Raw genomic sequence first — 72,089 nt, forward strand, 5'->3', positions numbered from 1 at the left:
CTCTCCTTTTGCATTTTTATACTAAAGTACAGAGTACAATTTCCATTGAAAATTCATGCAACTAACAATTTCTTTATTCTGTACTGTATATCATTTATTACTGAAAATAAAGCGAAGTTAAAAAAAAACATGAAGAAATGATAGTGCCCAAACATGCCAGACTTTCACTGTGCAGAGTACATAGGCCTCAGCACACACCCTCAGCAATCGTGGGCATAGAGCAGACTCCGATGCTAGTACAGCTGTGAAGGTCTCATCAATGCAGTAACGCTCCTCTTCTTTGGCCCAAACCATTGTCTAAGATAACTGTGGTAACACGGGAGAAATTACATGATGCCCAGTGCTGATCCCCTGACCCCAAGCAGGAGGAGGAGGAGGTGGCATTACAAGCCCAAGACACCATGACCAGGACCCACTATAGTCTGTGTGGGAAGCACATTAGCGGGCCCAGGGTCAGGCTCGGTTCAAAGCCTCCACCTTTGTGACTCAAGGTGCCCTGAGTTACATAGCAATGGGAAATCCATGTGTCGCAACACAGATAGCTCAACACTGAAAGGGGCAGTCTTTGAGTTCCTTGGCCTAGCCTATGCTCTAAGTGCATAAAGATGGTATTACACAGAAAGAAATCGGAGTGCCCAATCATGGGAGAGTTTCGGCCCGCCAAGCAACTTGGCCTCAGCCAGCAATTCTGGCCTAGTCAGTCACTGTATTATTTGTGCCACATAAGTAAAACACTGCGATGGGAAGACTTAGTGCATCCATAGTATAGACAGACTGCTGTAACATTCCTGTAGCAAAGGTATAAACAGACGCCAGGAACATTTCTGTAGCAGCAGTATAGGCAGACCCCTGTAACATTTTTGTAGCTGCAGTATAGGCAGACCCCAGTACCATTTCCGTAGTGGAAGTATAGGCAGACCCCAGGAACATTTCTCTAGCAGCAGTATACGCAGACCCCTGTAACATTTCTGTAGCAGCAGTATCAGCAGACCCCTGTAACATTTATGTAACAGAAGCATATGCAGACCCCAGTACCATTTTTGTAGCAGCAGTATAGGCCGTGAGGAAGGAGGAGCAACAGCCAGAGGATTCAGAGTTTCAGCAGTGGACTGCGTAGAAGACTGGGTGCCCGATACATTGCTGGATGCATTTTCTGCCATCCACGACAGGACCTGCTCACACTGCTCTGTTTGCAATAAAGGTCTACCATGTGGACCCATAAATTGTGATATGAAGCTGGGGACCCCAGAAACTTGCCTCTCTCCTAATCCCGCAGCAGCCGGCTGGGATACACCTGGACCAGGAACTCGGCCTGTGCCCACACCCTCACTTGGAACTCCGCATCCTCGCCCGCGTCCACATCCTCGACCCCTACCCCTCAGCATGGTGGATTAAGAATAGAGCAGACACAGACCGCTGTAAATAATTATGCAATTATATGCGTACACTTTCACGCAGAGAGCGGAATCGTAACTAACTCCAGGCAGAAAAAAATGGAAGGAAGGCCGCAAACAGGCCTAGCAATGCAATAGTGATGCACCAAAGCACCCACCAGGCACCCAGTAAAATGCAGACGGTCAAAGGTAGCCCAACGAAGGAGCTTTTTGGGTTTTTTTTTAAAAAGAAGACAGGCTATATACTGTGTATATCACTTTCCCTCTATAAGTACCAGTGTTGGCCGTACGCTGAGCGTCAATTTCAATGCAGACACAGGCCGGTGTAAATAATCTTGGAATTATGTGCGTAGACTTTGTCACTGAGAGCAGTATAGTAAGGCAAACTCCAGGCAGAAAAAAATAGTCAGGAAGGCCGCAAACAGGCCTAACTGTGCAATAGTGATGGACTACAACTCCCAACAGACACCCAGTGAAATTTAAACGGTCAGCGGTAGCCCTAAGATGGAGCTTTTTTTTTTTTTGATCAAAGAATACAGGCTATATACTGTGTATATCACTTTCCCTCTATCAGTCGCTGTGGCCGTATGCTGTGCGACTCTAATTCACTGCAGACACAGCCTGGTGTAAATAATCTTGGAATTATGTGCGTAGACTTTGTCGCTGAGAGCAGTATAGTAAAGCAAACTCCAGGCAGAAAAAAATAGTCAGGAAGGCCGCAAACAGGCCTAAGTGCAATAGTGATGGACTACAACTCCCATCAGACAACCTGTAAAATGCACACGGTCACAAGTAACCGTAAGAAGGAGCTTTCATTTAAAATTTTTTTTAAAAAGAATACCAGCTATATAGCATGTATATGACTTTCCCTCTATCAGGGGCTGTCGCCGTACGCTGTGCGTGAAGTTGACAGCAGACAGAGCGGTGTAAAAAATTTTGGAATTATTGGCGCACAGTTGGAGGCTGACAGCGGTTATGTTACGCTAACTGCAGCCAGAAAAACATTATACGGAAGGCTGCAAACAGGCCTAGCTGTGCAATAGTGATGGACTACAACTCCCATCAGACAACCTGTAAAATGCACACAGTCACAGGTAACCCTAAGGAGGACCGTTGGGGTTCTTGTACACAGGATCCTACACTACCACTGTCCCTATCTCAGCAACGCTGTCCCTATACTATGTAGTAAAGACTGCAGCCTGAGAACGCTATAGCTGTAATGGGGCTGCACGCCCAATATACCAAAAAAAAAAATTTGCAAAACTGCTACCAGCAGCCACAACAGTAATGCACACGGTCAGATGTGGCCCTAAGAAGGACCGTTGGGGTTCTTGTACACAGGATCCTACACTAACACTTTCCCTATAGCAGCACCAGCACTGTCCCTGATCTCTCCCAGTGTGCGACTGTGGCAAGCCGCGGGCGGTGCCACTTTGAATACTCGGGGGTCACTTAATCTCGCCAGCAACTCACTGCAGGGGGGTGGGATAGGGCTGGACTGTCACAGGAGGAAGTTGTAATGCCTTTCCTGCATTTCTATTGGCCAGAAAATGGCGCAAAACTTTCAGGGAAGGAAATGGAATTGACTTGAACATCGCATGGTGCTCGCCTCGAGTAACGAGCATCTCAAGTATCCTAATACTCGAACGAGCATCAAGTTCGCACGAGTATGCTCGCTCATCTCTAGTCATGAACCAAATGTCTAAACACCATTCTGTGATTATACTAATTTGGAACAAGGAGGGCTAACAAATTTGTTAGCTGCAGCAGCCCGGGGGTGTAATGAGAAATATCCCAGTGAAGCTGATTGGCCTTCTAGTGATAGACATTGGTTTAGGGTAAGAGCTTGTATTCAGCGTATTGAAGAAGAGATGATGAAAACAGCTATTTTTGTGAGACATGCAGATGAGATAATACAGTTGCCCTTTCCGGTGAGTGTGAGGAATAAAATTATTAAATGTGCCCCGCCAGCTTACAAGTTTATTATGGCTTCATTGGTGAATCATACTGCACAGGAAACAGGAGCCGTCCTGGAGGCTGTCAGACAATTGGGAGAATGGGGCCGCCAGCAATCATTTACCAGAGAAACAGGAGAATGGGGTCCCCAGCAGTTTTCTAACAAGGAAAGAGGAGACACAGAACAGAGTATTAATGTTAAGAATCGGGTATGCAAATAAGGAATGTTTGGTGCACTATTGAAAGATGGCGCCATGAGAGATAGAATAGATGGTATAAGCACAGGAGACATGTGGAGGATGTATCAGGAAAGGGGGCTTAATAAGAAACAGTGGGACCAAAATAAAAAGGTAATGATTAAAGATGCCGAAATTCCACAGCGGGGGTGTAATGAGTCATGTGGCAAAAGAGGCGGCCCCCCCTCCATGTCGCCGGAACAACCCACTGCACCGAGCTTAGAGGATTTTTATTGAGAGGTACGATCATTGGTGAAAGGGTTAAAACAAAAGGAGAAGGAGTCACAACAAGATCAAAATCCCAATCCTACTGGAACACAAATGAATCAAGATAGAGTAAGCAGGAAATATATGTTCTCAGTTTTATTGAAAGATGGGATCCCATGGGAGAAAGTAGATGAGATCTGTACAGATGACATGTGGAGAATGTATAAGAAAATGGGATTATATGACAGGGGGGGGGGGAAGAATCATGGAAAAAAGTACGTGATAGAACTCCTGATCCTTCAATGTAGTAAGATTATAATGATTGCTATAATCTTTTGTTTAATGTGATGTTTGTCTCATTATGTTTTTGTTTTTCCCTTTTGAGCTAACATGAGATATATTCCAGCAAGGAATACTAGGATGATGATGTGCCGGCTGAGATGTTTATATGTTTTTTCCTTTTCTAATGATATGTTTTATTTTACAGAGCAGACCTCCAGACTGTTTGTTTGAGGGATGGGATGCTAATAGTCTTTTTTGTTTGTTTGTAGGAATACAAGAGCAGACTCTTGGTCATTCATTGACATGTGATATCACCAAACAATAAACAGAAAAGATAGTGTTCGCTTTGCTTCACTCTCCATTGTAAAACCAATCACAAAACAACCTAAATTTAGACAATGTTTTTTGAATTTTCATTTTTTGGCGCTCCACTGCATATGAAGTTCAGAAGAACTCATATGTGTTAAAAAAAACAGGTCTTTATTATGAATATTAGCTGCAGGAAAACCCTTGTTCAATGTCTGTCTGTGTACATTTTCAATGTTTGTGGATCCTGGTAACAGGTTTGCACCTAAATCAAAGACAATGCAGAGTATATTACAAATGTGTGGCTTATGAAATGTATGGTTACTTGTGTGTAGATAAGAAACATATTGAATGAATGGATTGCAGATAGGGAAAGTGTGAGATGCAGAAGATCAATCAGATATTGATGTGCTGGAATATTGTTATGTACAAATTCAATTGCATGGGTTGGATTAACCCCTTAGTGACCAAGCCTGTTTGCGCCTTAATGACCAGGCCAAATTTTGCAAATCTGACATGTGTCACTTTAACATGGAAAAACACCAGAAAGGTTTTGCATATCCAAGCGATTCTGACATTGTTTTTTCTCCACATGTTGTACTTCATCTAGGCGGAAAAAAAAGACCGATAGAATTTGTGTTTATTTATTAAAAGCGCCAAAATTGGGAACATTTTGAAAAAATCGTCATTTTCTCACATTTCCAACTGCAATATCTCAAATATGTGCAAACATAATATAGACTTTTTTGCTAAGATATATATTTCCATCCGTTTATTTTTGGCGCACATTGGAAAAACTTTCGATTTTTTAACCATTTAGGAGATGTACAAATTTAACATTACTTTTCAGCATTTTGAGGAACACTTTGTTTTTCTACACCAAACCAAGATTGGAAAGGCTCATAGGAGTCAAAATGATAGATACCCCCACAAGTGACCCCATTTTAAAAACTACACCCTTTAATGTATTCACTGAGGGGTGTCATGAGTGTTTTAACCCCACAGTTTTTTTTTAGGAGTCAATGCAATTTAGAAGAGAAAAACTAAAATTTCATATTTTTGCAAATATGTCATTTTAAAGACAGGACTTTTTTCTATAGTACACATGAAAATTAGGATTTGCACCCCAGAATGGATACCCCTGTTTGTCCCGTGCTCAGAAACATAGCCATTGTGGCCCTAATCTTACGTCTGGATGCACAATGGGGCTCAAAATGAAAGGAGCAACCGGTGGCTTTCGGAACAGAAATTTTGCTTGAAGGAGATTTAGGCCCTATTGCACACTTGTAGAGCCATTGAGTGACCAAAACGATGGAAAACGCCCACAAGTGACCCCATTTTGAAAACTAAACCCCTTAACAAATTTATCTAGGGGTACGATGACTTTTTTGACTTCACCGTTTTTGAATGAATCTAAGCCAAGCCGAAGGAAAAAAATTACGATTTTCATTTTTTCGGTAATTCTGTCATTTCAAAAGCTGTTTTTTTTGTACCGCACATATATGAATGAAGACTTGCACCCCAAAATGGATACCCCTGTTTGTCCCGTGCTCAGAAACATACCCATTATGGCCCTAATCTTACGTCTGGATGCACAATGGGGCCCAAAATGAAAGGAGCAATTGGTGGCTTTCGGAACAGAAATGTTGCTTGAAGGAGATTTAGACCCTATTGCACACTTGTAGAACCATTGAGTGACCAAAACGATGGAGAACGCCCACAAGTGACACCATTTTGAAAACTAGACCCCTTAACAAATTTATCTAGGGGTACGATGACTTTGACTTCACAGTTTTTGAATGAATCTAAGCCAAGCAGAAGGAAAAAATTATGATTTTCATTTTTTTGGCAATTGTGTCAATTTAAAAACAGGGTTTTTTTGTACAGTGTACATAGGAATGAAGACGTTCACCCCAAAATGGATCCCCCCTTTTGTTCCGTGTTCAGAAACATACCCCTTGTGGCCCTAATCTACTTACAGGACACATGGCTAGGCCCATAATGGAGGGAATACCCGCTGGATTTCAGGGCAGAACTGAATAAATTCCAGGCCCCATTGCCCACTTATACGGAAAAAAATTTGACTTCCTAAAAATAATCCCCCCCACCCCCGCCATCCCCATTTTTTGGCATTCCCTAAATATTAGATAAAGGTAATAATATAAACTGCAATTTATGTCCGAAGACAGGGGTAATTACGGAGGCTGCTTGGGTTGGGCACATGGGGCAAGAAAACCGGGTATCCCCCCTCCTCTCATGCTTTTTGGGGGGTATTTTGGGGTGTAAAAAGTGGCGCTCTGTGAGTCTTCGTAATCTTGCTGCGGTCTCACAGAGAAGGCGCTCAACAAACTGCTCCTGGAACTGCATGAAGGCAAGCGTTCCTGGGGCTTCTAGTAAATTACGGATTACAGGTAGCGGTCTGAATAATGCCGGGCTCACACGGCCGTATGCAGAATCCGCTTGCGGAGGCCCGCAGCAGATCCCATCTGTGAGCCGGCCGTGACCCTGCGTACGGCCGCGTAATGTACTGCGCATAACTGTCTACTCACACAGGTGGTCATGCGCAGTACTTTTTTTTTGTTTGCATTTCCTGCGCCGTCGCTTAGAGATGACCCGGGTACCCGCAGCCCCTACACAATGTGTTTGCATATGGGCTGCGGGTATATCCGCGGTCATAGAGCACAATGGGCTCTAGGTCGCGGATATTCGCGGTAAAATATAGCATACCATGTTCTGTTTCTGCGAGTGGATTACGTAATTCCAACCCGCTAATTGGCGGGAATTGTGTAATCCAATGCATGTGATTGATCCGTGAATTACCGCTGATCAAGCGCATGCAGAACCTGTAATTCCTCTCCGGTCATGCGTGACCGGCCTAATGTTAGATCGCTACTTTATCACATGACCGGGGACCGCTCAACGAGGTCTCCGGTCACTGCTCCAAGCACTCAGCGACCGTTGGTCGCTGGGAGCAAGGAGATTTAAAATTTCCTGGGCTCCCCAGCTCCTGCGAATGTGTCCGGCATTTTGCCAGCGGGCGCATGCGCAGCAGCCGGAAGGGTCCATGGAGGATAATCGCATCTGGATTCAAATGCGGAAGCCTCCGAGAAGATGTTTCATCTCCCCCCACTGATCGCACCGGTGAGGGGAGATGAAACTTCCACTTTTTAAATAACTTTTACGTGATCGCCATTATGCATTGGATAACGGCGATCACGTGACCAGTAACCGCATACCGCGGCTCACCGTGACATCTCCAGGCTCTTGGCTACTTTTGGTAGCCAGCAGAAGGGAGATTTTACATTTTTTGGGCAATATTTCACTTTTGCGTATGCGTCCGCCATCATGCTGACGGACGCATGCGCCGAAACTGGGGTAAGGTCCGCGGATCAACATCCCATCAGGGAACAAATCCAGGACCTTGGGTACGTAATTTCATCCCCCCTTACGGATATGATCTGTAAGGGGAGATGAAACTAACTTTATAAACTTTTTTTTTACTTTTTTTTTTTTTACTTTTTAACTTTATATGATCACCGTTTTCCAATGGATAACGGTGATCATATGACTGGAAACTGCATACAGCGGTCCCCAGTCATATCTCCCTGCACTCGGCTATCTGTGACAGCCGGGTGCAGGGAGATTTTGAATTTGCCGGGCTCGCCGGCCTTCCGCGCATGCGCGCCACATCGGCGCATGCGCAGAAGGCAGCGGGGGTCCCTACACCGGCTGGAGGACATTGGCGGACCTGAGGTGAGTATTTTCACCTCCCCTCATGGATCCGATCCATGAAGGGAGGTGAAACTTTTCTTTTTTTACACTTTTTTTCACTTTTCCGCGATCATCATTATCCATTGGATAACGACGATCGCGGTACCGGGGACCACTCACCGCGGTCCCCGCTGACCTCTCCTTCCTCCCGGCCACCTACAGGAGCCGAGAGCCAGGAGATTTTAAGTCTCCCGCGCCGCCGGGCCTTCTGCGCATGCGGCTGACGTAGTGCCGCCTGGCGCGCATGCGCAGAAGGATGGCTACGGCTCCCGGAGCATCTGGACAGCGGGTAGTCATGCGGCGGACCTCGGTGAGTAATTTCAGCTGCCCCCATGGATCCGATCCATCAGAGCAGCTGAATATGTAACTTTTTTTGCAGTTTTGTTTACTTTTTTGCGGTCGGCGCTATTGGATAGCGCTGATCGCAATGCCGGTGGGGGTGGGGGGGCCTGCAGACACCGACAGCATGGAGCTGTCACGTCCAGAGCCTGAGAGGCTTTACTTTATTCTCTGCAGGACACGTTATTACGTCCTCAGAGAATAAAGCCCACTTCGGGAGGACGTAAAAACACTATGGGGAGGTGGAGCTTGCGAATGTCCGGATAGGAAGCACGCCGGCTGGGCTCCCGCTTCCCCTACCAGAAAACCCCGGCGGCAATAGGCATTAAAATCGGCCCCAAGAACTTACCAACACAGCAATGGTAAAGAGGAGAGGAACCAGCAGAGGTCCGGTGGCAGCAGAAGAGGAAGCTGTGAACATACAGCGATTCTTCGGCAGCCGAGGCCAGCAGACTCCTGCCCCCAAGATGGCATCGGACCATGTGCGCCGACCCCCCACTACAGCCAGCAGCAGCAGAGAAGAAAGGCAGACAGCCGGGGATCCTGGAGCTCCAGTCAATGAGGAGACAGATAAGTGCAGCAGCACAGGCATGCATAATGAGTAGAGATGAGCGAGCGTACTCGGAAAAGCACTACTCGCTCGAGTAATTTGCTTTATCCGAGTATCGCTGTGCTCGTCCCTGAAGATTCGGGTGCCGCCGCGGCTGACAGGTGAGTCGCAGCGGGGAGCAGGGGAGAGTGGGCGGGCGAGAGGGAGAGAAAGATCTTACCTCTGTTCCTCCCCGCTCTCCCCTGCAGCTCCCCGCTCCGTGCCGGCACCCGAATCGTCAGGGACGAGCACATTAGGATAAAAGCAAATTACTCGAGCGAGTAGTGCTTTTCCGAGTACGCTCGCTCATCTCTAATAATGAGCACACACGGCAGGGTGGTGGGGGTGATAGCTCCCCTGATAAGGCTGCCTCTGATAAGACTGTGGACACTCACATAGCCCATGCAGCACACCCAAGTGTATCAGCTAGATCCTCTGCCCTGCACAGTACAGCTCAATCACAAGTCACTAGAGGAGATTTGGCAAGCAGCCAGACCCTGCTATCTAGGAAACAAGTAAATGAATGGCCAAATGCACAGGAGGAGAGGAGTAGTAGTCCCCCACACAGCCACAAGAGGAGGGAAGAAGCAACAGCAGCAACAAATACACCAACTTGCTCCCCATCTTCATATGATTCTTCCTCAGATGAGGAATGGGACTGGAAGAAACATTTGAGGTCTCTCCCGACAAAAAAGGATTTTCAGCGACTGGAAGCCTCGCATAAAGATGCCTTATCCCTAATACAGCAAGAACTTAAAGGGGTTGTCCCGCGCCGAAACGGTTTTTTTTTTTTTTTTCAATAGCCCCCCGTTCGGCGCGAGACAAACCCGATGCAGGGGTAAAAAAAAAACAAAAAACGGATAGTACTTACCCGAATCCCCACGCTGTGGCGACTTCTTACTTACCTTGCTAAGATGGCCGCCGGGATCTTCACCCACGGTGGACCGCAGGTCTTCTCCCATGGTGCACCGTGGGCTCTGTGCGTTCCATTGCCGATTCCAGCCTCCTGATTGGCTGGAATCGGCACACGTGACGGGGCGGAACTATGAGGAGCAGCTCTCCGGCACGAGCGGCCCCATTCAGAAGGGAGAAGACCGGACTGCGCAAGCACGTCTAATCGGGAGATTGGACGCTGAAATTAGACGGCACCATGGAGATGAGGACCCTAGCAACGGAGCAGGTAAGTGAATAACTTCTGTTTGGCTCATATTTAATGCACGATGTATATTACAAAGTGCATTAATATGGCCATACAGAAGTGTATACCCCCACTTGCTTTCGCGGGACAACCCTTTTAAGCATGTAGGGAACCGCCTGAATACGGTAGAGGAGTCACAGGATAAGGTTCTAGCTACACTTGATGCCCATAGCCAAGTTATTAATGCACAAGCCTTACAACTGACGGACATTATGTCGCACCTCGATGACCTTGAAAATCGCCACAGGCGTAACAACCTGCGGCTGCGCGGGTTATCGGAGGAAGTGACACCGCCCCAATTGGAGGACTGGGCTCGCAATTTTTTCAGTTCATTGCTACAGCGAGGACCGGAGCAACCGATCGAAATAGATCGCATCCATAGAACCCTTGGGCCCAAACCAGATGACCCAGGCAGACCACGAGATGTACTATGCCGAATACATTTCTTCAAAGATAAAGAGGCAATACTAAAAACCGCAAGAGATAAGAGAGAAGCATTGACACACAATGGCACTCCAATCGCGGTCTTCCCAGATTTGGCTAGGCGTACCCTACAACTGCGAAAAGCAGTCCGACCAATCCTCGATGTTCTCAAAGCCAATAAAATAATGTATAGATGGGGTTACCCCTTTAACTTACCGCATCTAAAAATGGCAGATCAGCGACATTTAGGTCACCTGCAGACCTCCCCAAATTCCTGGGCACATTGGAGCTCCCAATGGTAGCATTACCAGATTGGCCACAAACCCCAGCATTGCCCATAATGGCTCCCAGAGAGACCTGGCAGGAGACCAGATCTCGCAGACCAGGAAGAGACCGTCAATCCAGCAAAACACAACCAAAGCGCTGAACAGGAGTGATTGATACTGCTGCAGCTTCCACACAGGAACAATCACCACTCAAAAACAAATGTACTTTCGTTGTATTAAGATTTAAGATGAACCGTTACCGTCAAATTGAGACCTCGATGTGACGCTCAAAGTTACCTCGGCCAGACATTGACCGAACCAGCACCGTTTTGGGACGCCGTATAGTTTTACAGTTAATTAATTGCCAGCGAGGGTTATTTAGAGTCATGTTCTTGACTCTCAGAGTTTGTTTTGTCTATGTTCAACTGGGGGGGGGGGGGGGGGGAGAGAGCATCCTGGAAGACAATGGGTAGACGCCACTTAGTGCCGTCAAGAGCTGACCTAGGTCAGTTACCCACGTTACGATATCGGGACTCTTTACCCCGATCGACAGAGTGTATATTTTCTGTCTCTACACACATTCTCTAGTCTTACTCTACACCTATCTGTCTCTTCTCTCTCTCTCATCTTCTCCAGTGCCTTATGCCCTGGCCGCCGGAGCAGCCCGCCCCAGTCTCTATAGTTTGCCACCATGACCAGTCTCTCTTTTTGTACATACAACACCAGAGGTCTGAATTGCCCCACTAAAAGGGGACAGATTCTGGCTCATATGCACAAAAAAAAGGATACTCCTAGCGCTATTCCAGGAGACACACTATCGAACGGGCCATATACCCAAATGTAACAACAAACACTATAAAACCTGGTATCACAACCCACATCCTGAAAAGAAGCCAGGCGGGGTGTCTGTAGCAATACACAAAAGTCTCCCTCATAAGCTCCTTGCCTCCAAAGAGGACAAGGAAGGCAGATATATATTCCTAAAGTTGGAGCTAGGACATCGCATAATCACAGTGGCTAATCTCTATTCTCCCAATACAGGTCAAGCCTCGTTTGGACATCGTATACTAGAAGACCTGGCGCAGTTCGCCTCTGGCACGAATATCATTTTAGGAGGAGACTTCAACCTCTGTCTAGAGCCAGGCCTGGACTCGTCCTCAGGTAAGTCCAGCTCATCCCTAGTGGCTCTGCGCAGGCTGCGGAGACGATTATCAGAACTGAGACTCGTTGACCTCTGGAGAACTTTACACCCAGGGGTCAAGAATTACAGTCATCACTCCTCCTCACATAATAGTTATGGGAGGCTGGACTACATTTTTGTCTCCCATGGTCTCCTAGATCTGGCCCCTCGAAGTTCTATGGGTAACTTTATTTGGTCGGACCACGCGCCTGTCTATGGGGCACTCCGGGGGGGGGGGGGGGGGGGGGGAGACAAGAGGGGGACTAAATACATGGCGACTCAATGACAACCTCTTAGGTGACGCTCTATGCTTGGCTGAAATCAAGCAGTCTATTGAAACTTTTGTGGAAGTTCATAAAACGGACACAACATCCCCAACAACACAATGGGAAGCTATGAAATGCGTCTTGAGAGGCATTTTCATCTCCCACGGGGCTAGACTAAAAAAAGATAGGACAAGGAAGCTGACAGAACTGATAGCTAAACTAGATAAAAAAGAGCAAGAGAATAAGTCCCAAGCCTCCCCGTCGCTGAATGCTGAGATCTCGTTATTGCGTCAACAGATTTTAGGACACATGGATCAAGCCCACCTACACATGAGAGACAGGATAAAAGGGGGCTTCTACGAATATGGCAATAAATGCAGCTCCTGGCTCGCGAGAGCACTAAACCTACAGGAAAACCAGTCCTACATCTTTGCAATAAACTCAATGGAAAAAGGGAAAGTACACACCACGAACGACATTCTAGAATGCTTTCAGAAATACTACAGCTAACTCTACAACATCGGAGATGGGGGAACTGACTCAGGGGGGGGGCACCCCAACAAACATTGAACAATACTTACACAGTTATGCTCCACCACCAATCTCCACAGAAGAAGCCAAGAAATTAGAGCAGGACTTCCTAGAAAAAGAGATCTTGGAGGAAATCCGGAACCTAAAAGCAGGAAAGAGCCCTGGCCCCGATGGCTTTACTCCTAGGTTTTATAAGATTTGTGGGGAAATGGTAGCCCCTATATTGAGCAGGGTTTTTAACGCAGTGTCATCGAATTGCCCGTTCCTACGTCAAGCATTACAGGCCATCATCACAATCTTACCAAAACCAGGTAGAGACCCCATGCTATGTGGAAATTACCGTCCAATCTCTCTGCTAAACGTAGACACCAAACTTTTTGCGAGAGCTATAGCCACACGCCTGAGACTGATCATCCCCCAGATCATTCATAGGGATCAGGTGGGATTTGTCCATGGACGAGAAGCAAGAGACAACACCATTAGAACACTCTCATTGATAGAAAGGGCGAGGGCCACAAACAACCCATTATACCTTTTATCAGTAGATGCCGAAAAGGCATTCGATCGAGTAAATTGGGTATTTATGGAGGCTACACTACGGAAGATAGGACTAGGTAACAGGCTAATAAATTGGGTGATGGCTTTGTATAACGACCCCACGGCACAGATCCGGGTGAATGGGAAACTGTCCAGGCCAATCGATATAAAAAATGGTACGAGGCAGGGATGCCCGCTCTCCCCAACTCTATACGTCCTGGTCATGGAGTCATTGGCCAACGCCATCAGGGTAAATAAAGAAATACAGGGATATTCAGTGGCTTAGAACGAACATAAAGTAGCTTCATTTGCGGACGACCTTCTAGTATAGGTCACAAACCCCAGCAAAGCTATGCCCGCCGTCCTGCGAGAATTTGACAGATATAACCAAGTTAGCAATTTTAAAATCAACCTTAATAAGTCAGAAATATTAAATATTACCTTGTCTCCTATGGAAGTCCGGCGATTCAAGTCGCAGTACCCTCTGAGCTGGAGAGAGGATCACATTAAGTACTTGGGAGTGATCCTGTCACCTGACCCGGGACAGCTATATGAGCTGAATTTTGAGCCTATTTATTCTACGCTGGTGAGAGACTTTGAGAGATGGGGACCATTAACTCTCTCATGGTTTGGCAGGATAAATACCATCAAAATGAACGCTCTCCCCAGGCTCCTCTACCTATTCCAGACACTGCCCATTCAAATCCCAAGAAACTACTTTCTTAAAACTGAAGAAAGCGGTAACACGTTTTATCTGGGGAGGCCATAAACCATGCTTAAGTTACAGGCTACTCACTCAGCGGAAGGAAAAAGGAGGAGCGGGACTTCCGGACTTAACTTTATACTATAGAGCTGCGATTAGCAAACTGGTACTAGATCTGGTCCACGAGAACCCGCCCAAGCAGTGGGTTGAAATGGAGCAGTGCCCGGTGCCGGGAAAAATACGGGGACTCTTTTGGCTAAGAGGCGCCTTAGGGCGACGAGGTATAGGGGTCTCTCCCCTGATGGCTTCAATACTAAAAATTTGGGACGGATACGCACAGCAAAACCACCTAGTAACATTACCGGGCCCTTTAACGCCACTTCTGGGGAATCCGTACTTCCCCCAGGGAGACATGGGATTACCTCTGCTGGAAAGAATGGTTTTACGGACACCCAGAGTAAGGGACATAGTGGGGGTAGACGGTCTGTTACCATTGAACACACTCCTGGGTGGGGGGGGGGGCCCTAGCAGGCGCGTGGTTCCAATATCAACAGATAGGCCACTTTATACGAGCCCTGGGGCCAATCTCGGATTTGACTGTACCATTCACGCCCTTCGAGGTGCTCTGCGAGGAGCCTCGGCGGACAAAGGGTGAAATCTCCGCTGTCTATGACATTATGGTCACTGGGGAGGACAAGGACACGGCGAGGAGGATTCAGAGATCCAGGGAAAGGGAGTTGGGTTGATCTCTGACAGAGGATGAATGGGATAAGGCCTGTCAAATGACCCATAAGATGTCAGTATCAGGCAATCACCAAGAGCTGAACTATAAAATCATAACGAGGTGGTATCGCACTCCAGCTAGATTGGCTAGATTCTACCCAGGACTTTCGGATGTATGCTGGAGGTGTTCGGGAGATAGAGGTACGCTCACTCACATCTGGTGGTCGTGTCCCAACTCTCCAGACTGTGGTCGGAAATCGAGGGTCTGTACAACACTCTGAACAGGGGAGCTATAACTAACGCCGGAAATTGTCTTATTATCCGTTCTTCCGGGGCCAATTAGCACTAACAAAAATAATATTCTGAGATTCTTCATCAAGGCCATGAGGGTAGTGAACCCTAGGTGCTGGAGATCACAAGATCCGCCGACTCGACTAAATTGGGTGACAGCAATGGATGAAATCGGCCGTATGGAGGAGATGAGGGCTAGAGACGTCGCTCAATATTCTTCTTTGCCACCTGGGAGGTTTGGATGACATTTCGCAAGTCTATCAGGCTGGACCAGTGGCTGGCAGATGGGTATATTTCACAGTGATGACGGGGGGGGGGGGGGGTCGGTGGCGGGGAGGGGAGGCACGCATCTTCTTTCTTCTCTTTCTTACTTCTCCATCTTCTACTCTTTTCTTAATCCCTCATCTTTTGGTTCTCACTTTTTCCCTCTCGTTCCCCCAACCCTAGTTGGGGACTGTATTGATATTAGAATCATCAATAGCTAGGTTAGGGAATAGATATTCCCATTAATGATTAAGCACTTACTATAGTTTATCTGAATGTTTCATAGTTTGAGGCTAGTGAATAAAGAAAATATAGAAACTTATTTAGGAAATATTTTATTAGATATTTGTTTATTTTATTCATTAAAATTCTGTTCAGGAGATTGTAATGAATATAAGATGGAGAGGAATAACATTGTGATGATGCTTTCACTCTAGTCTGTATTGTATTGTACAAGTGTCTAATAAAAGACATTTTCGATAAAAACACTATGGGCTGGTCGTTAAGGGGTTAATAGTATATCTATTTGGGTTTTGTTTTGTGGGAAAACTATGTAAATGTATATTGAATAAGAAGCTACTTATTACATATCTAAGAATTGGAAACTTATGTGAATATAATGAGTTACTTGTGAAAAGTGTTATGACAAATCTAAGATTATTGGGGCATAAATTAGATTAACTTGGTTTGCAGCGTTTGATAACCTATGTGATAAACTAATAACTGTGCTGCTGCTGATTAAAATTGTATTGTAAACTTGATTGACTTGTAATGTTTGATAATATCAAGGAATTAAAACAGTTTATTTAAACGACTAATAATTCATGAGTTTATATATAGTGTATATAGTAGTTACTTGTGTTTTAATAAAGATTGATAGATTAGGAATATTACAAATATTCATTTGCTACAGCAGAAAATTTATCAGGTCACTCTGGGCAGAGATTGTTTTATTGATAAATTTGACATACAGAATCTTGTTTTATTCATTTTTATGGAGGGGTGAAGAAAAGCACAAGGCCCAGGACTGCGGTTTTGCTTTTGGCTTTATTTAATCTGACATGGATGGATTTATTCTGGATGAAGTTTATTTTGGACTGAGTAAATTCATGAACTGAGTTATTTCCACCAGGACATTGGGACTTTTTAAGTGTGATTTTTAAAGTGCATCTTCTCTAAGTGCATGATGTATCTGTCCATACGCTGTGAATATCCAACTGAGACTGAAGAACTGACATGCTGAGACAAGTGTTTATAACAGTGCCCATATGCTGCTAAATTGGAATGAACCTCAGAAGTTCTGCAGAACTACCACCAAAGGAGAGATAAGCATCATAGCTCCTCCCTGAGGCAACAAATGGCATCTGCAACAGTGGTATCTATAAAGAATAAAAGGGCTCTTTAGTCACCCATGGATATGGAGAATGGAGAAGATTGATTCACACCAATGCAATGGGTGGGGACAGATTCCTGCTTAGGATCTGTTCTTTAGCTAACCAGGGAAAGCAGTAAGGGCACAATAATCTCCCTGCTTTCCTGCACCAGTGACCCTGTAGGTTAAGGGTCTAAAGGCCCTTTTAGACACGAGAATCGCTCAAAAATCACTCAAAGCTGTCTTTTGAGCGATTCTGTCTAAATACAGGGACATTGTGCAGTTTTCGTGTACGAGTCACTGATTGCTCCATTCTAGCAAGTTAGAATTGAGCAATCAGCTGTTAATTTTATGTATCTTGATCACATTATGGAATTGTTGTGTGATACCCTTTAGTTAGAATGGCTATCAGACAAGTAAAAATAGATAAAGACCCCCGAGCTTGGCGTTTTGACCCTGGAGGGCCAAAAGAAAGTGTGATACGGCCTACGCCCTATATCAAAGGGGGGGGGGGTATGTAGTGGTGCATTACGCAGAGTGACCTGCAGAGTGTTCTAGTCAGGCATTCTAATACCTGCAAGAGGGAAAGAAAGGGTTAATACCCTAGTTGTAGCAAGAGTTAGCCACAAAAGAGGCAGCTGTGCAGGAAGCAGGAGAGAGAGGACCAGTGCAGCAGAGCTTTGCTGCAGGCTGGTGGCCTAGCAAAGGCCAGAGTCCGACAGGGACAACAACCCTGGACTTACACCCAAGCTGGGGTGCATATAAACTGTGTTTTCGTTGTATGTTGTGTGCTGTGAAAATAAAGTCTGGCAGGAGCCAGAGATAAAGAAATCCACGTCTCTGGAGTTTCTACATGTGTGGTGCGCCATTTCCCTATAAGAGAGGTCAGCGATCCCGAAGCGATTGCACTACGCTTGCTACAATATATATATAATGAACAGGTTTAACTAGGCCCTGCATTCTAAGGACCTAACCCCAGACCTGTTAGGTCGTTTAACTTTTGTTGTAACCACAAATGATACAAATCTGTCAGCGGAACCTACCATATACATTGTCTAGGAGGTAGACCTTGTCTGATTAGATCTCATCACTCTATAGAAACTGGTTAATTCTAGAGTTTGATTACATCATTGATGCAAAGCTTGGAGCATAATCAGTTCAGTTCAGTTATCACGCTAGGACGATGATGGTCTGTAGCGCCGATCTAGAATGATCATGACTGAGAGCATTGTTCCAATTAGTGTAGATGTCGGAGGAGGTACCATTGCCTATCTGTTGCACCCATGAGTGCCGTGGACGACCAGGAGGCCTCCACCATCTGGCAGGGGTAGTCTCTCGATTTTCCTAGCAATTGCTGCGGTTAGAGCACCATGGGCCGGGACAGCTTCTGACAAGCGTGCAACAGGGCCGAAAAATGCGAGTCATCTCCTTGTTATTGTTTCTGTGATTGACTCAAGCCCTGTACAAGCCTGTATTACACCATTTCTGATAAAGTCCAACCAATGGACACAAAGAATCTGTCGTTGGCATCGTATGTGAAAGGACTCCAGATGCTCAGTGGTTTGCAACAGCAAGGTTCAAGTCTCCGAGCCGTACATAATGGAGCATAATGATATATGACTAAGCAGTTATAGTGTATAACATAGGAGACAAATTGTAATGCAGATCAGAAGCATCTTGTACCTGAAGGAGAAGACAATCTCTCCATGAAACCTGTCTGCTTTTCACTGTTGCTTCTCCAGTGAAAAGAACAGATGAACTCCAGGCAGAAGTGTTTAAGGAAAGCTCCTACTAATGGATGCAGTTTGTATGCTGTAAGTATGTCTTTGTAGGTCTTTTGTATTGTAAAGTGTGTTTATGTTTTATCAATTGCTGTATGTATCTTACTTGTAAAGAAAACATTTACGTAATATCACCTATTTTTATGTAACTTTGTTTTATATTTATCATTTATTAATTTGTATTAATAAATTGTGTTGCATCAACCCACTTCTTCTTTAAAGCCGTATCCCAACTTATTGTTTTCCAGTTGGCAAAACAGGTGATAAATGTGTTTAATTGGAAAACTACTTTAAATGTTAAAGTTTGCCACATCTGATAAGTGATGTATATAGAAAGTTACCATATTTGTACAGAAACACAAAGTTAAATGAAGCAGTTTTATCTTGTGGCTTCAGTGCTTGGCCAGATAGCAGCTAGATAAATAATGGCAGGCAGTTTCTTCCTGGATTATCTGCACACGCTGAAAAAAAGGTTTACTTGGTTTAAGATACTCTGTGAAAATTTTGCACTATGAGAGCTCGGTCAGACAAGCGTGTTTTTTGTGCGCAAAAAAATGTGTTCCTCGCATAAGCATTAAACGTGTGAACGGGCAAAGTTTCATATGCGCAGTGCATGAAACTTCGCCCATTCACTGGAGCAGCTGTTCCACGAAGGTCCTCTCATCACTGAACACTGTGACAGCACTGTCACAGTGTTCAGTGATGATGGGACTCCCTGCGGGGATGAAAGAACCCCCTGTGACAGCTGTGGCAGAGGACCATGATGCTATTGCTGCTGGAAAAAAATAAAAATAAAATACATCACCTAACAGTGCTGTCGGGGCTTCGGCGCGTCTTCTCCCCCACTCCCCGGTGCTCTTCTGAATCACTTCTTCTGGCTGGGGATTTAAAATTTCTTGCCTCCTGGAAGTGCTGCCTCTGATTGGCTGAGCGCATTAATCAGAAGAGTGCAGGGGAGCCAGGGAGAAGACGCCCCGGACCCCCGCCAGCACTGCTCGGTGATGTATTTTATTTTTTTCCAGCAGCTAGGGGTTATTTTCAGGGAAGGGCTTGTATTTCAAGCCCTTTCCTGAAAATATCTGCAGGGGTTGCCTTCATCCCATTGCTTTCAATGGGGTGGCAGCAGCACCAGCCCCATTGAAAGCAATGGAATAGCATAGTGGTCCTCTGCCACAGCTGTGGCAGGGGATTCTTTTGTCCCTGCTGCAGTCCCCTCATCACTGAACACCGAGGGAGTCCTCTCATCCCCGCGGGGACTAAGGGGGTTAACAGCAGGGCATTTAAAAGGTGTTTCTGGTCAGAAGCACCTTTTTAATGCCACGTTGTAAGCAGCGGGGAATCTGTTCTGTGCGCAGGAGTTTCCATTAACTCTTGCTCCCATGGGAGTCAAGGGAAACTCCTGCAAAAAGTGCAGTTATGTCCTATCTTTTTTAGGTGTGCGCTGTTAATTCCACGCATATGAATGCTTCTATAGGAAGTCATTGGTTATTTTAGAAGCGTGCATTGTGCGCGCACAAAAAAAACACACGCTCGCCTGACCGAGCCATGAAGGCCATTCAGTGCTTTTGTGATATTAGAATTTGCTTCCAAGCTTTTAAATATATCTACTGAAGCTGTTTTAGATTATAAAGGGGTTGTTTCACAAAGACATAGTTTATTAGGGCATATGGACATCATAGAGCGGGGTCCCCTCTGTGTGCCATTCTGACAGATCTGGTGCATCTGAGCATTACATGAAAGGATGTTTATTTCAATCGCTCTATGTAATCTTATTTGCGATTTTTCAAAAAGGATTGTCTTCATCCTACAAATCCTTCAACCACATTAAGACCAAGTCTGCTTATGCCTTAATGACCAAGCCAAATTTTGGAAATCTGGCATGTGCCACTTTAAAAGAGAATTAAGTCTGTAAAGGTTTCATCACATATCGTACGTTATTTAGGTGGTAAAAGTAGACCGATGCGATTTATGAATGTCAAATAGGTACATAAATATTGTTATGATCTTTATCAGATATATATTTCCACTGGTTTACTTTATTTTGGAAGCACATTTCTGAGCAGTTTTGGAGACTTACTAATTTAATATGAATTTTTAAATGTCTGACGTATATTGTTTTTAATCTTCATTTATATTTAAGTTATAATTTTTAATTATATAAATGGTATTGATGAGTAAATGAATTGATGTAGTAACTAGCCGATATGATAAATTAGTGTAAGAGTACGTTCACACATAGCGGAATTAGTGTGAATTCTCACCAAAAGCCGTGTTCAATTCCGCACTACACTACTGGTGTAGATTTTTACCCATATTTTGATGTGGATCCGCAACAGACTTCACCCCTTTTTGAAATGGTGAAATTAGCTGTGGATCTACATGAAAAACTGCACAAATGCTGTGGGTTTTGACGTAGATTTTGGTGTGGATTTGCACTAGAATATGCTGGGTTTGAATGTATCCTTATAAATTAAATTTATTTCTGGATAAATTATTACAAAAGAATACTACATACATGTTGGACATCTGTGCTACCACTGCCCATCCAAGACTGCAGGATTAGACTAAACAGAGTTTGTAGTCTGTTACCATGGATACACAAAGGTCGGCATAGAAGCTGTAAACACAAAAAAAAACACAGCTGTGCAATAAGACTCAATTAAAAACATTCACTTGTTACTTGTTACAGTAGATACAATGATGGCAATAAAAATGCTGACAATAGTGGATACACCTTTAACGAGTAACTAAACTTTTTAAAAACTCATGAAATATCATGATGACACGTTAGAAGTTTTGATCGATAGGCAACCAAGTGCTGAGACCCACACTAATCACTAAATGAATGGGCACAGTGCTCAGCTGAGTGCTTCTGTCTGTTCGTTTTAGCGATCGGTGGGATCTCAATACTCCTATCTTTACCAATCAAACCATCTCACTATGATATGTCAAAAGTTTTTAAAAAGTTTAGTTATACTTTACCCCCTTCCCATCTCAGTGTGTAAATGTATGCCCTGGGCGGGAAGCAGTTCATGTGAATGGGTGTATATTTACATCCTATGGATGGCGTAGGCTCAGAAGCTCAGCCTGCGCAATCTGCAGCAAGAGCTGACTGTGACAGACAGCTCGCCTCCTGCTGCAACAGACAGTGAAAATGCGATCCCCACTATTAACCCTTTACATACCGGGATCAATGTTGATTACAGCATGTAAAAGGTTCACAAAGGGAGGGCTGTCCCTTTGGGATGTCATCGGCCCTCCACTATGTAATCAGGTCTGCCATGGCCTGTGATTGCTATGGTTAGGGATAATGCACAGCAGTACAGAAGTACTGCAATGTATATATAATCAGTGTCATCACAGCATAGCAGGTTCAAGTCCCCTGCAGATAAAAAAAAACAAAAAAAAAAACTGGGCAAAATGCTTTTTTGTTCATTTCACCTCCAATAAAATGCAATAAAAGTAATCAAAAAAGCTAACTGTACCCCGAAATGGTACCAATAAATACTACAGCTTGTCACGCAAAAAAAAACAAACCCTCACACAGTTCCAGCAATGGAAAAAGTAAAAAAAAGGTATTGTTGTTGTAAAGGAGAAATGAAATTCCCCCAAAAATCATTGTGTCTTTCAGTCCAAAATAGGATGCATCACTAAGGGGTTAAGAATATCTCTTTTACTTGAAAACATAGATGCAGATCAGATTTTCCATGGAGGCAGAAAGATAACTGCACAACATCTTTTTCTAATTGCGCAAATAAAATTATATTATCTGGAACAACATCAACCACAAGTTTTCTTCATAAAAGCGAGAACAAAATTGTACAATTATCAGTCAGAAGTCACGAGGAACCTGACAGCTTTGCTCTGGGTAAGTAAGACAACTCTTCATATTCATCCATCTATTCCTGTAGGTATAGAACGCTAGCATACTCCACAGCACTGCACTGTCATCATTGAACCAGTCAGGGAGAAGTTTCATATTAATACATATATGCACAATAACCTACTCAGCACATTGTACCTTGGTACCAATTTCTTGGCAGTTCTTTAGCATCAGTTCTGTATTCAAAATGGGATTGCTCTCAGTAAGAGAACCCAAGTAATCTTGTAGATATGATACCTTTTAATGGCTAGCAAAAATGCATGATGTTACAGCGATCAGTCGAAGCTACACAGGGTTCTTCCTCAGGTTTAAATGGAATATCTATCTATCTCTATCAAGGCACAGACATGGTGTGATTAATTTGCACTTAAAACAACACCAGAACAGAATGAGTATAGGAGTAAATACTTAATTAGACCACTGATAGCAATATGACAGTTTTATAGTCTCTGAATTTTTGTTAGAGGGTAACCAGGTCTGTGTGTTACCTCTGCTCCAGATTTATCATATTCTCCACTGATGCAAGAAGCCGCTTCTGAGGTTTATTCCGGTCCGGACAGTCTCAAAGGTTATTAAAAGTGCCAATATTGGAAAAAATTTGGAAAAAATTGTCATTTTTTTCACATTTTCAACTGTAATATCTCAAATATCAAAAATTTTTGATAAGATATATCTTTCCATCTGTTTACTTTATTCTGAATGCTCATTTGAAAAGCTTGTTTTTTTTTTTTACTATTTAGATGACTTACAAATTTAAACATTACTTTTCAGCATTTTGAGGAACACTTTGTTTTCCTGCACCAAGCCAAGTTTGCAAAGGCTCATGAGTGTCAGAATGATAGACCCCCCCCCCCCCCAAATGACCCCATTTTAAAAACTACACCCCTTAATGTATTCACTGAGGGGAGTCATGAGTATTTTGACCCCACCGTTTTTTTTTCAGGAATTAATTCAAATTAGAGGAGAAAAAATAAAATTTCATATTTTTGCAAAGATGTCATTTTAAAGACATATTTTTTTCCTATAGTGCCCTTGAAAATGAGGATTTACACCCCAAAATGGATACCCCTGTTTCTCCTGTGTTCAGAAATATACCCATTGTGGCCCTAATCTTATGTCTGGATGCACAACGGGGCCTAAAATGAAAGGAGCAGTCAGTGTCTTTCAGAACATAAATTTTGCTTGAAGGCGTTTTAGGCCCCATAGCACCTTTGTAGAGCTGTTGAGCAGCCAAAACCAAAGAGATACCCCTCAAATGACCCCATTTTGAAAACTAGACCCCATAACAAGTTTATCTAGGGGTGTACTACCTATTTTGATGCCACAGTTTTTGAATGAATTCAAGCAAAGCAAAAGGAAACTATTACAATTTTCATTTTTCTGGCAGTTGTATCAATTTAAAAACTGTTTTTTTTTCGTATAACACACATAGGAATGAAGACTTTCACCCCAAAATGGATACCCCTGTTTGTCCCATGTTCAGAAACATACCCCTTGTTGCCCTAATCTACTTAAAGGACACATGGCTAGGCCTATAATGGAAGAAGCACCCGTTGGATTTCAGAGTACAGCTGAATTAATTCCAGGCTCCATTTGCCCACTTGTTGAGCCATTGAGCATCTAAAATGATAAAGAGCCCCCACAAATGACCCCATTTTAAAAACTAGAACCCTTAACCCCTTAATGACGCGGCTATTTTTCTTTTTCCATTTTCGTTTTTTCCTCCCCCCTTTAAAAAAATCTTAATTCCTTTATTTATCCATCGACGTCGCTGTATGAGGGCTTGTTTTTTGCGGGACGAGTTGTATTTTTCAATGGTGCTATTTAAAGTACCATATAATGTACTGAAAAACGTTTAAAAAATTCTAAGTGGAGTAAAATGAAAAAAAAACCACGACATTTCGCCATCTTTTAGTGCGTCTTGTGTCTACGGCGCACAAACGGCAACAAAAATGATATGATAAGTTTATTCTATGGGTCGGTACGATTACTACGATACCAAACTTGTATAGTTTTTTTTACTATACTCCTTTTTTTTTCAAAGTCATTTAATTTTTTTCAATTATTTTCTGCCGTCATTTTGTGTGCGCGATAACTTTTTTATTTTTCCGTCGATGTAGTTGAGGAAGGTCTCATTTTTTGCGGGATGTCCTGTAATTTCTGATAGTACCAATATGGAATGCATCCAACTTTTTGATCGCTTTTTATTGCGTTTTTTCTGGGAGGCAGGGTAACTAAAAAAGTGCATTTCTGGCGTTCATTTTTTTTTTCCGGACGTTCACCGTGCGGGAAAAATAATGCGCTACTTTGATAGTTCAAAATTTTACGGAAGCGGCGATACCAAATACATATTTTTAATTTATTTAGTTTTTTTAATAATAGATGTGGCAAAAGGCGGGTGATTTAAAGTTTTACAACTTTTTTTTTTTTCAATTAAAAAAAACTATTGATTTTTTTTTACATTACTTTGAAGTCCCCCTCGGGGACTTTAAGATGCGATGCTTTGATCGCTCCTGCAGTATGACGTAATGCTATAGCATTACGTCATACTGCTTTTTGACAGGCAGTTTATCAAGCCACCCCACGGGGATCACTTTATAGGCAGTCTGTTAAGGCAGCCCTGGGGCCTTTCATTAGGCCCCCGGCTGCCATGACACCTGCACGGCTCCCCCGATCTCACCGCGCGGGGGGGGGGGGGGGGGGCCGTGCTTCGCAACCTCTTTTCATACATACCCCGCGGCCACAGGACGTACCGGTACGTCCTTGGTCGTGAAGGGGTTAATGAATTCATCTAGGGGTGTATTGCCTATTTTGACCCCACAGTATTTGAATGAATCTAAGGCAAGCAGAAGAAAAAAATTACGATTTTTATTTTTTTCGCATTTTTGTCCATTTAAAAACGTTTTTTTTTGTACAGTGTACATAGGAATGAAGACCTTCACCCCAAAATGGATACCGCCGTTTGTCCTGTGTTGAAAAACATACCCCTTGTGGCCCTAATCTACTTAAAGGACACGTGGCAAGGCCTGTAATGGAGGGAACACCTGTTGGATTGCAGGGCAGAACTGAATACATTCCAGGCCCCATTGCCCACTTGTACGGAATAAAAATTGACACGTTAAAAAAATCCTCCTCCCCCCCCGCCCCGCGCCCCTTTTGGTATTCTCCAAATCTAAGATAAAAGTAATAATGTGAACTGTGTAGTATTTCCAAAGACAGGGGTAATTACGGAGGCTGTTTGGGATGGGTACCGTGTATCACCCCTCCTCTCATGATTTTTGGGGGTATTTCATGACCTCAGTAGCGGCTATGGGTGTAAAAAGTAGCGCTCTGTGAGTCTCCATAAGCTTGATGAGGTGCGGCGGTCTCACACAGAATATGCTCAACAAGGTGCTCCTGGAACTGCAGGAAGGCGAGCGTTCCCGGGGCTTCTTGTAAATTGCGCATTACAGGTGGTATCTGCTTGCGGAGGCCCACAGCAGATCCCAGCAGTGAGCCGGCCGTGACCCTGCGTACGGCCATGTAATGTACTGCGCATAACTGCCTACTCACACAGGCGGTCATGCACAGTACATTTTTTTTTGTTTGCATTTCCCACACCGTCGCTTAGCGATGACACGGGTACCTGCAGCCCGTATACAAGGTAGTTGCATATGGGCTGCGGGTATATCCGTGACCATGAAGCACAATGGACTCTATGTTGCGGATATCCACGGTAAAATAGAACCTGCTGTGTTCTCTTTTCTGCGAGTGGATTACGCAATTCCGACCCACTAATGTGAGCGGAATTGTGCAATCCAATGCGATTGATCTGCGTATTACCGCGGATCAGACACATGTGGAATCCGTAATTCCTATCCAGTCATGTGGGACCAGCCAAAGGTAGATCGCTACCTTTTTATTACGTGACTGGCGACCGCTCAACAAGGTCACTGCTCCAGGCTCTCGGTGACCGTTGGTCACTGGGAGCAAGGATATTTTAAATTTCCTGGGCTCCCCCGACTTCTGCGCATGTGTCCGGTGTTTTGCCGGCGGTCGCATGTGCAGAATCCAGGAAAGTTGACAGAGGAAGATCACGTCGGGGTGCAGACATGAAGGCCTCCGGTAAAAGGTTTCAGCTCATCTCACCGATCGCATGGGTGAGGGGAGATGAACCTTCACCTTTTTTTTAAACTTTTACATGATCGCCATTATCCTTTGGACAACGGCCAACACGTGATCAGGAACCGCTCACAGTGGCCCCCCATGAAATCTCCAGGCTCTCGGCTACATTTTGTAGCCAGGAGCAGGGAGATTTTAAATTACCCTGGCAATCCACGGCTTTTGCGCTGTGCCTGCCATTTTGGCGACGGGTGCGTGCGCAGAAGCTGGGGTATGGTCCGCGGATAAATCCGTGGGCTTTAAGTACGTCATTTCATCCTCCCTCACGGATATGATCCGTGGGGGGTGATGAGACACAAGCTTTTAAAACTTTTTTTCTACTTTTTAAAACTTTTTTTTTACTTTTTACACTTTTTTTTTAACTTGAAATGATCACTGTTATCCATAGGATAACAGTGATCATGTCCCCGGTAAAATCTCCCTGCTCCTGGCTACACATGGCAGGCAGGAGCAGAGGGATTTATAATTTCCCAAGGCTTGAGCCCCTCTGTGCACGCGCCCGATGATTGACGGGGACTTGGGGTCCCGGGGACATCGGCGGACCTAAGGTGAGTATTTTCACCTACCCTCCTGGATCGGATCCATGAGGGGAGGTGAAACTTACTTTTTTAAAAAACTTTTTAAAAGTTTTTCATGATCGCCGCTATCCAATGGATAGTGGCGATCGCGGGCCCCGGGGACGACTCACCGCGGTCCTCGGTAACATCTCCTGGTTCCCAGCTACCTTCAGGAGCCGGGAGCCAGGAGATTTTTTTTAATTCGCCGGGGGCTCCCGGGCTTCTGCGCATGACGTCGTCGGCGGGTCCAGGATGACCAGATTTTCGGGGGCAGCGCGGAGAAGGCGGGTGAGTATTTTCAGTTTCCCTGATGCATCCGATCCATCAGGGCAGCTGAATCTAACTTTTTTCACTGTTTTATTTACTTTATTGCGATTGGCGCTGAACGCAATGCCGGGGGGGGGGGGGGGGGGGGGGAGGCTGCCGCAGCCCGGGATGACAGCTCCATGCTGTCGGCTACCTGCGGGCACCAACAGCATGGAGTTGTCACGTCCTCAGGCAAGTGGGCATTAATCCTAAAAGGACGCATAATACTACGTCCTCTAGGATTAAAGCCCACTTACTGAGGACGTAATTTCCCGATGGGGCCGTCACTAAGGGGTTAAAAGGCAATTTTAAATTCCAACGTCGCAAAAGAATTTGGGAGTACAAATTTATAACAACCTTGACACTGTCAGGACCCGAATGAACCTTGGAGGGGGCTTTTTGCAACAGTGGAGAATATGGTATATCTGGAGCAGAGATAACACACAGGCCTGGTTACCCTCTAACAAAAATTCAGAGACCATAAAACTGTCACATTGCTATCAGTGGTCTAAGTATACTCATTCTGTTCTGGTGTTGTTTTAAGTGCAAATTAATCACACCATCTCTGTGTTTTGACATATGTATGTATGTGTGAATACATAGATGCCTCTTCTGATCTATTCTATTTAAGCCTGAGGAAGAACCCTGCGTAGCTTCGAAAGCTCACTATAACATCATGTATTTTTGTTAGCCATTAAAAGCTGTCATATCGACAAGATTACTTGCCTAACACTGTACCAAACCCTTTTTTTGTATTTTATTCACATACATAAAAGAGAGACCCCCATTGATCACTGCAATAAAGGGGCTGCAGCACGCACCCAAATGCTTTTCTCGACAGCGGACGACAGATGTGTAGACTTCTACATACATCTATGCATCCATCTTCAGCTGCTGAGAAGAGCCGACAAGGAACGGTGACATCTGAAATGCCACAGTACTCGGGTGAGCCCTGCAGCCTCTTCAATTCAGTGTTCAGAGCGGGGTTTCGGCACCTAGACCCACTAATCAAAATTTTTCACATCGTTCATACATGAAAAAAAACATGAATTAAAAGTGCAGTTACTTTTTAAAGGGGTCGTCTGGTTTAGAAATCCCATTACCATATACCTTAGGGTAAGTTCACACGTGGCAAATTTCTGCAACTGAGAAGTTCATATAAGATGCCTAAATGCTTTTTGTCTGCAGCATGTACAGTTCATGGTTATCTGCAATCCCTATTCAGATGTATGGGAACTTTGCAGAACTTTCTGAAACTAATCAGCCTTTATTGAATATACTTTAAATCGGGCTCAGGCCCCTTACCTATAAAGTAACAGAAAGCAGCTACAAACAGCGCCTCCGGAGGACCCAGTATGTCTGTGCGTTACAAATATAGACAACTGATTTTGATAGAAACTGAGTAATGCTTCATTTTTCTTGTTGTGGCGCGCTAGAGTAATTGAACACTTGCTACAAAATACTTACACAGCATACATTAAGCACTGTGGGTCAGAGTGATAGGAAACCATTTAATCAGCTGATCATCAGGAGGCTCTTAAGGTGGTCCAAAGAAGATAACCCATTTAAGTCTCCTTACACTTCAAAGATTTTAGTCCTTGAAAATCTGACACATAAGTGCTGATTTAATAATACTAGGTCCATTCTATTATGCCCTGGATGCCAGAATTCTGGCATCCAAAAAACACATTTTTGCCTCACCCCACTACTTTTAAAAAAAAGTAGGAATAACTCAGTTTTTAGGGGCATGGCATAACATAATAATAATCCTTATTTGTATAGCGCTAACATATGCTGCAGCGTTTACATAGACAGGGGGAATACAGAAAGACAAAAGTACAAAAAATGACAGAACCACGGTTACAATCGTAATCAGTTGATGAAAACAATAGGGGTGCAGGTCCTGCTCCAACGAGTTTACATACTACAAGTAATGGGGTGATACAGAAGGTGAAGGGGCTGGAGATGTGCATGGTATGGTGAGGTGGAGAGTGAGGGATGCTATACACAGACAATGGTCAGACATTTAGCTATGCGACGGCAGGATCAGTATGACTGCAGGAGCAGTTTATGACAGCTAGCAGGGATTGCAGTCAGTAGGTCAGGGAGCATGTTATCAGGCAGCGTATAGAGGAGTTTGTTTAGAGAATGCGGTATGCCTCCCTGAAGAGGTGCGTTTTTAGAGCACGCCTGAAGTTAACATAACATAACTATAATGTACACCAGAAACAGCCATAGATTGTAGAAAAAACCTACACTAGCTCAGATGACACAAATGCATTAGGAGACTTATACTTCTGAACACACTTTCCGCTCGTAGCTGGGCAGAGGTTTTTTTTTGCAAGCTTCACATATACCGGCCTGTGAAATGCTGGTCTAAGTAAAAAAAAAAGTCCCAATATCTAAAGCTAGACAGTAGAAACATAGGCAGACAGTTTAAATGTACCATATTTATCACAGTGACTCATGCTGGGTAATAAATCTGGAGTATCTTTAGACTGTTTAGTCTACGTTTAGAGTAAATCATCTACTCCAGACCCAGTGTTCTATCGTCCCAATAGGGATGGCCTCACGCTGAGACCTAGGGGCCTGGCTCGCCATAGAAGGTATACGGCATACAAGCTGAACAGGACACTGTTCATACCAACAGACAAGGGAATCCTACCCAGAACCTCATACATGCAGCAACCCAAGCAAAACATACATGACCTCATACAGAAGGGTACTGAGAGGAATGAGGAGAAAGATAAATTACCAGAACCATCTAGTAAGAGCAATCGACATTTATGTGCTGCAGACAATTGGCTGGAGAACTCCACACCTAGTCAGCTCAATCATCCCACACCTGTGGAAGTATCCTTGAAGCCGAGTGGCAATCTTCCCAGCACATATATGTTTCTTATAGGGGGCTAGACAACAGGTATGCAGTCACAAAGCTACTTCCATTTTGTTAGTCAAAAGACTATTATAACTATAATTTACATTTGCCCACATTACACTTCACCAGCAGTCGACTCCACACATATGTTTGATAGTAAGATGACAACTTTTTGTTATATTTTACAGGTTCTTGCAGAACAGAACAGAAATTCCCTGATCGGTCGTGGAGATCATGATTAATATTTCTAATAATAGCTATGATTATGAAGAATATGATATCGATAGCTTTATAATACCTGCTAGAACATGTCCAACAAAGTTTGGCCAAGTTTCAATCACTGATTGGGTTGCTATATTCCAGTGCAGCTTTACATTTGTGTTTGGTGTTCCTGGCAACGGTTTGGTGTTGTGGATTACAGCCTTCAAAATGAAACGCTCAGTGAACGCAATATGGTTCCAAAATCTGGCAGTGGCCGATCTCCTGTGTTGTCTCTCTGCGCCATTTAGCATCATGGCTATATTCCTGGGATACTGGCCCCTGGGCCTTTTCGCCTGCAAGTTTTTGCCTTTCATTCTTTTATTAAACATGTATGCCAGCGTTCTCCTCCTGACTATGATCAGCATTGATCGCTGTGCCCTCGTGATGAAACCTGTATGGTGCCAAAACAACAGAAGTTTGCAAAAGGCATATGTAGCTTGTGTGCTTATGTGGATCCTGGCCACCATCTTAAGTAGTCCGTTCCTAATTTTTCGGAACATCAGGGAATGCAATGGAATAGAAACGTGCTCATATGATTATAGGATTCTTGGACGTCACAAACAGATGGTGGAAGACTTAATTGCTCTTTGTCGTCTACTACTTGGGTTTGTCATCCCATTTTTGGTCATCGTTGTTTGCTACACTATGCTGACACATAGGGTGAAGTCACGATTTACACATAACACCAAGACAATGAAAGTAACTATCGTCGTGATCATTGGCTTCTTTGTGTGTTGGCTTCCTTACCATGTGTCAGGAACCATCTTAGCCATGAATGTAGTTAGTTCACCATTATTTGACTCTACATTTAAGATTCATAACATTTTCATGGCCCTGGCGTTCATGAATAGTTGTATCAATCCCATCATATATGTGCTCATGGGTAAAGACTTCAAAAGTAAACTGAAAAGGTCATTGAAGGTCATTCTAAAGAACGTCTTAGAAGAAGAAATCATTCACTCTGACTCCAATAAGTCAAATCTAACCTCTGAATCAAAAAGCACAGAGACCCCTATATAGTTAAATAAGATAAAAAACATCTTCAGTGCATAATCATTATTTGCTAAGTAAAGTAGAAACCCTGTTTCCTCGAAAATAAGACCTTCCTCGAAAATAAGCCCTACCCTGATTTTGGGGGATTTTTGGGTTTGGCTTGAAATATAATCCTTACCCCGAAAATAAGCTGTTGCTGCATTACATTAAAAAAGGAATATACTGTATTACCTAGCAGGCTCAGTTCAGGTCTCTCCTGCTGCTCTCCAGAGCTCAGATACGCTTCCTGCAGTCCTCGGCTGCCCACAGAAGACTACTTTCTGGTTGCAGGATTCATAAATTCCACCACCAGGAAGCAATAGCTCTGATTGGTTCTTAAACGCTGCTCAGTCAAGCAATGCAGTGCGCGATTAACCAATGTGGTGGCTGTGATTGGTTCATCGAGCGCTGCATTGATTGGCTGAGCAGCAGTCGAAGAACCAATCACAGCAATCACATTGTGGAGGCGGAATTTATGAATTAGCCAATCAATGCCGCAGCTCATCCAATTCATAAATCCTGCCTCCACAACACAATGGCTGTGATTTGTTCTTAGACTGCTGCTCAGCTAATCAATACAGTGAACCATTTAAAGCCATCACTTCCTGGAGGCCGGATTTATGAATCCCATAACCAGGAAGTGATCTTCTGTGGGTGACTGAAGATTGTAAAACATCCCTGAAAATAAGACCTAGCGCCTCTTTTGGGGCAAAAATTAATATAAGACAGGGTTCTAATTTTGGGGAAACACTGTACGTCTTCATTGATATAGATTCAGTATATAGAAATGGAGATCATATACTAATTAAACAACCCGGGGAGAAAATTGAAGCTTATTGGCCCTAATGCAACATATAGATTCCCCAAGTATCACGTATCATTCATTGCATTGGTCTCAGTCTATAGGGAAGAGCGTCCTTTTAAGTTTCTCTAGTTTCAAGGATGCAACCTTTGCACTTCCTATATTTACACCTGGGGACTCAGATCACTTAACGTTTATCAGCTCTGGCGTAAACAATACTATATGGGTGGTGATCTCCAACATGTGTCTCGTATAGCTGTTGTGAAACTACAACTCTTGGCATGCTGTTGGTTGTAGTTTGACAATAGGTATAGTGCCACATGTTAGAGACCACTGATTTAAACATTGGGGCACATTTCCTTAGACTGGGCGTTTTTCTGTATGTGGATTTCAAATCTGTGAGTAAACTGTGTGCCCATCTACCAGTGACAAATGTATTAAGATGCGCAAGCCTCTTAAAGGGTATTCACATCTCAATGTTTTATGGCTGAACTGAGAAACCCAAGTCTGTTTCCCGACCACTTCGGCAGGTCTTATGAAAATAGTTGAGGTGGCAGCCTTACGCTGTTTCTGTAACTGCTACTGAAGTAAAGGAAAGTTATGTAAACAGCGTAGCACAGCACTTTACACTGTTTCCATAGCACGGGAGTTACAGGAAACAGACACGGGTATCTCATCTCTGCCATGAAATGCTGAGAAGGGAATACGTCTAAGATATTTGTTTCCTCTAGCAGTACCCCCATGTGCAGATGAAAAACTGGAGTCAGTTTTTGCTACAATCTGCACCATTTTCTGGAATAGATTATGGTAAAAGTGACAAGCGGTGTACAGTCAAACCCCTTAAAACATGGCTCCACCCACTTTTTGAAAAAAGCTGTAAGGTGCATTGTACTTTTAAAATAGTCTGAATTTTGGCATTTCCAGCACAAATTAAATGTTAAATATACCCACTGTCTCCCCTCTGTGCCACTCACTGTATTTGCATACACCCCTCAAACAACTCCAAATCCTATCCTACCATATCGTGCAAAATAGCTTCTCCATTGCTCCATATATAACTATACAACTATAGTAAGTATAGAATTAGAACTGTAGCTGCTGCTCTCTTAGTAAATATATTTTACTATCATATACAGTATCATTATATCATAGTGCTATGCATGCTATAGAGCAGTGGGGGGCTATTTACTACTTTTCTATGCAGACACGTACCATGGTAATAAATGTGATGCAGCTACTGAGCCCATGGTTGTCTCTGGTTTGGCTTATATCACAAGTTATGTTTAAAAGTAAGGATGAGCGAGTATACTCGCTAAGGCACTACTCGTTCGAGTAATGTGCCTTAGCCGAGTATCTCCCGGCTCGTCCCTAAAGATTCGGGGACCACCGTGGGGCGGGGAGCTGCGGGGAGGACCGGAGGGGAGATCTCCCTCTCTCCTGCCCGCTCTCCCCTGCGACTCACCTGGCAGCCGTGGCGGTCCCCGAATCTATACTCGCTCATCCTTATTTGAAAGCTCTTTGAAGGGTTGACCTACAGGGTAACCAACTATAGGCGGTACTAGAAAGACTGTTTTCTTCCTTATGGAAGAGAGCTAATCTGCATGCTTTTGCCCAAGATGCATTGCTCTAAAGTCTCTCTACCAGCTGGATCTCCACAAGGAGAAACGGTATCTTTTCGGAGGTTTTAGACTATCTTCACACATGCGGATTTTACTCATAAAACATGGCTAAGCCACTGATTTTTTATATGGATTTGTACATGAAGCTTCCATGGATCCACATGCAGATTTAGTCCAGTTCAATGGGAATAATCTACATATATTTCCGAACATGGAATCTACTTGAAGAGGTGATGTTACTTCGTTATTTTTCTGTACATGAATTTCCAATTGATGAGTGGAAAGAATCCATTCGTCTTGTCATTCAAATGAGGGAGATACTTTTAGATGTGGGTTTTGCTGTATCTAATCTGTGGTGAAATCCGCTGTGTGAACATGGCCTTACAGTGACCAGTGTGCAGCAAAAAAAAAAAAACGTGTAAGGATACCTGTGTGCCGATCATACATATTAGACCACTTGTACACATGAGATCACTGTTGGGTGCTTGTTATGCTGGATTGACTATTGCCTATATCTTAGTCATTACCTATATACAGTATACTGTGTGTTTGCCATATGCACAGGACATGGCCATGTTTTTGTCTTCTGTATGTAATTAATATATGTGTACACAATACGCTTTTGAATTTGTTTCATGTAACAAAAATGAATGAATCAAACGCAAAAAGTTGCAATTACTAAGGCGGCTTTGTCCCCGTCTGCCAAACTACCACCATGTATATGTAGAATTGGTCACTGGGATATCCACTGAGTGATTTAACCCCTTGGTGACGAAGCCTGTTTGCGCCTTAATGACCAGGCCAAATTTTGGAAATCTGACATGTATCACTTTAACATAGAATAACTCTGTAAAGGTTTTGCATATCCAAGTGATTCTGTAAACCCGACACTTTTTAATGTTTGTGAACAAAATGTGACCTTTCCAAGGAGTATTTTGTTTCCAAAAGTATAATTTGTAAAATATTTTATTCTACACTTATGTAGCTATAGATACATGAATATGCAATTATGGATACATGCACATGTAGAAAGCCATAACTTACTATGATTTGCTATGAAATGCTTGCTATATTTTGATTGGTTGTTGAGTGGGTGAAGCAGCTTGTGATCACCTCCTGACTATTAGAAAAATTTTGCTATAAAAGCTAATTAATAAAACGCTTCAGAAGGGTTTGAAAACATTAACTGACAGTTTCACTTTTCTTTTCTGATATATCGATAAATAATTAGGCATACCTGATTGATAAACCAATCCAGAATGCAGAGTCAGTATCCTTGTTGCATCAGGTTTTAGCTTTTCCCAAACAGGTAGCTGTTATCAAGGTCCAGGCTCATACCAAGGAAATGACCCTGGAGGCCTTGGGAAATCGAAAGGCAGATGCAGCAGCCATAGTCCCACTGGATACATCAGACATTCATCTGGTCTCAACTAAATTAGGTGTGGATATCTTTTTGTACCTTTTACAGGAACCAGCCCATATGGGTGAAAAGGAAGAGTGGCACCAGGACCATGCATTAGTCAAAGTAGGTAATGTGTGGTGTAGTGTCCTCTGCTTGGATTTCCCCAGGGTTCAACAATGCTCTGACTAGGTTTGTGCAGGGGCGCATGGCTTGCACCCGACAAACCCAGGAAGAATTGCCAAAGTACATCCTCATTGTTACTACAAGGCCAGGCCACCCATTCCAGTGACAGCAGATTGACTACATACAGCTACCTAAGGTAGGTGTGTGGGAGTTTGTGTTAGTTTGCATAGACCTCTTCTCAGTTTAGCTGGAGGTGTGGCTTGTAAAAAAAATGGTTGAATGAAGTAATTTGTCCATATGGTGTACCAGAAGTCATAGCAAGTTACAGGGGAACACATTTCATTAGCCCTCCACTCAGTAAGAATCATACCTAACAGAAACATGAAGCTATGTTATGTTTGGTAGGGCCCCTGTAACAGTCCTATATTTTCCCCAACATCTCCAGGCCCAGCATGGGTACCTGACCTCCGACAAGAGTGCTTTGCATCAGGAGTTAACTATCACTCATAAATGTGTATTTTTCTCTATGCCAGATCCAGACTCAAAAGAGGGGTCACACAGTTTGCTTCCAGGAGACTAGCTTGTCCTCAAAAGACATGTCAGAAAACGTTTAGAACCGAGATTAGATGGTCCATACCAGATCCAATTGCCAACTGTCACTTCAGTCTAATTGGAAGGAAAAGATACTTGGATACATGCCAGCCATTGAAAAAAAGTTTTAGCACCAAAGCCTGAGGAATGCTGGGAAGGCTGTGTTATAGTGTCATGGACAATCCTAAGTGTAGAGGGACTCTATGGTGTTCTAAATGAAGAATTGGAAAAATACTTTGCAATTGTTAAGCATCGTGAGATCATTGTTAAAACTTTCGATAAATCAGAGAAACTTAAAAATTGCAGAAGATGTATACATAGTGCCATAGCTTAAAAAAACTACCCTATATAGCCATTACACTTAATATGTTCAAATTGAAAGACCTGGCCAACACACCATACAGCAAATTACAACGGGAAGAAAACTCTCCCAGTAGCCAGATGGTATGAAAACACTTGGTTGACCCTTAACCAATTCTTGTCAACCAAATATTGAATTGCTCTTGCGTCCAGATCACAAGCAGAAGTACAGTAGACCCACTCTTTCCACATAAAATTTGTATGGGAAACTTATAATGCAACACCCAGTGTTAAGCAGGTCAACCATAATTGAAAGAGGTTTCACCTGTAATTAATGTAAAGAGATAGTAAATAGACATGAGCGAACATACTCGTTTAGGGCGTTTTTGCACTCAAGCAGCGCTTTCCGAGTAACCGACTACTCGGGCGAAAAGATTCGGGGAGCGCTGGAGGTAAGCAGGGGGTTAAAAAGGGGAGTGGGGGGGGGGGGAGAAAGAGTCCCCCCCCCCGTTCCCCACTTTACATGGGACTACAGTCAGATAAACGACTGCACGAGTGCTGATGTCACCGCTAAGGTCGTTAATGCTCGTGCAGAGCATGTAAACTGACAGACTTCGCCGCTGGATTACGAGCTTATCACTCAGTGCTTCATCTTCTATGGTTTTTTATGCTGATTGAAAGTCAGCGATAACGAATGCTATGAATAGTAAACTAGGTATTTTCATTTACACTGGATGATTATTGCTCAATTTCGTTCATTTGAATGAATTTTGAGCAATAATCGCCCAGTGTAAATGCCCCATTAGACATTTAGCGGGGTGGTGAACCCTAGACGATGCTCATATGATGATGCTTATCTAATAACCAACCAATTACATGCACCCCAAACGTGCAAAAAATTTCCACAATCTTAAAGCTTATTTACACGAGTGTATATCAGCTGGCGTTTTCACGGCCGGCCGATATATATACGCTTCCATCTAAGCAGTTCCCCCCTTCCCTCCCTCTCACCACCTCTCTCCTCCACTCCGGTATTTGCTAAGCTTCGTTCTGTCCCGCCCACTCCCATTGCTGGCTACGAGCAAGAAGCAGGGAGGGGGCGGGAGCTTAGCTCTGCTCCTCCCCCTCTGTCTCACCCCCATCCACATCCCACCCACTCCCGTTGCAGGTTAAGAGAGAGGCGGTGAATGGGAGGAGGGGGGGGGGGCAACTGCTTAGATGGAAGCGTATATCGGATGGTCGTGAAAATAACGGCCGACATATGCTCGTTTAAATAAGCCCTTAAGGATAACTATACTGGGGAATGAGATGAAGATAAAAATCTAGACTAGGGATTAGCCCTTTTATGGTGAAGAATAAAAGTCCCCTTTTCTATGATTAGCCTGGATGGATATACCTTGGTTCTGTAATGATGTGTATATACAAAAGAGGGAAAATGTGAGAATAATTTAAGTTTAATCGTGTTAAAACTAAAGTGTTAAAATAATTGTTATATTTTATTGGTTGTTGAGGTGGTGAAGCAGCTAGTGATCACCTCCTGACAAAATTGAATGTATGCGTGTCTGTCTGTCTGTCTGTTTGTCCTTTATGCGCTACTACACCATTCATCCGATCGCCATGAAACTTTGGGAAGCTGTTGAGTGCACTCCTGGGAAGATTATAGGCATAGTACATTTATACTACGATAAATGGCGCGCGTGCGAGCGTCGTCGACAGTTGCACCCCCCCCCCCCCCCCCAAGTAGATCGTTTGATTTCCATCACTGCCACTAATTCTCTCACTTCGCGATGTCATAGAAACTTGAAATTTGGCACGAGCATTGATTATGTCATAAATAGGAAAAGCTAATGGGTCCCAACTCAATTATTCAATTCTAAGCGCCAAAGAATTAGCGTCCAAATTTTGCGTACGGAATCTAATTCTCTCACTTCCCAATGTCATAGAAACTTGAAATTTGGCACGAGCCATGATTATGTCATAAATAGAAAAAGGTAATGAGTCCCAACCCGATCATTCAATTCTAAGCGCCAAAGAATTAGCGTCCAAATTTTACGTACGCAATCTAATTTTCTCGCTTCCCAATGTCATAGAAACTTGAAATTTGGCACGGGCATTGAATATGTCATAAATAGCAAACGCTAATGGGTCCCAACTCCATTATTCAATTCTATGCGCCAAAGAATTAGCGTCCAAATTTTACGTACGGAATCTAATTTTCTCACATAGAAACTTGAAATTTGGCACGAGCATTGAATATGTCATAAATAGGAAACGCTAATGGTTGCTATTTCTTATATTGCTGAGGTAACATGAAAGCTGTGCTGTGATTGGTGGTTACTTCTTATACTACTGAGGTTGCATGAAAGCTGCGCTGCGATTCGTTGTTATATATTATACCACTGAGGTAACATGAAAGCTGCGCTGTGATTGGTTGCTGTATATAATATCGCAGAGGTAACATGAAAGCTGCGCTGTGATTGGTTGCTATTTTTTATATTGCTGAGGCAGAATAAAAGTTGCACTGTGATTGGTTGTTATTTCTCTTACTGCTAAGGTAACATGAAAGCTGCGCTGTGATTGGTTGTTATATATTATACCACTGAGGTAACATAAAAGCTGCGCTGTGATTGGTTATCTAGATATATAAAAACGAATGAATGTATGTCTGTCTGTCTTCGCAGCAACGCGCGACGGGTAAGCTAGTTTTGATATAAAAGCTATATAATAATAAACCACTTCAGGGGAGTTTGAAAACATCGACTGACTGTTTCATGTTTTCTTCTAGAAGTACTTGCAGAGTATTTGCATGGACGAAATGCGCTTACAACCATGCGAACAAGGCATTAAGTGCTTATTTACACAAATGCATTTGCGTACGCAAAATTTGCACGCACATTGTGCAGAAAATAAAGCGCATTGTTTTCAATGGGTTAATTCTCACTTTCGTGAGAATGATAAACCTGTGACATGCTCTATTTTTGTGTACAATTGCACACCTAAGATACAATAGCAGTCTATGGGGGTGCGCAAATGCACACCAGATGCCTGCAAAACTGCGCAATGAACTATGCAAGTTCACAGGGGAAATCCATAACACCAGGGACTAATTAGGCTGCACAGGCTTTTGTATCATGATGTGAACAGTTCCTGGCAGTGTAGAAAATACAGTAAACAGTGCAAAAACACGCAATAGAACGACATGCATGCGTCTTTGCATCTACGGACGTGTGAAGAAGCCCTAAAGGGGTTTTCCTATAAAAGACATTTATCCCCAATTCACGGGAAAGAGGATAAATACCTGATCATTTGTGGTCCAGTCATCCCAAGACCGATCCGCCCGAATGTGCCATGTGAATGTAGTGGCAAGTAAGCATTAACTTCTATGGGACAGATGGAGATTGTCGTGTGTATTGATCTTTGCCGTTCCGATACAAGTAAACGGAAAGGTGATCAACCATAAACACTGCCGCTCTATTCACATGGGGCATGTGGATACGCTGGTCTTGGGATTGCTGGGCGTCCCAGCATTTTGGCCCAAAGGGATCAGACATTTTTATCCGATCCTGTGAAAGGGTGATAAATGAGGTTAATGGGGAAACTGCTTTAAATGTTAAATTAAAGTTTGCTACATCTGATAAGTGATGTATACAGAACAGTTACCATATTTGTACAGAAACAAAGTTAAGTAAAGCAATTTTATCTTGTGGCTTCAGTGCTTGGCCAGATAAGAGCTAGATAAATAATGGCAGGCAGTCTCTTCATTTGCTGATGACAAGTTTTACTGGGTTTAAGATACTCTGTTAAACTTTTACAGCAGGCTTACAACTTTAATGAGCAGACCACATTTTGGAAATCTGGCATGTGTCACTTTAATAGAGAATAACTCTAGCATTGTTTTTTTAGTCACATAATGTACTTTATTTAGGTGGAAAAAGTAGACCGATACAATTTGCAAGTATTTATTACAAACGTTACAATTGAGGAGAATTTTTAAAAATGCTCGTTTTCATTTTTTGATCTGCAGTATGTCAAATATGTACATACATATTGTACTAATCTTTATGGGTTATTTATCTCCACTTGATCACTTTATTTTGGAAGCACATTTGAAACATTTTGTACATTTCTGAGCAATTTAGGAGACTTACTAAACATTTTAAACTTCTGACGTATTTTGTTTTTATTTTTCACTTAGATTTAATTTATCATTTTAAACTTATAGAAATTGTACTACCTATTAAATTAAAACAAATGATGTAATAACTAATTGATGGAATAAATTAATGCAAGGGTACTTTCACACGTAGCAGAATTTGTGTGGATTTTCCACTCCGAAATATCTGCACCAAAAGCAGTGCCAGATTCCACCTGAAACTGGTGGTGCAGATTTTGACACAAATGTGGATCCACACCAAAATCTGCAGCACAATTTATGCAATGGAGTTTGGTGCAGATTTGTACTAGAATCTGCTACATATAAATGTACAGTGGGGGGAAAAAAGTATTTAGTCAGATACCAATTGTACAAGTTCTCCCACTTAAAAGATAAGAGGACTGTAATTGACATCATAGGTAGACCTCAACTATGAGAGACAACATGAGAAAACACATCCAGAAAATCACAGTCTGATTTTTAACAAATTTATTTGCAAATTATGGTGGAAAATAAGTATTTGCTCAATAACAAACGTTCATCTCAATACTTTGTTATATATCCTTTATTGGCAATGACAGAGGTCAAACGTTCTCTGTAAGTCCTCCAAGGTTGGCCCATTCCTACATGCAGATCTCCTCAAGAGCAGTGATGTTTTGGGGCTGTTGCTGGGCAACACGGACTTTCAACTCCCTCCAAAAGTTTTCTGTAGGGTGAGATCTGGAGACTGGCTAGGCCACTCCAGGACCGTGAAATGCTTCTTATGAAGCCACTCCTTCGTTGCCCTGGTGGTGTGCTTGGGATCATTGTCATGCTGAAAGACCCAGCCACGTTTCATCTTCAGTGCCCTTGCTGATAGAACGAGGTTTGCACTCAAAATCTCACGATACATTGCCCCATTCATTCTTTCATGTGTACGGATCAGTCGTCCTGGTCCCTTTGCAGAGAAACAGCCCCAAAGCATGATGTTGCCACCCCCATGCTTCACAGTAGGTATGGTGTTCTTTGGATGCAACTCAGCATTTTCTCCTCCAAACACGACGAGCTGGTCCCAGCTCTCTGCAGGTCATTCACTAGGTTCCCCAGTGTGGTTCTGGGATTTTTGCTGACCGTTCTTGTGATCATTTTGAACCCATGGGGTGAGATCTTGCTCGGAGCCCCAGATCGAGGGAGATTATCAGTGGTCTTGTATCTCTTCTATTTTCTAATTATTGCTCCTACAGTTGATTTCTTCACACCAAGCTGCTTGCCTATTGCAGATTCAGTCTTCCCTGTCTGGTGCAGGGCTACAATTTTGTTTCTGGTGTCCTTCGACAGCTCTTTGGTCTTCACCATAGTGGAGTTTGGAGTGTGACTGCTTGAGGTTGTGGACTGCTGTGTTTTATACTGATAAGTTCAAACAGATGTCATTACTACAGGTAATGAGTGGAGGACAGAGGAGCCTCTTAAAGAAGACGTTACAGGTCTGTGAGACCCAGAAATCTTGCTTGTTTGTTATTCACCAAATACTTATTTTCCACCATAATTTGCTAATAAATTTGTTAAAAGTCAGAGAATGTGATTTTCTGGATGTGTTTTCTCATGTTTTCTCTCATAGTTGAGGTCTACCTATGATGTCAATTACAGGCTCCTCATCTTTTTAAGTGGGAGAACTTGTACAATTGGTATCTGCCTAAATACTTTTTTCCCCCACTGTACCCTTATAAATGTAATTTATTTCTGAATAAATTATTAAAAATGAGTGCTATATCACAAAATCATCTATACAAACTAAACCGTATAGCTCAGTGGTTCCCACACTTTTTAAGCTATGGAGCCTTTTTTGAAGCAAAAGATTCTCGTGGAGCCGCAAAACGGGACAGAGGGTGTGGTCATCATGCAATTTTCTCGCCAGAGTGAAGACACCCTAAGGGGGCGATGCAAGACTCAGTGAAAATGCATGATTATGAAACCAAATTTACTTTGCTTAAAGGTACTACATGGTTTTATCCCAGCAATCACATAAGACATATTCAGATTTTAATTGCTTTTTAGGTTTTCACCCTTCACAGACTAGCCTTTTTAAAAATCCCATAGATCATTTTTATTAGATAATCATTAAAAACACTCACACTAGGGCTAGACAACTGTGACGTGAAGCCTATGCACACATATATGGGCCTCATCACGCCAGTGCCAGACTGACATAACAGAACTCAGACCTAGATACAAGAGAGGAATACTCTCAAGTCAGGTCATAAGAGAATGACTCTGTATATTAGGTTTTGATGGAGTGACCCAATCTACACCATATGTCTGTGAATTGGACAATGAGTATGGTTCTAATAGTATTGACTCAGTTAGTCGGTAATAGATGGGTTTTAATATCCCATTCTGCCAACTATGAAATTAAAGCTATGAAATTTCACCGTCAATATAGCGAATCTTCAGGAGATGCAAGAGCCCAATTATGAAGATAGACATAGATTAACTATACGAGTCACAATTGGATGATGACAGTCTGAGGACACTGGTTTTTGGTATTACAGCAGTGGCAACACAGGTTCAATCACCTTGTTAGTGACACGATCAAGGCCCAATACTGGTTCTGTAATGTATTCTTGGCACCTGAATAAGAGGCGCTGAGTACTGACAGAAGCACTGGGTTATGAGCAGTTTAGTAAGCCCAGTACTGATTCAATAATGTGTTGGCAGTACCTGAATAACGTGCTGAAACTCCTCAGTAAAGTAAGTTAATTTACATCAATATATTAATTAACTGTGTGAGAGCAGTAAATATGTAGCCATTTTGTCTTTTGTAGCCATGTTATATGCTTCTGTCTGTTATATCCCATTTTTGTCATCTTCCTTTATGAGAACTTTGCAGACGTACTGGACAACCTTGATTGTTGAGCGACTTGAGACAAGAAAAGCAGCCTGGTGACCTAGCTGTTCTCAGCACCAGTTCTCCAAGACTAAACTATATCGTATCTTGTACATTTTCTCTTTTCAAAGCTTATCACGCATAATAATAGAAAACACACTTTACCCTATAAATTGAGATGCAGCACTAATAATCAGATGACTTCCTTTCACATTCAAAATGTGTGCAATTTGTAAGCTTCTTCGAGCTTTAACATGAACAGTTAATGGAAAAGATACAAACTAACAAATATTTACGCTAACAGCTGGAACCCCTGGAGCGCTGAGTTTTGTTTACTTACTTGAGATTTTACACTTTAAGTGACTGATACGCATGATCTCCACCATTGGATGGCCTTGTGACCAAGGAATTTTGTGGCCACCTCAAATCTACCAGGGACTTCAGGTTTGAGAGCCCGAGAGGCCGAGCGACCGACAGGGGCCCGAGAGGCCGAGCGACCGACAGGGGCCCGAGACAGGGGCCCGAAACAGGAGGCCCGAGACAGGGGCCCGAAACAGGAGGCCCGAGACAGGGGCCCGAGACAGGAGGCCCGGGGCCCGAGACAGGAGGCCCGGGGCCCGAGACAGGAGGCCCGGGGCCCGAGACAGGAGGCCCGGGGCCCGAGACAGGAGGCCCGGGGCCCGAGACAGGAGGCCCGGGGCCCGAGACAGGAGGCCCGGGGCCCGAGACAGGAGGCCCGGGGCCCGAGACAGGAGGCCCGGGGCCCGAGACAGGAGGCCCGGGGCCCGAGACAGGAGGCCCGGGGCCCGAGACAGGAGGCCCGGGGCCCGAGACAGGAGGCCCGAGCCCCGAGACAGGAGGCCCGAGCCCCGAGACAGGAGGCCCGAGCCCCGAGACAGGAGGCCCGAGCCCCGAGACAGGAGGCCCGAGCCCCGAGACAGGAGGCCCGAGCCCCGAGACAGGAGGCCCGAGCCCCGAGACAGGAGGCCCGAGCCCCGAGACAGGAGGCCCGAGCCCCGAGACAGGAGGCCCGAGCCCCGAGACAGGAGGCCCGAGCCCCGAGACAGGAGGCCCGAGCCCCGAGACAGAGCCCGAGCCCGAGCCCCGAGACAGAGCCCGAGCCCGAGCCCCGAGACAGAGCCCGAGCCCGAGCCCCGAGACAGAGCCCGAGCCCGAGCCCCGAGACAGAGCCCGAGCCCGAGCCCCGAGACAGAGCCCGAGCCCGAGCCCCGAGACAGAGCCCGAGCCCGAGCCCCGAGACAGAGCCCGAGCCCGAGCCCCGAGCCCGAGCCCGAGCCCGAGCCCCGAGACAGAGCCCGAGCCCGAGCCCCGAGACAGAGCCCGAGCCCGAGCCCCGAGACAGAGCCCGAGCCCGAGCCCCGAGACAGAGCCCGAGCCCGAGCCCCGAGACAGAGCCCGAGCCCGAGCCCGAGCCCCGAGACAGAGCCCGAGCCCGAGCCCCGAGACAGAGCCCGAGCCCGAGCCCCGAGACAGAGCCCGAGCCCCGAGACAGAGCCCGAGCCCGAGCCCCGAGACAGAGCCCGAGCCCGAGCCCCGAGACAGAGCCCGAGCCCGAGCCCCGAGACAGAGCCCGAGCCCGAGCCCCGAGACAGAGCCCGAGACAGAGCCCGAGCCCGAGCCCCGAGCCCGAGCCCGAGCCCGAGCCCCGAGACAGAGCCCGAGCCCCGAGACAGAGCCCGAGCCCCGAGACAGAGCCCGAGCCCCGAGACAGAGCCCGAGCCCCGAGACAGAGCCCGAGCCCCGAGACAGAGCCCGAGCCCCGAGACAGAGCCCGAGCCCCGAGACAGAGCCCGAGCCCCGAGACAGAGCCCGAGCCCCGAGACAGAGCCCGAGCCCCGAGACAGAGCCCGAGCCCCGAGACAGAGCCCGAGCCCCGAGACAGAGCCCGAGCCCCGAGACAGAGCCCGAGCCCCGAGACAGAGCCCGAGCCCCGAGACAGAGCCCGAGCCCCGAGACAGAGCCCGAGCCCCGAGACAGAGCCCGAGCCCCGAGACAGAGCCCGAGCCCCGAGACAGAGCCCGAGCCCCGAGACAGAGCCCGAGCCCCGAGACAGAGCCCGAGCCCCGAGACAGAGCCCGAGCCCCGAGACAGAGCCCGAGCCCCGAGACAGAGCCCGAGCCCCGAGACAGAGCCCGAGCCCCGAGACAGAGCCCGAGCCCCGAGACAGAGCCCGAGCCCCGAGACAGAGCCCGAGCCCCGAGACAGAGCCCGAGCCCCGAGACAGAGCCCGAGCCCCGAGACAGAGCCCGAGCCCCGAGACAGAGCCCGAGCCCGAGCCCCGAGACAGAGCCCGAGCCCGAGCCCCGAGCCCGAGCCCCGAGACAGAGCCCGAGGCCGAGCCCCGAGACAGAGCCCGAGCCCCGAGACAGAGCCCGAGGCCGAGCCCCGAGACAGAGCCCGAGCCCCGAGACAGAGCCCGAGGCCGAGCCCCGAGACAGAGCCCGAGCCCCGAGACAGAGCCCGAGCCCCGAGACAGAGCCCGAGCCCCGAGACAGAGCCCGAGCCCCGAGACAGAGCCCGAGCCCCGAGACAGAGCCCGAGCCCCGAGACAGAGCCCGAGCCCCGAGACAGAGCCCGAGCCCCGAGACAGAGCCCGAGCCCGAGCCCCGAGACAGAGCCCGAGCCCGAGCCCCGAGACAGAGCCCGAGCCCGAGACAGAGCCCGAGGCCGAGCCCCGAGACAGAGCCCGAGGCCGAGCCCCGAGACAGAGCCCGAGGCCGAGCCCCGAGACAGAGCCCGAGGCCGAGCCCCGAGACAGAGCCCGAAGCCGAGCCCCGAGACAGAGCCCGAGCCCGAGCCCCGAGACAGAGCCCGAGCCCGAGCCCGAGCCCCGAGACAGAGCCCGAGCCCGAGCCCCGAGACAGAGCCCGAGCCCGAGCCCGAGCCCGAGCCCCGAGCCCGAGCCCCGAGCCCGAGCCCCGAGCCCGAGCCCCGAGCCCGAGCCCGAGCCCCGAGACAGAGCCCGAGCCCCGAGACAGAGCCCGAGCCCCGAGACAGAGCCCGAGCCCCGAGACAGAGCCCGAGCCCCGAGACAGAGCCCGAGCCCCGAGACAGAGCCCGAGCCCCGAGACAGAGCCCGAGCCCGAGCCCCGAGACAGAGCCCGAGCCCGAGCCCCGAGACAGAGCCCGAGCCCGAGCCCCGAGACAGAGCCCGAGCCCGAGCCCGAGCCCGAGCCCGAGCCCCGAGACAGAGCCCGAGCCCCGAGACAGAGCCCGAGCCCGAGCCCCGAGACAGAGCCCGAGCCCGAGCCCGAGCCCCGAGACAGAGCCCGAGCCCGAGCCCCGAGACAGAGCCCGAGCCCGAGCCCCGAGACAGAGCCCGAGCCCGAGCCCCGAGACAGAGCCCGAGCCCGAGCCCCGAGACAGAGCCCGAGCCCGAGCCCCGAGACAGAGCCCGAGCCCGAGCCCCGAGACAGAGCCCGAGCCCCGAGACAGAGCCCGAGCCCCGAGACAGAGCCCGAGCCCCGAGACAGAGCCCGAGCCCCGAGACAGAGCCCGAGCCCCGAGACAGAGCCCGAGCCCGAGCCCCGAGACAGAGCCCGAGCCCGAGCCCCGAGACAGAGCCCGAGCCCCGAGACAGAGCCCGAGCCCCGAGACAGAGCCCGAGCCCGAGCCCCGAGACAGAGCCCGAGCCCGAGCCCCGAGACAGAGCCCGAGCCCGAGCCCCGAGACAGAGCCCGAGCCCGAGCCCCGAGACAGAGCCCGAGCCCCGAGACAGAGCCCGAGCCCGAGCCCCGAGACAGAGCCCGAGCCCCGAGACAGAGCCCGAGCCCCGAGACAGAGCCCGAGCCCCGAGACAGAGCCCGAGCCCCGAGACAGAGCCCGAGCCCCGAGACAGAGCCCGAGCCCGAGCCCCGAGACAGAGCCCGAGCCCGAGCCCCGAGCCCGAGCCCCGAGCCCCGAGACAGAGCCCGAGCCCGAGCCCCGAGACAGAGCCCGAGCCCCGAGACAGAGCCCGAGCCCGAGCCCCGAGACAGAGCCCGAGCCCGAGCCCCGAGACAGAGCCCGAGCCCGAGCCCCGAGACAGAGCCCGAGCCCGAGCCCCGAGACAGAGCCCGAGCCCGAGCCCCGAGACAGAGCCCGAGCCCGAGCCCCGAGACAGAGCCCGAGCCCGAGCCCCGAGCCCGAGCCCGAGCCCCGAGCCCCGAGACAGAGCCCGAGCCCGAGCCCCGAGACAGAGCCCGAGCCCCGAGACAGAGCCCGAGACAGAGCCCGAGCCCCGAGCCCGAGCCAGAGCCCGAGGCCGAGCCCCGAGCCAGAGCCCGAGGCCGAGCCCCGAGCCAGAGCCCGAGGCCGAGCCCCGAGCCAGAGCCCGAGGCCGAGCCCCGAGCCAGAGCCCGAGGCCGAGCCCCGAGCCAGAGCCCGAGGCCGAGCCCCGAGACAGAGCCCGAGGCCGAGCCCCGAGACAGAGCCCGAGGCCGAGCCCCGAGACAGAGCCCGAGGCCGAGCCCCGAGACAGAGCCCGAGGCCGAGCCCCGAGACAGAGCCCGAGGCCGAGCCCCGAGACAGAGCCCGAGGCCGAGCCCCGAGACAGAGCCCGAGGCCGAGCCCCGAGACAGAGCCCGAGGCCGAGCCCCGAGACAGAGCCCGAGGCCGAGCCCCGAGACAGAGCCCGAGGCCGAGCCCCGAGACAGAGCCCGAGGCCGAGCCCCGAGACAGAGCCCGAGGCCGAGCCCCGAGACAGAGCCCGAGGCCGAGCCCCGAGACAGAGCCCGAGCCCCGAGACAGAGCCCGAGCCCCGAGACAGAGCCCGAGCCCCGAGACAGAGCCCGAGCCCCGAGACAGAGCCCGAGCCCCGAGACAGAGCCCGAGCCCGAGCCCCGAGACAGAGCCCGAGCCCCGAGACAGAGCCCGAGCCCCGAGACAGAGCCCGAGCCCGAGCCCCGAGACAGAGCCCGAGCCCCGAGACAGAGCCCGAGCCCGAGCCCCGAGACAGAGCCCGAGCCCCGAGACAGAGCCCGAGCCCGAGCCCCGAGACAGAGCCCGAGCCCCGAGACAGAGCCCGAGGCCGAGCCCCGAGACAGAGCCCGAGACAGAGCCCGAGCCCCGAGACCGAGCCCCGAGACCGAGACAGAGCCCCGAGACCGAGACCGAGCCCCGAGACCGAGCCCCGAGCCCGAGCCCCGAGACAGAGCCCGAGCCCCGAGACAGAGCCCGAGCCCCGAGGCCGAGCCCCGAGACAGAGCCCGAGGCCGAGCCCCGAGACAGAGCCCGAGGCCGAGCCCCGAGACAGAGCCCGAGGCCGAGCCCCGAGACAGAGCCCGAGGCCGAGCCCCGAGACAGAGCCCGAGGCCGAGCCCCGAGACAGAGCCCCGAGACAGAGCCCGAGCCCCGAGACAGAGCCCGAGCCCCGAGACAGAGCCCGAGCCCCGAGACAGAGCCCGAGCCCCGAGACAGAGCCCGAGCCCCGAGACAGAGCCCGAGCCCCGAGACAGAGCCCGAGCCCCGAGACAGAGCCCGAGCCCCGAGACAGAGCCCGAGCCCGAGCCCCGAGACAGAGCCCGAGCCCCGAGACAGAGCCCGAGCCCGAGCCCCGAGACAGAGCCCGAGCCCCGAGACAGAGCCCGAGCCCGAGCCCCGAGACAGAGCCCGAGCCCCGAGACAGAGCCCGAGGCCGAGCCCCGAGACAGAGCCCGAGACAGAGCCCGAGCCCCGAGCCCGAGCCCCGAGACCGAGCCCCGAGCCCGAGACAGAGCCCCGAGCCCGAGCCCCGAGACCGAGCCCCGAGACAGAGCCCCGAGACCGAGCCCCGAGACCGAGCCCCGAGACAGAGCCCCGAGACAGAGCCCCGAGACAGAGCCCCGAGACAGAGCCCCGAGACAGAGCCCCGAGACAGAGCCCCGAGACAGAGCCCGAGGCCGAGCCCCGAGACAGAGCCCGAGGCCGAGCCCCGAGACAGAGCCCGAGGCCGAGCCCCGAGACAGAGCCCGAGGCCGAGCCCCGAGACAGAGCCCGAGGCCGAGCCCCGAGACAGAGCCCGAGGCCGAGCCCCGAGACAGAGCCCCGAGACAGAGCCCGAGCCCCGAGACAGAGCCCGAGCCCCGAGACAGAGCCCGAGCCCCGAGACAGAGCCCGAGCCCCGAGACAGAGCCCGAGCCCCGAGACAGAGCCCGAGCCCCGAGACAGAGCCCGAGCCCCGAGACAGAGCCCGAGCCCCGAGACAGAGCCCGAGCCCCGAGACAGAGCCCGAGCCCCGAGACAGAGCCCGAGCCCCGAGACAGAGCCCGAGCCCCGAGACAGAGCCCGAGCCCCGAGACAGAGCCCGAGCCCCGAGACAGAGCCCGAGCCCCGAGACAGAGCCCGAGCCCCGAGACAGAGCCCGAGCCCCGAGACAGAGCCCGAGCCCCGAGACAGAGCCCGAGCCCCGAGACAGAGCCCGAGCCCGAGCCCCGAGACAGAGCCCGAGCCCCGAGACAGAGCCCGAGGCCGAGCCCCGAGACAGAGCCCGAGCCCCGAGACAGAGCCCGAGGCCGAGCCCCGAGACAGAGCCCGAGACAGAGCCCGAGCCCCGAGCCCGAGCCCCGAGACCGAGCCCCGAGCCCGAGACAGAGCCCCGAGCCCGAGCCCCGAGACCGAGCCCCGAGCCCGAGCCCCGAGACCGAGCCCCGAGCCCGAGCCCCGAGACAGAGCCCCGAGACAGAGCCCCGAGACAGAGCCCGAGGCCGAGCCCCGAGACAGAGCCCGAGGCCGAGCCCCGAGACAGAGCCCGAGGCCGAGCCCCGAGACAGAGACAGAGCCCCGAGGCCGAGCCCCGAGACAGAGCCCCGAGGCCGAGCCCCGAGACAGAGCCCGAGACAGAGCCCGAGCCCCGAGCCCGAGCCCCGAGCCCCGAGCCCGAGCCCCGAGCCCGAGCCCCGAGACAGAGCCCCGAGACAGAGCCCCGAGACAGAGCCCCGAGACAGAGCCCCGAGACAGAGCCCGAGGCCGAGCCCCGAGACAGAGCCCGAGGCCGAGCCCCGAGACAGAGCCCGAGGCCGAGCCCCGAGACAGAGCCCCGAGACAGAGCCCGAGGCCGAGCCCCGAGACAGAGCCCGAGGCCGAGCCCCGAGACAGAGCCCGAGGCCGAGCCCCGAGACAGAGCCCGAGGCCGAGCCCCGAGACAGAGCCCGAGGCCGAGCCCCGAGACAGAGCCCGAGGCCGAGCCCCGAGACAGAGCCCGAGGCCGAGCCCCGAGACAGAGCCCGAGGCCGAGCCCCGAGACAGAGCCCGAGGCCGAGCCCCGAGACAGAGCCCGAGGCCGAGCCCCGAGACAGAGCCCGAGGCCGAGCCCCGAGACAGAGCCCGAGGCCGAGCCCCGAGACAGAGCCCGAGGCCGAGCCCCGAGACAGAGCCCGAGGCCGAGCCCCGAGACAGAGCCCGAGCCCGAGCCCCGAGACAGAGGCCGAGCCCCGAGACAGAGCCCGAGCCCGAGCCCCGAGACAGAGCCCGAGCCCCGAGACAGAGCCCGAGCCCGAGCCCCGAGACAGAGCCCGAGGCCGAGCCCCGAGGCCGAGCCCCGAGGCCGAGCCCCGAGCCCGAGCCCCGAGACAGAGCCCGAGCCCGAGCCCGAGCCCCGAGACAGAGCCCGAGCCCGAGCCCCGAGCCCCGAGCCCGAGCCCCGAGACAGAGCCCGAGCCCCGAGACAGAGCCCCGAGACAGAGCCCCGAGACAGAGCCCCGAGGCCGAGCCCCGAGGCCGAGCCCCGAGACAGAGCCCGAGGCCGAGCCCCGAGACAGAGCCCGAGCCCGAGCCCCGAGACAGAGCCCGAGCCCGAGCCCCGAGACAGAGCCCGAGGCCGAGCCCCGAGACAGAGCCCGAGGCCGAGCCCCGAGACAGAGGCCGAGCCCCGAGACAGAGCCCGAGCCAGAGCCCGAGGCCCGAGACAGAGCCCGAGGCCCGAGACAGAGCCCGAGGCCCGAGACAGAGCCCGAGGCCCGAGACAGAGCCCGAGGCCCGAGACAGAGCCCGAGGCCCGAGACAGAGCCCGAGCCCCGAGACAGAGCCCGAGCCCCGAGACAGAGCCCGAGCCCCGAGACAGAGCCCGAGCCCCGAGACAGAGCCCGAGCCCCGAGACAGAGCCCGAGCCCCGAGACAGAGCCCGAGCCCCGAGACAGAGCCCGAGCCCCGAGACAGAGCCCGAGCCCCGAGACAGAGCCCGAGCCCCGAGACAGAGCCCGAGCCCCGAGACAGAGCCCGAGCCCCGAGACAGAGCCCGAGCCCCGAGACAGAGCCCGAGCCCCGAGACAGAGCCCGAGCCCCGAGACAGAGCCCGAGGCCGAGCCCCGAGACAGAGCCCGAGGCCGAGCCCCGAGACAGAGCCCGAGCCCGACAGAGAGAAAGAGCCCCCGACAGAGAGAAAGAGCCCCCGACAGAGCCCGAGACCCCGAAAGAGACCGAGAGAGAGGCCGGCCGATATGTGCGAGAGGCCGGCCGATATGTGCGAGAGGCCGGCCGATATGTGCGAGAGGCCGGCCGATATGTGCGAGAGGCCGGCCGATATGTGCGAGAGGCCGGCCGATATGTGCGAGAGGCCGGCCGATATGTGCGAGAGGCCGGCCGATATGTGCGAGAGGCCGGCCGATATGTGCGAGAGGCCGGCCGATATGTGCGAGAGGCCGGCCGATATGTGCGAGAGGCCGGCCGATATGTGCGAGAGGCCGGCCGATATGTGCGAGAGGCCGGCCGATATGTGCGAGAGGCCGGCCGATATGTGCGAGAGGCCGGCCGATATGTGCGAGAGGCCGGCCGATATGTGCGAGAGGCCGGCCGATATGTGCGAGAGGCCGGCCGATATGTGCGAGAGGCCGGCCGATATGTGCGAGAGGCCGGCCGATATGTGCGAGAGGCCGGCCGATATGTGCGAGAGGCCGGCCGATATGTGCGAGAGGCCGGCCGATATGTGCGAGAGGCCGGCCGATATGCGATAGACAGAAATGAGATGGATAGATAGATAGGAGATATGGACATGAGGCCTTAAATGGAGCATGCTGCATTTTTTTTTTCCGCGAGTGACAAACACAAATCAATTAAAATGCTATCCGCGGGTGCAAAATTCAATTTAATTGACCTGCAGATGGCCAATGATTTCCTATGGGCAAAATTTCACCCACGGAATCCGCAATTCAATTTTGCTAGTGGACATGAGGCCCTACTCTAATGCAAAGCTTTCTCTCTCTCTTTTGCAGGAAGAATTAACCGTGTCTGTATACTGCAACATCAAATGTGGCAAAGTCCCCAGTAAATCCATTTGGCTATAAAGCAGTCATCACAGGTTCAGTCACTTCTTACACCAGGTGCCCTTGCTCCGTTATGGTCATCCTGTCACTCACTAAACCTTTTGAGATGTTGGGTGCGTATGGAGTGGTCAGCATAACCCTGAGCAACTGCTGCATGCTGGCGAAGTGGGCCGCACAGTAGCAATATACACCAGCCTATGGCAATCATAAACTCCTGCCAAACGGTCGTGAGCTACGCAATCTGTCCAGCAGCAATCACCCCGGAAACACGTCAGGTGGCCATACACTCCAAGCTGACCGGGCGTAAAAACACACGATTATGCACCGGCCAATTTTGCCTTGCGGCGAATCACACAGAAGACGTACCCCTGACACCACTGTAGAGGACGATGCATACTGCACAACGTCTGAAACCGAGGCCGGGCAGCGGGTAAGAGACATACCCATGTGTCGGCAACAATGGACGCACAGCGGCAAAGTCATATCCGTGTTGCAAAGGTATATGCCCGCAGTGCAGCTAGAAGAGGCCTAATCACGCAGCAACACTAAGCCGAGTGGCGGCTGCTGATCGATCACGAGGGAGCGCTGGGAGATGTAGGCGCGCGGCGCCATTTTCAAATGTTGTGTGGCAAATGGTCAAGGGGGCCATGCAGCGCCATATTCAAATGGCTGCGCGTAACCATTTCAAAAAGGCCGCACGGCGCCATTTCTAAACGTGGCACCATTAGCGAGCAGCCGCGCGGCGCCCGTCACAGAAGGCCACGCGGCAGGAAAAGAAGAAGCGGCCTGCGGCGGAGGAGGGAGCACGACGCCATGTGCACAGCGGGAGTTTTAAGAAGGCCAACGACCCGGGTGTAGACCTGGAGGGCGCAGTACAGATGGCCTCGCGGTGCACAAGCTAAGGCAAAGCGGAACCTCTCCCCTGTACAGCCTCCTGGCAGCCGGTGGCGGCAAAGACGCAGGCGGTACAGCACCGGCCAGGGGAGGCACAACTGCTGCAAACCACAACAACTGCGGGCCACAAGGGGCCTGAACACAGCTGCGGGCGGTGCCAAAACCAGGAGGCACGAGCACCAGCAGTGGGCCAAGCACCAGCCTGCGGGCGGCAACAAAAGACATGGGTGGCACGCGCACAAGCCGCCGGCAGGACTAGAAGCCGCCGACGGCACAGCCACAATACAGGTGACGCTACAAGCTGTGGGTGGCACGAGTACAAGCCACGGACGGCACAGCAACAACGCAGGTGACGCTACAAGCAGCGGGTGGCATGAGTACAAGCCACGGACGGCACAGCCACAACGCAGGTGACGCTACAAGCAGCGGGTGGCATGAGTACAAGCCGCAGGCAGTACACAGTGTGTGTGTGTGTGTATATATATATATATATATATATATATATATATATATATATATACACACACATATACATATACATATATATATACATACACACACACACACACATACATATATATACATATATATACATATATATACATATACATACATACACACACTGTTTTACTCAGAACTATATTAGGGACAGCATATCTATAATAGTGGCTCAGATCTAGTATACCTCTAAATAATTATATAATAGAGAGATGCTTCATTCTACACAGTTATAGTGATTACAGTGCCGTTACCTTCAGTGATCACATGTGGCATCTTCTTTGATTAATTACTTCCGGTTTCATTGTTCTTTGTCTGGGCCCAGAATGCCATGAAGATTTCTTCTTGCCAAGATTCATCTCTGCCCACTCCCCACCCAACCACTAGCTCCAATGAATCTCTCACTGTCTTTACATAGTATTGGTACCTCCACTGTGGCCCCAGAAACTACTGGCGCCGCCTCTGTGGTGCTACAAACTACTGTGTCCCTTCTGTCTTCCCTTTCACCTGAATGTCCGACTAAAAGGTGCAGCATAAGTCTCTTTATAACTTACAATCCTGTTGGTACGGGCGCTGCTCTCAGGCTTCTTTTACACGAACAAGCGCAATATCAAGTAGTGAAAGCTGGCCTACTTGCTGGCCTAATCTGAAGGGTACTTTCACTTGTTCAGGATGTGCAGCATGCCCCTTTATTAAAAAAGTGCTGTCTTCCAAAGTGCCAAAACAGCCACTAAGTTCCATAATCGTGAATTTATTAATTGTCGGTCAAAAAATGTTGTTTACCTAGCAACATGCTCGTGCCGGCTGAACTATGTGGGCAAGACGGTTCAAGAATTTCGCCGTCGTATTCTTGCCCACATAGGGAACATCAGACGCAACGAGCAAACACCTTTAGCAACACATATGTGGGAGGTGCATGGGGGTGATGAATCTCAGGTCTGCTTTCAAGGCATTGAACATATTCGTTATGATGGACGGCGTGGCGACGTTAATAAACTCCTCTTGCAAAAAGAGATGAGTTGGATTTTCCGTATGCATTCTATGTCTCCGACTGGTCTAAATGAACAGTTGTCGTTCAATTGTTTTATTTAATTGATGCACCTTGCTTGTCCTTTCTAGTACGTATTCTATTGGCCTGAAATTATTCATTATCAGAAGAATGAGACACTATTGACTATGGTGAATAAGTTATATCATTACATTTCATCAATTTAGACTTATATCTATTCTCTTTCATAATTTGTCAAAATGTATTACAGTTCTCTGCCTTTAAGTAATTTAGGGGGATACCTTTCCTGCTATATCCATCATGCGTGGTAGGATAATATGAGCTATGTTTACATCTTGATGTTATGCTCTAACGATCACATGGACTATGTGCACTAATCTGGCATTCTGCTTTAATGACTCCCAGGGAACAAAAAATAAATAACACCTTCAGGCTTTTCCCTGACTTTTCATTCTGTGAAGTGCCGCTGCTTTTGTCACTGAACGGCATTCTCGTGTTATTATGACACGGGCGCCGTACTTTGTACCGCTCACTACCATGTCCCCGTCATATTGCATTAGTATACTCCTCTTAGGTCCCGATTGGACGTCTGTAGCTAAAGTACCGTCCTCAGATCCGCCTCTCATCCACTATACTATAGTTGTGGATGTGCATTGATTATGTCGTGACGTTTGTACGTCATGACGTTTTGGGACACACCTCCGACGCTGTCACTGCCCCCGGAGCGGCTCCGTAACTATCATGTGTTTGCGGAGCTACGTCACCGGACGTGAGTATGTCATCACGCCCTGGGATATACCGCTGTTGTCTAAATTCAATACTTGAGCCGGTACGTAAATTGCAACCACTCGGTATTTCTCTCTTTTTAGGTCCTGATCGGCAAACATGTTCTGCATCACTAGATATATCTGTTACAAGTTTCACTTTGCTGGATCGTAGGAACGGGACTACCGAGTATTGTCTCGGTTACCATGGTTACACCCTCTAGACAGCGTCACTCCTACTATATCACTTATTGGTTGGATCGACACACCCTCTATGGGCGGTATTACTAGACGACTATTTAAAGCAGAGATGACTGTTCATTCATTATGCTGTCAGCCCACCACTAGGACTGACATGCCGCCGGTTTTTTTCATTTATTTATTTTGATTTCAATCTTTTGTCTAGGGCTCTAGATGTAGGGTATTCTATCTAAAAGATTACTATAGACAGAATCTATCCTAAAATCTTGCAGAACATTAGGGTTCTTTAGCAATCTACTTTAACCCCCTACGGCTATACTAGACCTAGACTTATCTTGGGCAAACGTTTTTAACCTTTGCCTAAGACTCTATATGTAGGGTAGCTTTATCTAAAAGACTATCTTAAAGATTATCTACATTGAAAAATCTATAGAGTATTAGAGTACTTTAGGCACCCATTTAACCCTTTACGGCTTTATTAGTCCTTGGCTCATTATCCTGGGCTATTTTATTACCTGGAGAATAGATCATATGTGTGGAGTAGCCTGGTGATTATCATCACTAAGCTACTTTCTCTGCTTCTGTCTGTTAAAATAGTGGTATAATTATTGGGCTTTGGCCTTAGAGCTTTATCCAGACAGATGCATATTCGAGTCTGAGACGTCTGGTACTATCTATCCCAGACACCTCTTAGATCTCGTCAAAATAATCTTGCTGGCCACAATCCAGTATATTACTGGAATAGCATATTGATACCCCTGAGGAACCCACTAAGTGGGTGAAACACATAGGGTAACGCTGGAAAACGCTTAATGCGTGTCAATTCAATTCTAAATATATGATACATGACTAATAGGATTGACTAGTTATGTTTGATGACCAATAACCGCCATAGGTCGAGCCTTAGTGCTTTACTTTTGACTCGGTGGGTCGAGCCGTACTGACCGACTAACCCAATTTGGTCTTCATACACTTGTGGCAAATGTTCCCATTATCGTTTTATACGATTTATTAATTGTTTTGTTTTTCTTCTTGTTCTATTTTTAGTTATTCCTAATAAAAGTTATATTTTAATGTTATTAGCTCCACGGTCCACACAGTAAAGTCATTAGAATGGGTCTTAAATTACTTTTGTTCGCTCTTTGGACTTTGATTCCTTAGCGAGGTATTAAAGGATTGAGGGGATGTGTGTTTACCCGACGACCTAGGAAGGGGAGAACTGAGCATCAACAAACTTCTCCGTTTTGGGGTCTACATAAACAGGTGAACATAGAAAAGAGTCTTGGGACTCAACAGGGGATGACTGATTTCGTTCCCCAACAATGGGTGTTGGGCAGTCATCTTTTTGTGGAACATGAGAAGCAGGGCTGGACCAGCAATGCCTATCAGAATATCAAACCATTTATTAAGCTCTACATTTGACAACGACAGCCAGTGTAGTTTAAAATGTGTCTAACAGAATCCCTACCACCAACCCGATGGTTTCTTGGGCAGTGTAGCCGCAGAGAACGGAGCCAAGAAAGGGAAACTAGAGAAAGAAATAAGGAAAGCTAAAAGTTATCCCTATGCAACAATAACATACCATTTAAGATATAAAGAAGCTACATTGTGTCTAAGCTCATGTGGACATATAGTACCACCATATGGTACGATTCCAACAGTTAGTATCATGTGTGTCCATTTTTTTCCCCCTTCTAAGGGTGTCCCCTCGTATAGTCAATGCTCATGTCTCCATCAGATCTGGTCCTGGCTGAAGTGAAAGCTGGTCTAGGTGGTCTTCTAGTCGGACCTGTTGTAGTCCAGATTCGTCTGAGGCGCGGCGGTAGACCTCTCGGGGCAGGTATGTCAGTCACTGAAATGCAGGCAGCCTCTGCAGCTTGGTAGGCTTCTTGCTGAGTACGGTCTTCCTTGATGTTGGACTAGAAGAGTAAAAGGGAAGCCCCACTTGTATCTTATGTTAGCCGCTTGAAGTGCCTGCGTCACAGGCCGTAGGGATCTGCGTTTTGTTAAGGTGATGGGAGCTTTATCTGCATATAGTTGGACTGAAGCTGGAAGTCCTAGGAGATAGGACAGCTGCCTAGCTGCCGTCAGGATCAGATCTTGTGTTTCACTATAGTGTAGTTTCAAGATCACATGCTGGGGCAGCTCCGGGATAGGAGGATGCATCAAGGCCTCCTGTCCATCCTCAGCTGCTGATGATCTATATTAGGCAGAAGAGCGGAGAAGAGAGGTGGCTGTCTCTTTCAAGGCTGTTATTGACTCGGGGAGTCCTCTGATCCGAATATTTGCCCTCATGGACCTGTTCTCCAGATACTCCCATTTGGACTCCAGGAGGGGTATCCACAATGTCCTCTGTTATACACTTCAATTTGTCTGCTCTTTGACCAAGATCTCTTATTTGGTTAGTAAAGTCCTTTACTGCTAATGATAGTTTCGCTTTGAAGATGCATTTCATTTTAGTCAGCAGCACAGCCTTAGGTCCCGTGAGTGCAAGGGCCTCGGGGGCCTTGGTTTTCTTGCGACATTACTGTGTCAGTTAGCTGTTCAAAGGTAGCCGGGCTTGGTGGTGCTGAGCCCAAGTATAAATCGGCTTGAGTTTGGGACGCAGATAATTCTGGGAGGGTGCCCCGAGGTGTAGGCTGCGAGTCCTGAGAGGTCTTCCCTTTAGTTTTGGTCATCTTTAATATGGCGTGAGCTCTGTTATTTGAGTTGTAGAGCTTTTTTTTTTTTTCTTAAGGGTAGCATAGGTCCAGCCCAGGCGTGGTCTAGTCGGACATCAAAGCATCTTTCTCAGACCACCCGTGTGTCATACATTGACTGTGGGAGGCAGGCATAGCCTAGGGCAGTGGTGGCGAACCTATAGCACGCGTGCCAGAGGCGGCACGCACAGCCCTCCCTGCTGGCACGCGCAGCTATTGGCTGCTCACCACTAGTGAATACCGGCAGGGGCCGCGGCTCCCCGGTATTCTTGTATTGTGTCGCCACCAGAAGTTAGGGGTGGCTACATAATACAGGGGTTTTACATGTTGTAACGTCCCCAGCTTCTGGAAGGCTGGGGGCGTGTGTGGCCTTACCAGCGGAAGCGTCAGCGGTGAAGGAATCAGCAGCAGAAGGGGCGGCAAAGGAGCAGCGGCGGAACGAGGCAAAAAGATCAGCAGCAGCAGCAGGGACACTAGAGGGAGCGCTAGCGGCAGCTGGAGCTCCGGCGGCAGCAGGGACGCTGAAGGGAGCGCCGGCAGCTTGAGCACAGCCACTAGCAGCGGAGGCTGGAGGGAGCGGCAACAGCTGGAGAGCAGGGCACGGAGTGGCTGCAGCAGTGGGGGGTGTCACTAAAACCCAGGGGGCCGTCACTGGTACCCAAGTGGGGGGGGTGGGGGGGGCGCTGAGAGGGTGTCACTGGTACCCAAGTGGGGGGGGGGGGGGGCGCTGAGAGGGTGCCACTAGTACCCGAGAGAGGGGGGGGCGGGTCACTGGTACGCAGGGGGCCGCTGTGGTTTGGCACTGGTACACGGGGGGCCGCTGGTACACTGGGGGCCGCTGTGGGGTGTCACTATTACCACTAGGGTATATTTGCATGTGGCAGAAATGGGCAGGGTTGTTTCAAAATAGATAGGGTGCAGATTGACAGCTTTTTTAATGCGGAAATGCTCCACAGAAATTTCCGCTGAGGAGATTCTGCAGAATTTCCGCATCCAAAAAGCAGCTAAAATCTGCACGCTTTCTACTTTGAAGCAGCCCTGTCCTTAGAACGATAGGGGTAAAAGCATACCTCGTGATAAGCCCCTCCCCCTGACGTGTTGGCACTTTGCAGTGAATAAGTGGGTTTTGGGTTGCAGTTTAGGCACTCGGTCTCTAAAAGGTTCGCCATTACTGGCCAAGGGCATATGGTAGATGGCAGCTGGGATTTATAGTATAAGGTGCTCCACCGCAAGGAAGCCGAGTAAAGTTGTAACTTTTGAAGGTCAGCAAAATTCACATGGGTGGTGAGTTAGTATCCGTGTTCCATCTTGTCTCTGTAGCGGTGAAACCAAGTATATTGCAGCGCAAGTGTTCGCATTTTGATTTATTGCCGCTCTTGAGATTATGCAAAATTGTAGAGACTTTGTTTTCTCTCTCCCCCCTTTAGGTCTGCAGTAGTATAAGCACAGAAATGGCCAGTCTGGGTGTTAATAAAGCTCTCCTGCTGTCCTCCAGCTCTCAGTTGGTCCCCCATGCTATCAAGCTTATTGTTGGCTGCCTGCTAGCTGCACTTCAGGGCCCCCTTCAAGTGCTTGGGCCTCTCTGCAGCACAAGTCCAGAGTTCCACAGGCCCCCTGGGGCAAAAACATCTAGGAGCACTCTAATAGGTCCCCTGACCCCTCTCCTCACCTTCTCCAGTCTCAGGGGGAGATAGCCCTTGCTGTCTTGCGCCCGGTGAGTGTCAGCGGCGGCAGGTGTGTGTGTGTGTGTGTGTGGGGGGGGGGGGGGGGGCGCAACACCCAAGGTGTTTGTTCCGGCTCCTCCTACTAGAGAGGGGGTGGGGGGTGAGAGAGGAGATATGCGTTATTAGCGCCGAGTTCCCCCTTACCTCCGGTGGTGGGACCGGCTGTCTTTCTGCCTCCAGCAGCCTGTCGGCCGACCCCTCGGCTCCCACTGGCCGGCGGCAACCGGAAATTTAGGCCGGGGATGCGGCGGCTGAAGTAGGCCCCGATTTGCAGCTTCCTCGGAGAGGGCTTTGAGAGGTATCCTCTTGAGCCGGGAAGTGCAGTGGTGTAGAGTTGCGGGCTACCTGGGGCGCAGGAGGGGCCCGAATCGCTGATTTTTTCGGCTTCTCTTCGGAGCCCAGCAGGCTGCGTCCTCCTTCCTGCTCGGCTAGCTCCGCCTCTCCGCTATAAGTTGTTTTATTGCCAAGTAACCTGAGGAATAAGGAAATGCTGCAGTTAGTATTTTGTAACAGAATTAAAACACCATTTAGACCTCATGTCCACGGGCAAAACAATTAAAATCCGCAGCGGTTCACCCGCACCCGGTTACGCACCCCATAGGGATGCATTGACCACCCGCGGGTAGATAAATACCCGCGGATAGTCAATAAAAGTGAATTAAAAAAATTCTGGAGCATGAAAAAAAAAAATGGACATGCTCCATTTAGGTGTGGGTCTCCCGTAGGGACGGCTCCCGCCGGCTTCTATTAAAGCCTATGGAAGCCGTCCAGATCCGCAGGAGACCCACGCGTGAATTAAACTCACCTGCTCTGGGCGATGCAGATCTTCTTTCCTTCGCGGCAGGATCTTTTTTCTTCGGCCCAGGGTACAATAAATTGGACAATTGCTGCACATTAGATTTCAGAAACTACTGTCTAGTTAGCGCTTTGGACAGGTGTTTTTGTTCACTGCACTAAGCGTATGTGCTGCTAGTGGCTGATGTTTTTCCACTGGGTTTCCATTCTATTGTTGGAATTAGGAAAATAAAACTGGTTGAACTTTAATATGTACAGAACGAGAAATTGTCATCACCAAACCACACATGCAGACATTGCCACAATGTATGAAGTATCCCAAGTTGATTCTTGGTAATCTGGTAAATTACTTTTGTGTTACAGATTTTTACACAATTGTGACAGGAAACAAATAACTGCGTTGCTACGAGTAATATATTGATAACCAATCCTGCAACTTCAACACGTTTGGCACTAACCAAGGTGTGGGAATCAAGGAATTGTTCTGTTCTTCCTCAGTTCATGGTTTCTGCTTCCGAAGTGGTCACCAAGTAGCATCAGATGACCTACTGCATATGTCAAGGACATAGCGATGAACAAATGCATAGGTTACATAAAAGGCAAGAGTCAAAACCAGGAAGGCAGTGAAAGACAAGTAGGAGTACCGGGAGAGATCCAAGACAAGCAAAAAGCAGAGCCAAGAATAATAACAGGATGAGCAGCAAGTAAGGTGCCAAGTGCAAACACAAAGGAATGAGGCAGGAGTGAAGGTCAAGAAATCTGCTGATACAAAGTAATAAGGAGTTCCGCTGGTAACATGGAAGCCAAAAACAAAAACGTCAGGCATGGTTAAGACAAAACAGATGACATTGAGCAGATAAAAAACAAGGATGGAAGGTGGTACAGGTACTGCTTCCTCTGGGACTCCATCCAGTCACCCCTCTAACTTCAGTCCCAAATTATCAGGGTACTTTCAAAATCAGCTTTTTATGTTTCGACAGTTTTTACTTCATTAGAAAGATAGGGTTGGCAACACTCTGCCGCATTTACCCCTCGCAGGGGGATATATTTCAATCTTTTCGTTGTTGAACAGAGTCACCATAATTTCTAGCTCTTTATATACTTAGTAACAAGATAACAAGACAAAACAGGGCATATATAGAATTTGTATACAATATGGTTGTATCAGGTTATTATAAATCTCACAGAATTTTTTAAAAATGGGGGGGGGGGAGGGAGCGGTGTGGGAAGGGGGTAAAACAGATCTCAATGTCTTCTACACCCGATCTATTGTAATTATTGTGGTGTTATGGTGTGGGATGATTTATTATAAGTCTGATTCCTCCCTCCCCCCCCCCCCCCTTCTCCTCACCCTCCAAAATTATGTTTTTGGTGGATATAGGCTTCGTCATTCAGTCTTCCACTTATGTTCTCGTATAGTTATACAGGTTAGGGATATTAATGTATTCTATCCCGGGGTTCTATACTTTCTCAAATTGAGGTGTTTTATCTTGGCGAATAGCAATAAGATTTTCGTTCACGAAGATACTGTTTATGCGAGTTATACAAGATTCAAATGGTAGTGTGGGCTTTCGCCATTGTTGTGCTATTAGAATGCGAGCTGCCATGGTAATATGCTGAAGTAGTTTAAAAGTTGGGTTGCGAATCCCGGTGGGTTTATTTCCTAGTAGGAAAATAAATGGGTCTAATCTAAAGCTTGTCCCCGTTACCGAGGCTATGAGGTGAGATATCCTTTTCCAGAAGGTCTGTGCAACTGGACATGTCCACCATATATGTCGGTGGGAGCCGGTATCTCCACATCCTTTAAAACACATACAGGAGACTTCTGGATAAATGACAGTCTTTCCAGTACCAGGTGTGCTCTATGTAGTACCTTAAGTGAAGTCTCGGTTAATGAGACTTGCCAACTGTTCCTGCTTAGGGCCTCACAGCAGTGGTGCCAACAACTTAGCGATAGAGTAGTATTAAAGTCAGTCTCCCACCGTAGCATGTACGGTAGTTTGGTGTCCACCAGTGCACCATTTAACGTAGCGTAGAAGTGGGCGAGAGTGCCTGGATGCATTTGGCAAAATTTGCACATTGCTTCCATGCGATTTAACTTTATCTTTGTCGATGGGGACAGTATTGAGGACTAAAAGTGGAAGACTTGTAGTTTTCTCCACCATTCTCGAGGTGGTGGGCTATGACAATTAGTAAATTTAAACAGACATCAGTTTACCGTGGATCAAGAAGTCATATAGGGATGTCAGGTTGTTTGTTTTCCACCATGTAAATTGGGGCTCTACTAGCCCAGGTGGGAAATCAGGGTGTCAATGGTGATGGAGTATGGAGTGGATTTAGCTTAAATCTAGTTTGTCTCCATAGTAAGATGGAATAGAAGGAGTATGGCGAGTTAGTTTTTAAGTTGGTTCGTAAGGGTGCCTTTGTCCACAGTAGTGTTGACCAGGTGAGGGGTTTCTTTTGGAATGCTCGTAAATCCGAGACTGGGATGGGGAGAGTTCGGAACAGATATAGTAATTTTGGGAGTAGGTTCATTTTAATGCTATGTATGCGCCCGATACAAGAGAGATATGGGGTTTCCCATCTTGTTAAGTCCAGGGTCAATTGTCTAAATAGTGGTTCGTAGTTCCATTTACACAGTGTTTCTGGTGAGTTGCTAAGTTTAGTCCCTAAATAGGATATGTAATGCTTTTGGGTCTTAAATTGGAAATTTATCTCAATTAATGTGTGTGTTCTGGGGGGTATTGCAGTAGAGAATTTCTGATTTCCACTGGTTTATTTTAAGGCCTGAGATGAGGCTAAATTTATTTAGTGTCGTCATTAGATTAGGAAGTGAGGTCAGTGGGTTAGTTAAGGTTAGGAGTAAATCTGCGAAAAGGCTTAGTTTGTTGTTAGTGTTACTGGTCTGGATTCCTGTGATATTGATATTTTCTCGTATGGCAATTGCTAGTGGTTCTAATCGCTAGGGCGAATAGGGCTGGTGAAAGCAGGCAGCCCTGACGCGTTCCTCTAAGAATTTGGATAGGGTGGGTTGAGGGAATTTTAAGATATACTACGGGTTTGGAGTAGAGTGCTGATTCAAGAAAGGTCCTGTAAACCCCATTTTCTGGAGGGCTAATCGGAGGTAGTTCCAGGATAGGGAATCAAAGACCTTCTCTATATCTAATGCTAGTAGTGACATGGGGGTTTTATTTATGTTTGCGTGGTTTATAAGATTAAGTTTTTTTCTTACATTGTCAGGTGCTTGTCTGCCTGGAATAAAACCTACTTGGTCTCGGTGTATTATTGCAGGGAGTAGGTTATTTACTCTGTTTTCTATTATAGATGTAAATAATTTTACATCTATATTAAGAAGTGAGATTGGTCTGTAGTTGGGTGAGAGGGTTTGGTCCTTCCCTGGTTTAGGTATAGTTGTGATGAGTTGAAGTCTGAGTGTATGTGTCTTTTCTGGAGTATGTGGTTGAATAGATTAACTAAATGTGGTTTTAGGGTATGGGCGAATTTTTTATAGTATAATGTGAAGCTGTCTGGGCCTGGGGCTTTCCCTTGCTTGAGATGTTTAATCGCCCAGTCTACGTCTTCAGTTATTGTGGTGTTGAGATTTTGAAGTCCAGAATCAGATAGGTAGGGTAATTTGAGCTGGCTTAGGAATTCAGTGATTTGTGCTTCTGAGGCAGTTTGTTGGTTGTTATATAATATTTGGTAGTACTGATGGAATGCTTTATATATTTTGTCGGGATTAGAGGTTAGTTGTCCGTGTTTTGTTTGGATTTTATGGATTACATTGGTGGTTTGTTTTTCCCTGAGTTTTCTTGCTAGTAATTTGTCAGGCTTGTTTGCAAGTTGGTAGTAGGTAGCTTGCGTCCAGACTAAAGCTTTTTCCGTTTTATGGGTTAGTAGTGTATTTAAGTTCTAGTCTGGTGTCCTGGATGGCTTTTCTTAAGTAATGTGAGGGATGTTGTGTGTATGCTATCTCGAGTTTGCGGATCTTCTAGTGTAGCCTGGGCTCTGTTTTTTTCCCCCTTTTTCTTTGTGATGCTATAGAGATTAGGGCTCCTTGTATTACTGGTTTGTGTGCTAGCCATCTTATATTTACTTCTGTGTCCTCTGGTCCACTGTGTTGGAAGTAGTCTTCTATTTTTTGTTGGATAGTGGTAACCAAAGTAGGGTTACTGAGGAGGGCCTCGTTTAGTCTCCATGTGTAGGGAATCCGTGTTTGGGGGAAAGTAGGAACTCCGAAAGGATAGCATCGTGATCTGACCAAGCCATTACTAGGTGACGGGAGAAGGACATCAGTGGTAGAGTCAGTGAGGATGCAATCTAATCTATAATGCTGCTTGTGAGCTGGTGAAAAGTATGTATAACTTCTTTTGTGTTGGTTAAATTCTCTCCATGTGTCTGATAGGGTTAGTAGGTGGAAAGCTTCCTTGAGTATGCGTCTCAATCTTATCTCTCTTGGGGGTGGTGTTTGGGACGTGGAGTAGATTTTGGGGTCGATAGTGAAGTTGAAGTCGCCACTCCATATTAATGTGGTGCAATTCAGGGGGATAAGAATATAACAGACCGATAGGAAGAAATCGATTGGATTTTCGTTTGGCGCGTAGGTGTTAATGCAGAGTTTATCGTTGTAGAGTTCTCCCATGTGAATTAGGTATCGACCTTGGTCATCTATTATGGAGTCCTTTAGCTTCAATGGAAGGGAGTTGCGGCGGATAAAAGTGGAGACTCCTCTGCTTTTGGTAATATATTGTGCATGATAATGGGTTAGGTATCGGAGATTTAAAAAAATTTGGGCTTGATGTGGTCGAGAAGTGGGATTTTTGTATGCATTTTATATCTGGCTTATGCCTTTCGTAGTCTATAAAAGCCTTTCAACGTTTGCTTGGGGAGTTGAGGCCTCGGACATTATGGCTTAGTACTCTACACATGGTTATTTAACGGGATAGGTGAGCTGGTGTGAGCGCATGGGTTGTGAGGTCTGTTTTTTAGGGATGTGGTGTGATTTGGAATTCTTGTGAGATTTGGTACATAAATTTGAGTAGTGGTGGTGGTACCCCGTAACATCTTAACTATTAAGAAAACTTGACTATTAACTTTTGTATATGACAAAAACATCAGTAGAATAACAAAGATGCGATAGGGGTTCTTATAGTGGACCATCCGGAATTGCATATACCAGTTGGACAACATGTTATTCGTGGTGGGAAGTGTGATATTATTGGGAGATAGCAACTCAAAATCAACTTTAACTCTTAATCTATAGCGCTAACAAACATGTTAGACTATCCTTTGGTTTAAGGGAAACTCAGAACATCTATAAGGAGCTTGTCTTTTCCAATGTAGCTGTAAGGTAATTATCCATCACAGCTCCATGATAGAATCGCTGGGATCAAAACGTCTATGTTTCTGGATCTTGTGTGGATCTGGTACTGGGTCTTCGGAGTCTGTTTTCCCCAGAGTCTTTCTGGGCCTTGGGAAAATTCGGGTTGTTGTCTTGGCGTTGTGGAATCTTCCAGTGGGATATTTGCTGCTTGGAGTATTTCTTGTCCTTCCGCCAGTGTGCGAATGATATGTACTTGATCTTCAATCTTAAAGGATAGCATTAATGGAAGCTCCATCTATATCGTAGTTGAGCTTTTTGTAGTGCCAGAGTAAAGGGGTGTAGTCGTAGTCTGCGCTCAAGAGTGGATGGTGCTAGGTCCGCAAACAACTGCACTCCTTGTTAAGTTCCCGGGATTGGGGACATATTTCTGGCTGCCGCCAGGATCATGTCTCGTGCTTCTGGGTAGTGGAATTTTGGAATGATGTTTTGTGGTTGATTCGGGTTGCGGTGTTTGTTAAGGGCTCTATGTATGCGGTCCGTTCTAAAAAGATTTGCCCTGTTTGTGGTAGTATGGCTTGGAAAATATTTAATGCTGTTTCTTTCAGTGATGTAAAGCGTTCTGGTAACCCTCTTATGCGGAGATTCGCTCTTCTTGATCTGTTTTCTTGGTCTTCTAGTTCAAGTTCTAGTTGCTTAATTTTCTTGGTTCTATTTGATGAGCTTTCTATCAAGATCTATGATTTTGTCAGTTTTGTTCTCAATCTAGTCTACTCTTTGACCCAGCTGTTGAATTTGTTTGGAGAATTCAGAAATAGCCCCCAGCAACTCTTTTGAATAGGTGCTGTATGTTTTCGTATAAATCTTTAATATCTTGACTTGAGAATCGCGGATTCTTTTGGAATAGGTTTGGTGGGACCTGGTCGTTATTTTGTAATGTGGTTGGATGGTCTTGGACCTAGATCTCCATCTCTAAGGGTGCATTCCCACGAACGTATATCGGCTCGGTTTTCACGCCGAGCCAATATAAGTCGTCCTCATCTGCAGTGGGAAGGGGGGGGGGGGGGGGATGGAAGAGCCAGGAGCAAGAACTGAGCTCCCGCCCCCTCTCCGCCCCTCTGCCCTATTTGCAATGGGGCGAGGCGGAACGGGGCGGGGCCAATTCTCAGAACTTAGTCCCGCCTCCTTTCATTGCAAATAGTGCAGAGGGGCGGAGAGGAGGCAGAGAGGGGGCGAGAGCTCAGTTCCTGCTCCTGGCTCTTCCACTCCCCCCCCCCCTGCAGATGAGGACGACGTATATCGGCTCAGCGTGAAAACAGAGCGGATATACGTACGTGGGAATGCAGCCTAAGGTTTGTGAAGGGGGCAAGATTTCCGGTATTGGTTTGGGTAGTGCACGGTGCAGGGTTGTTTTAGTATATTTCCTGTACTTTGGCATATTAAAAGATTATGTTGGAGGAGATCTGGTATTTCTTAGATTGATGAACTCACTTTCCACCTAACGGTCGGAGGTCAGTATAGTGTCATTGAGCCTCCGAAAATGTGTCTACTGGGTAGATGGTATCTTGACTACGCCATTTGGCGAAGATTGGTGATATAGTCTCTCTTTAATAGCAGAAAAAGTGTCCCCTGTAAATCGCGGGAGGCATGTAGTTTTAAGATTTATCTGGATACACAGTGGGCTAGTTCACTGCAGTAGTTGACAGAGGTGGAGAGTAATATCTCACGAAAAATTAGGGCACTAAGACCCTTAAATATTGCGGCTTTCTTTTGGAATTTTCGCAGCCCCTTGTCGCTTAATGGGCCCTTGCGTGGGGCTTATTTTGTGGTGTGCCCCTAGCCCTTGTTGGTGCAGTGGTGTGAGCTGCTGGGGGGGGGGGGTTGGAAGCCTTCCGGCGAAGAGAGGGAGAGAGACCTGGTTTTCGGATTTTTTTTTTAATGCAGCTCCTCTGCTTAAGTTATCACCTAGTCTCTGGTGGTGTTTCTGGGGGAATGGGATGTGTGGCGAGTGGGGAGGTGTTCTAACACTCACCAGCCTCCCTGATGTCTGTAGGATGCTTCTTCAGCTGCAGGAACGTGAGGTGGGGGGTTCTCCCCTCACTCCCGATCACTGGCAGTGTTATGGGCCGGGGTCTCCGGATCTGTAGAACACTTCGGCAATATTTGGGGGGCCCTCCGTTGGGTGCAGCTGCTGTTGGTCGGTTTTCTCTTCCTCCCTGCGGGCCCCTCGCCGGCACCTCTCACCTACCAGGCAATGGTATTTTCCCAGTGCTCCGCGTCTTACCGCCCTCCTTCCGGCCGCCTCTCCCCTCTCCTCCAGACCGCGGTGTTGTGTTTCGGGTCCCTCCCGGGGGCGCCTCGGATCTTTCTCCGCTCATGAGAGTCGCGGGAAGGCTTCGCTCTCCTTCCGCTCTGAGTCTTTCCGCCGCTTGTCCTGGTAGTGCTTGCGGTGTCCGCTCTTCCCTTGCCTGAGTGCGGGTCCTCTGTTGCCGGGCTCCGTTTCGGTCACGCCTCCTGCTGGACTTCCGGCCTGCCGGACCTTCAAACTTCAGGCAGCGGCCTTGGTCGCTCAAGTAGGCCGCAACTCTTTCTGGCGTTCACAAACCCGTGGAAGGGCTCAATTTGTGCCTCTCGATGAGCGGAGGCTAGCTAGAGTGTTTTCGGGCGTTTTGGAGCCAATCAAAGCCGCCAGGGATCGCCTCAGGTAGGGTCTTGTAGAGGAGCACAGAGGAGTGCGTCCGCTCTGGCTTCTCATCAGGCCACGCCCCATCAATCAGCTTTTTAGCAGCTCCCTCGGTCAGATAAGGCTGCAGTTGTGGCTATGATGGCAGCCTCCATCACTTCCTGCGGGCTCTAACACTGCTACTACCTGCACACAGATGCTGCCCCTTTTCACCGCAGTGTCACTCACTCTTGTGATGCAGCACACAAACTATGTTGACAAACGTATTCACCCCCACCAATCCTGCGCTGTCTAGTGAAGTGGATAAGCAAATTGGATGTGTGCATTAGCTATAAAAGGAGAGTATCTCCCAGGCAGATCCCAGTACAGAAAACATCAGAATTCCACCAGTTATGGAGCTGACAACAGTCTGGTGGGAGATGTCACCAATCAGTAATAGACCTCACAATGCTTTTGGACCTATTAGGCCGGGTTCCAACACTGTATTCATGGCAGAAATCTCACGGTTTGGCTGCAGCAAAAAAACCCGCAAGATTTCTGCCGGGAAAGCGCTGCTTCAAAACCCACAGCACTTAGCCACGGGTATTTGGAGCGGCTTGGCCGCATGCTTTTCCGTTGCGGCTGGCGCTCCCATAGAGGAGAGCGTGGCTGCAACGGGGGAAGGGAAAAAAAAAAGGTACATGCAAATCCGCAACGGATTTGCCACCCCGCATTGACTAGATTTCTGAGAAATGTCGTCCACGTAGCTGGCTAATCTCAGGATTAGCAGCAGCAGGCGACAGAATTTGAGGCAAATCCGACCTGTAAAGTCCACTGTGTGAAGTTAAGCCATGTTTAGGGAAACCCCTTAAACTGACGAAATGTGGATAAGGAAGCCTTTTATGAATTGTAGAAGCATAGTACATCTGACAACACTCAGGAGGTCTATTCGAACATCCATGAGCACAAGAACCATCCATAGGGAACCACATGCCAAAATGTTACTATGGATGAGCCGCTGCACACAAGCCCAACAAAGCAGTGAATGCACAGCGGCACCTGCGATGCTGCTGGGAGCATCTTTCTTGGACTATAAATGAGTGGAAGTAAATGTTGTGTACGACTGAATCATACTACATTATCTTCTAATCGGATAGCCCCACTTGGGTGTGGCGATTGCCTGGAGAACGGTTTCTATTAACTGTATCATCGCTGCAGTGAAGTTTGGAGGAGGTTCTGTTATGGTGTGGGAGTGTTTCTGCACTGACAGAATTCTCAGCCCAACAAGAGTTCCAACTGACACGCATGTCAACTGGCACTCGCTTTTAATTTGCTTTTTCATGGACCCATTCAACATATGGAATGTGGGATACACAATGTGAACAGAGCTTTACAGTCAACTTGTCTTAAGATAACATCTTTGCAATGAGTAAATGGCAAGATTTACATCCTGAACGTTCCTCTGAATGTTCATTAGCCAAACAACTCTGTAGTGTTAAAAAAAACAAAAAAACAAGTTACCTAGCAAAAAAAAAAAAAAAGAAATGCTGTCTAATTGACTGTACAGCAAACAATATGTGCAAATACCATCTTACCGGTTATCAGATCTAATTCCAGGCACAAGTGCACGCCTAAAGCAGGTGCAGCGAAACAGTCTATTTAGTCCGGCATCAAAGCATCAAAGAGAAAACTGTTCCAGCACTTCTGCATAAGAATAAAAACGTTATTTGATCTTGACAGATAAAATCATCATGAGTGTGAAGTAAAAAAGATGGAAACATTCTTTTACATTTCAAGCCATAAGAAAGTGACCTTTAACTCCTTAACGACCGTCCATATGTCTTGATGGTGGCCTTTAACCCCTTGAGTGGCGGGTTTCCTACCACCCTGTCGTGCCCACCAGGGCAGGTTTTTTAAAATGGTCTAATCATTGAATTTCAACTAATTTTGCAGTTGCGTCTCAAGAGCCATAACTTTTTTATTTTTCCATTGACACAGCCATATGATGGCTTGTTTTTTGCGGGACAAGTTGTGATTTTTTTAAACAGGGGGGAGGAAAAAAAGAAATGGGGAAAAAAGAAAAAAAGGGGCCATGTCATTAAGGGGTTAAATAATGTATTAACTTCCTTCTCTGGGTCATTACGACGCATGGATACCACGTGTGATTATATTTTTGATTTTTCACAAAGTAAAGGGAGACAAGTGTTTTTATCATTTTTTTACTTTTTTTAATTTTATTTTAATTTTTTTTTTTTTTTGTCCCTTTAGGGGACTTCCACAGGGACCCATCAGGACCCCCTGATCACATTCCGGGGGTCCGATGGTGACAGCCCTTTACATGCTGCAGTCACATAGACTGCAGCATGTAAAGGGTTAACACAGCAGAGATCGGAGGTTTTCTCTGATCTCTGCTGTAAGAGCAGGTACCTAGCTGTCCTCTGGCAGCCAAGCACTAGCTCTCCCTGCCACAGAGACCATCGGCTTGCTTCTGACAAGCCGATGGTCTCTATGGCAACCTGTAAACAAACCAGTGCATGAGATTGCCGGCATATCGGCAATATCTTCTGCTGGTTTTTCAAAGCCCTTGCACTGCTCTGTGTGGGTCTGTGCAGGCAGAGCACAATGTCACAGCTTGTGGCATTGTGCTCTGCAGCTCCCATAGTGATACATAGCCCGGAAATCTTCCGGGCTATGTCACTATGAGCAGTGGAGCTCGTCCCGAAAAATTTCCGGGCGTGCCA

At 47.7% G+C, this 72,089-nt stretch overlaps 1 protein-coding gene across 1 annotated transcript; it reads left to right on the forward strand.

Moving 5' to 3' along the window:
* The first annotated feature begins 22,453 nt into the window (after nt 1-22,453).
* LOC136580523 (C5a anaphylatoxin chemotactic receptor 1-like) lies at nt 22,454-35,510 on the forward strand. The gene is made up of 2 exons (XM_066581141.1): nt 22,454-22,483; nt 30,589-35,510. Exon 2 carries the CDS (start codon nt 30,635-30,637, stop codon nt 31,679-31,681), a length of 1,047 nt encoding a protein of 348 aa, XP_066437238.1. The 5' UTR covers nt 22,454-22,483; nt 30,589-30,634; the 3' UTR covers nt 31,682-35,510.
* Nucleotides 35,511-72,089: the final 36,579 nt, after the last annotated feature.

The sequence above is a fragment of the Eleutherodactylus coqui genome, chromosome 10 (genome assembly GCF_035609145.1).
Source record: "Eleutherodactylus coqui strain aEleCoq1 chromosome 10, aEleCoq1.hap1, whole genome shotgun sequence".
In the NCBI taxonomy this organism is placed as follows: domain Eukaryota; kingdom Metazoa; phylum Chordata; class Amphibia; order Anura; family Eleutherodactylidae; genus Eleutherodactylus; species Eleutherodactylus coqui.

What these genes read in the sequence shown, in the direction of transcription:
- LOC136580523 (XM_066581141.1), top strand. Translation starts at nt 30,635, where the DNA reads ATGATTAATATTTCTAATAATAGCTATGATTATGAAGAATATGATATC.